Source organism: Cervus canadensis, chromosome 29 (genome assembly GCF_019320065.1).
Source record: "Cervus canadensis isolate Bull #8, Minnesota chromosome 29, ASM1932006v1, whole genome shotgun sequence".
NCBI lineage: Eukaryota > Metazoa > Chordata > Mammalia > Artiodactyla > Cervidae > Cervus > Cervus canadensis.
The window spans coordinates 38,066,609-38,136,291 of record NC_057414.1 but is presented as its reverse complement, the minus strand read 5'-3'; the positions used below and the strand labels follow the sequence as shown (position 1 = coordinate 38,136,291).

At 48.7% G+C, this 69,683-nt stretch overlaps 3 protein-coding genes and 1 non-coding gene across 10 annotated transcripts in view; 3 read left to right on the top strand and 1 right to left on the bottom strand.

Annotated features, from left to right (window-relative positions):
- Window positions 1-19,572: 19,572 nt before the first annotated feature.
- FTH1 (ferritin heavy chain 1) lies at window positions 19,573-22,307 on the top strand. Its single transcript, XM_043451520.1, has 4 exons — window positions 19,573-19,928; window positions 21,318-21,464; window positions 21,765-21,890; window positions 21,987-22,307. The coding sequence occupies exons 1-4, from the start codon at window positions 19,815-19,817 to the stop codon at window positions 22,143-22,145; spliced, it is 546 nt and encodes a 181-aa protein (XP_043307455.1). The 5' UTR covers window positions 19,573-19,814; the 3' UTR covers window positions 22,146-22,307.
- A 111-nt stretch (window positions 22,308-22,418) lies between these two features.
- BEST1 (bestrophin 1) lies at window positions 22,419-35,362 on the bottom strand. Its single transcript, XM_043451519.1, has 10 exons — window positions 34,741-35,362; window positions 33,586-33,773; window positions 32,069-32,163; window positions 31,358-31,591; window positions 30,594-30,748; window positions 30,114-30,191; window positions 27,477-27,629; window positions 27,183-27,263; window positions 26,586-26,737; window positions 22,419-24,423 (listed from the first exon to the last, which is right to left on the bottom strand). Exons 2-10 carry the CDS (start codon window positions 33,735-33,737, stop codon window positions 23,706-23,708), a joined length of 1,818 nt encoding a protein of 605 aa, XP_043307454.1. The 5' UTR covers window positions 33,738-33,773; window positions 34,741-35,362; the 3' UTR covers window positions 22,419-23,705.
- Window positions 27,781-27,887, top strand: LOC122431542. Its single transcript, XR_006266559.1, has one exon. It is a non-coding gene; the product is annotated as a U6 spliceosomal RNA (small nuclear RNA).
- A 27,198-nt stretch (window positions 35,363-62,560) lies between the features above and the next one.
- The window catches only part of RAB3IL1 (RAB3A interacting protein like 1), a 22,162-nt gene continuing 15,039 nt past the window's right edge, over window positions 62,561-69,683 (top strand). The window contains exon 1 of one of the 7 annotated variants that reach the window (XM_043452219.1): window positions 62,561-62,796. In XM_043452219.1, the coding sequence (XP_043308154.1) occupies window positions 62,645-62,796 (152 nt within the window). In that variant the 5' untranslated portion in view covers window positions 62,561-62,644. Of the gene's footprint in view, window positions 62,797-65,690; window positions 65,992-69,683 lie in introns of those variants that run through there. The other 6 variants (XM_043452218.1, XM_043452222.1, XM_043452221.1 and 3 more) reach the window with 6 other exon arrangements.

Genomic DNA, 69,683 nt, shown 5'->3' with positions numbered 1-69,683 from the left:
AAGATGCATGTGCAGCCCCGCCCTGCCGCTTTGCAGGCCTTCCCCAGTCACTGCAGAACTGACTGGGTGTGGCTATGTTACCTTCCTCTGCAGGCACAGGGCCCTTCCGTTGTTGGGCTCTTGCATGGCTCTCAGCCCATGCTCCTGAATCCCGCCATCCCCTTTTCTCATATCTCACATCGCTGCTGATGCCAAGTTGTGTGCCTGGACCACTGTGAGGCATGGCGCTCGGCAAACTCATCCCATCAGAACTGGTGGAAGCTTGGCTAAAAGGGGACAGTCAACTAATGTCTGTTATTGGTGCGTGTGTGTGAGTCACTCAGTCCTGTCTGACTCCTTGAGACCCCAAGGACTGTAGCCCACCAGGCTCTTCTGTCTGTGGAATTCTCCAGGCAAGAATACTGGAGTGGGTAGTCATTCCCTTCTCCAGGGGAACTTCCCAACTCAGGGATCGAACCTGGGTCTCCTCCCTTACAGGCAGATTCTTTACAATCTGAGCCACCAGGGAAGCCCTGTTAAATGGATCCCAAAGAAACTGAGTTTACATGGCTCTCAAGTAACTTCCAGTTAATCCTCTTTGCAATGCCAGCTGGAAGGAATGCTCCTCCAGGAGGTATACAGGGAAGAAGTGCAAGTGTCCTTATCTCCCATTGACAGCTGACCACATGGAGGCCCAGAGAGACTGGCAACTTGCCCAAGTCCACTTAGCTAGTTAGCAGCAGAGTTGGGACCAACTTCCGTAGGTCTGGCTCCAGGCCTGGTGTCCGATCAGGTGAAGTGAAGTGAAGTGAAGTTGCTCAGTCATGTCCGACTCGTAGTGACCCCACGGACTGTAGCCTACCAGACTCTTCCGTCCATGGGATTTTCCAGGCAAGAGTACTGGAGTGGGTTGTTCCTTCTCCAGGGGATCTTCCCGACCCAGGGATCGAATCCGGGTCTCCCGCATTGTAGACAGACGCCTTACAGTCTGAGCCACCGGGGAAGTCCAGGACCAGACATGTCCGATCAGGTGCATGCGCGCAAATCACCCAGTCAGTTCTCCATCATAAGCACCACAGGCCCTGGGCCTAGTGCTCATGAGCTTTGCCAAGGCCCAAGAAAACATGTTGGTCCCTAAACTCAAAAAGAGAATAGCAAGACTTCCTTGGTGGTAGAGGATAGGAATCTGCCTGCCAATGCAAATGACACGGGTTGGACCCTGGTCCCGGAAGATCCCACATTTTGCCAAGCAACGAAGCCCGTGAGCCACAACTACCAAGCCCGCGTGCTGCAACTACTGAAACCTGTGTGCCTAGAACCTGGACTCCGCAAAAAAGAGTGGGCCCCACTCGCTGCAACTAGAGAAGGCCAAGCGCAGCAACGAAAACCCAGTGCAACCAAAATAATAAATTTTTTTTTAAAATTTTTAAAAAGAAACCGGGAGGAGGAAAGGTTGGGGATAGGTGAGGTATGTGATTGCCAAAAACAAAGGAGTGATGTGATGGTAAAGAAAAAAAAGAAGAAGAAAGAAAAACAATAAAAGAATAAAAGTAAATATTGAGAATTTCCTGGCGGTCCAGTGGTTAGGACTCTGCACGTCCACTGCCGAGGGGCTGGGTTCAATCCCTGTGGAGGGAGCTAAGATCCCGCAAGCCACATGGCATAGCAAAAAAAAATTTTTTTTTTATTTTTTAAGCATGTGTTTATAAACTGTGACACTGTCACCTATTCAACTGCAGTTGAGTTCAACTATTTTTGGTTACTTTTCCATTAAGTTGAATGAGGGGGGTACCTACATTTTAATGTATTTGCTGTGATACGCAGTGGAGCCTCGAAAATCAGAGTGCTGGGCCCCCATAGGTCTTCAGACAGACACTTGGGTAGTAGAACTCTGAAGGGCACAGGTCTGGGCACCCCAGCTCCAATGTCCCGCCTCTGAGATAATTGTATTATTTGGTAAAATGATAGCAGCAAGCCAGACAAAAGAGCACTTGGTAGAAACTCCTCCTGTCTCCAGTGGGGCCCAAATGCTGCTTAGAAAGACTCATCAATGCCATCTTCTAGATTTACTTAAGCAGCCATGTAGAATCAGACACTCTGAGAGGCAGCACTGACTCAAAAAAGACCTGATGAGACAATGCTTGGGAAATGGAAGGGGTGAGAGTGATACATCTGACGTCACCTCTGGAAGAACCCTGGAGGCTGCTGAAAGATAGCCTGAGGGAGAAGCTTCATGAATGGGAGCAGATCCCAGAGAGAATCACAGAGAGATAGATGGTTCCCTGATGGAACCATGCCTGAAGCCCACTTGATTTCTCAGCTACAAGAGCCAACAAATCCCCTTTGTTGCTCCGCTAGTGTGGGTTGAGTTTTGTTGTCTGAAATCAAAACCATCCTGACTGAGGTAGCCCTCCCACCTCTCTCATCCCTCTGATCCCGGAAAGAATCCAGAAGAGAGACCTTAGCTCCTTGCCCAGGAATCAAACCTGGGTAGTTTGGGTTAAAACCAGGCATCCGCACCACTAGACCACCAGGGGCTAGAGGCTAGAACAGTGGTCCTGGCTCTTTCCCCTGTTTGAAAGCAAGAATTTGTTTCTAGGAGGCAAAAACTGTACAAACAGGTACAAAATTTATTATTAAGACACAGCGCAACATTTAGGAGAGCACGCAGAGAAATAGCTTATTTACTTAAGTCAGAAGTTAGGCAGAAATGCACACCCAGAGAGGAACGCAGGTGTCCTGAAAGAGGAGTGTCATAAAGAGGTGATACAAATCACTTACCTAGGGCAGTCCTTCCGGGTCTTTGTTTACCTTTGTTTGTTTGTTTGTGTTTTAAATTGTAAATATTTATTTGGCTTTGTCGAGTGTTTGTGTGGTGTGTGGGACCTAGTTCCCTGACTAGGGATGGAACCTGGGGCCCCTGCATTGGGGATGCAGAGTCTTAGCCACTGGACCACCAGGGAAGTCCCAACTTGTTTCTTTTTTCACATTTGACCTGTCTTAGGACCCTCCCCAACATGCGTGCTCAACTTTTTGCTAAGACGGATCTCACCTCCATCTTGGGTTTGTAGGTGTGTGCCCACGCTTATGGGGTGGAGCCCCCTCTCCTTTTGATCCCCAAGGAGCCTTCCTGCATGTGTGCAGACAGGGAAGCTTTCCTTGAACTCAGGAGGGGTCATTGCATTTTTATCAGAACAGAGCTTAGCGTCTGCCACCAGCTCTGTCCTTGGAGTGTCCGGGTGAGAACAAAGCTTCAGTTTTACTCCACTTGACAGACTCCAGCTGTCCAACCCCAGGGGCCCACCTGTCTCCTGCCTGACATCCACCTCGAGCACAACCTCAGAAGCCCTTCCCTAGAGCACTTTCTTAGGGGTTGGCCAAGAGGCAACTGCACTCAGGCCGTCTGACCTTTCACTCACTGTGGCAGAGCCAACCTGAAATCCGAGAGCTTTAGAGAAACATTCCTTTCCCTAGAGGTGGCCGAGAGGATCAGGGTGTCCAGGAAGCTGGGCTTGGGATGGGAGTGTCTGTGCTGCTGGGCCCAGCACTTTTGTTCCTCCCTCTTATGCCCTCCACACCCTCCTAGCAGTAAGTTGGGTAAGCAGACAGAATGCCCAAACCCCATTCACCCATTGCATAACCATTTACTAACCCCACTGTAAGACACCCCATGATGGGTTCTGGGCAAAGACAGGGGAGCGGTGAGCAGAGCATGGGCTTTAGCAGAGGCCTGAGTAACCTGGGCAATGGGAGGGGAACTAGGAGGAGTTAGAGTGTGGGGTCTGGAAATTCCCTTGTGGTCCAGTGGTTAGGACTCTGAGCTTTCACTGCTGGGCCCAGGTTCTATCCCTGGTTGGGGAACTGAGATCCCACGAGCCTTGTGGCAAAAAAAAAAAAAATTAAAATTAAAAAGAAAAAGAGTATGTGGGCTTTGGATCTGAAGTGCAGTTGTCCTTGGGCAAGTCACTTTGTAATTCTGTGCATCAGTTTTCTTATCTGGCAAATGATTGGCATATCTTGTAAGTATTAGTTTTTTATTATTATTTGTTTTTATTATTAAGCATTAATTTTTATTATTATTGGATTCATTTTTAAGAAAGAGAATTGACTTTAACCCAACCAGCTGGGCAGAGCTTGGGCTCACTGAGGATGCCTGACCTTGGAATACAGGAAATTTCAGCTAAAGGGCTTTAGGCAGGGACTTCCCTGAAAGTCCAGTGATTAGGACTCCATGCTTCCACTGCAAGGAGCACTGATTTGATCCCTGGGGAACTAAGATCCTATGAGACCAATTCCAATTTCACCTCTGAGGTTCCCATTCTGGGCTTCTATTCAGAAATGCAGGAGGGGTCCTCCCTAATTCTTAGTTAAGTGCAAAGAACCATGTTTGAGGGAAGGAGGGACCTTCCTGGGACAAAAGGATTCCTCGTTTTCACAGCAGTTCAATTCCACGCAACCGGAGTTTGCACTGAGCACCTGCCGTGTGCCAGGGCTCAGGCTTGCGTACTGGGAGCAGAGAAGAAAGCAAGGTTCCTGTGTCCCCTGAGCCCTCGGCCTCGAGGCCACGGAGGGATGGTGATGGAATGACATCAGTGCCCGCTGTCATTCAATAAAGGGTGAAGGGACCAAGGTCAGAGGAAGAAAGACATTAGCTCTGAACCCTGCAAGACTCCTCAGCAGAAGCAGGATCCAGACCAGGGGAGATGGAAAGAAGGGCAGGCCTTTGATAGGCCTAAGGGCATGGCTCTGGGGAAGAAAGATAAGAAAAGGCACAGAGGTGGGGCCCACAGGGGCCAGCGGGACACAGTCAGGGCGGGAGTGGGTGAGGTGGGACGCCAGGGGGAGACATCGGGAAGACTGAGACCTCCTGCAGCCCCAGCTGGCTCGGCCACCTGTCAGACAACTGTGCCCGGCACTCGGGGGCAGCTGCTGGTAGCAAATTCGGTGAAAGGTCAGTGAAGTTCAGAAAGACTAGAGTGAGGGACTTCCCTTGAAGTCCAGTGGCTAAGACTCTGCGCTTCCACTGCAGGGGGGCATAAGTTCAATCCCTGGTCAGGGAAAAAGATCCCATGGGCCCTGCAGTGTAGCCCCAAGAAAAGGAAAAAAAAGACAAGGGTGAGCCAGACTGGGTGGTGGGGGGGGGGGGGGCGGGGTTTGAGGGGGACAGCGGAGCAAGGATCCTTGATGGTCCCGCCACAGGTGCCCGCTTGGTTTGATTCCAGCTCCAATCCCCTCTGACTCTGGAATCTGTTCTGGCCAGGTCCAGGCAGTGTTTCCACAGGCCCCACGATCAGTTGCTAATTGCTGCTCACTTGCCCCAGGGCCCCATAGGGAGTTGACGTCAGGGCTCAGTGCAGCCCTTGTAGCCAGCAGGTATGGCCGGCAAGGTAGTCATTACAGATGCTCGAAGGGATTGTGGTCAGACACGATTGGAACTCACTTGTCACTGCAGCTCCATGGCTCAACCCAGTACTGACTGCATAACTGAATTGTTTGATTGCTTCTTTAGTTGTTCCCTACAGGGCAAGGGGTGTGTATGTGTATGTGATTTTCAAGTATGTGTGTGTGCTGAGTTCTTCATAAATGCGGTTTTGATTGTGGACAGCCCGGTATCTTCTCCTTCTCCTCTGTCCCTTTCTCTGCTGCCTTGACCACTTTGTCTGCTTTGCCCAGGAAGCAGTGCTCACTGCTGAGCATCTAGTCCTCCATCTTTCTCACGCTCGCATATCCATCTGCACGCACTGCACTGGGATTTAATCTCGGGAAGCAGACAAATATAACGAGAGAATGCTGGCTTGGGGGTCAGGAGGCCTACGTCCTGGTCACTGGCTCGACAACACATCTTCTGTGAAGCCCTGAGTCAGGCCTCTCCTCTCGGTGGGCCTCCGTTTCTTTATCTAGGGCCTGGCCCAAAACCAGCATTTAAAAACATTGACTGAATGACTAAATTAGATTAGGTCATCTATAAACGAACTTCCTGGCTTGAAAAATGCTGTGACCCATGAAGGAATTAGTTGCCCTTTAGGTGATTTAAAAAGTAAGTTGGAAAAAAAAAAAAAAGTAAGTTGGGCAATTCCCCAGCAGTCGAGTGGCTAAGACTCTGAGCTCTCAATGCAGAGAACACAGGTGCGATTCCTGGTTGGAGAACTAAGATCCTGCCTGCTGCCCGGCATGGCCAAATAAAATAAAATTTTTTTAAAAAAAGAATATGTAAAAAAAAGGAAATTGACTGGAAAATGTGTTGCATTTGTGTCTCTCTCCAAATGTGGGGACAGAGGCCATTCTAATGATAGCACAGGGCAGGGACTGGAATGGGGGTGGGGGGCAGGTGGCGGAATGCCTCCCTGAAGGAAAATTTGGATCCAATACCTAGAAGTTGGGGTGGATGTGGGGAAGTAGGGGTGGATCTTGGGGAAATCATCAATTTCAGAAATAGCAAAATATCTGGATTGCTGCCACTACCACCACATACACACCCACAGTACTGAAAGGACAGCTGGACATGTGAGCAAGTATAAAAAAAAAAAAAAATAGAGAGAGCTGCTGAATTCCAACTGACTCCAAAGAATTACAAAAGGCAGGGATATTTGAAAGGGGGTTGGAATGTCATCCGTGCAGTGAGAACTAAAAGAAGGGAAGGGAAAGAGCACGTTGTACCCTCCCTTGGGAAGGTTCCCCTGGGTCGGGCACAGGCATCTGCCCTAGACCACGTGCTCTGTCTGAACGGTGGGTGAATTCTCTGCTGAAAAGGCCAAGGGTGGGCTGAGGCCCTGCTGAGGGATTGGCATTGCCCCAGTTGGGAAGCAGGTCCTATGTGCCCTGATGTGTGGGCAGCCTCAGTGGCAGGGACCCAGACTTTTCTTTTGGGAAAGTTCACACGATTCCCAGATTCTCCCTGGGAATCTGAGGAATCTCCCAGGGCTGCAAACCCTGGGAAGAGGCATTACTGACAGCTCCCCAACCTTGGTGTGTCCAAGGGGAGCTCAGGCCCACGGGGCACACAGGCATGTGAGGAGCTAGCCTTGGTCCCTGTGAGTAGTATATTCTAGGAGGAGACGTGAGTTCGATCCCTGGGTCGGGAAGATCCCCTGGAGAAGGAAATGGCAACCCACTCCAATATTCTTGCCTGGGAAATCCTGTGGACAGAGGAGCCTGACAATCTGCAGTCCACGGGGTTGCAAAGAGTTGGATATGACTTAGCAACTAAATAGCAACAAGCCCAGAGTACTCTCAGGGCTCAGGGGTGGGTCTGGATCCAGCTGCCCCACTCAGAGATGCCATGGAATAGCCAAGGGTCTCCAGGCCTTCCGGTCACCTCTTAGCCCTGCTAGCCACGAGCACCAAGCTTGGGAGATAACTCAAGACCAAGTACACAGCCTGAACCTTGTCATGGGTTCCCTAACGATGCCTTCTAAAGCATCACAAAACTCCCACCAAGCAAACAGACTCTGGTTACTAACCAAATCAGCTTACTGGTTTTAAAAACTGCCTGTAATATCTGCTAGTGGAATTGCAGCTTTGAAAGTGTCAAGTGTTGACTGCCAACTGGGGCATCCTAAAGCTGGTCAAAGATGGGGGCTGGCTTGCCTTCGCCTGGATTTGGAGCTGAGGAACTGCTCTCTACCTACAAGCATATTTCAGTCTCCAGGCAACTGGAATCTCAAAGGTTTTCTTTCTCCATGCTTTGTGGTCCAGGGTCATGGACTATGAGAATTGTACTACATACTTGCTCCTTGGAAGAAAAGCTGTGACAAAGCTAGACAGCATATTAAAAAGCAGAGACTTCATTTTGCCGACCAAGGTCCATACAGTCAAAGCTATGGTTTTTCCAGTAGTCATGTACAAACATGACAGTTGGACCATAAAGGCAGCTGAGGGCTGAAGAACTGATGCTTTTTGAACTGTGATTCTAAAGAAGACTCTTGAGAGTCCTTTGGACAGCAAGGAGATCAAACCAGTCAATCCTCAAGGAAATCAACCCTGAATACTCATCGAAAGGACTGACGCTGAAGCTGAAGCTCCAATACTTTGGCCACCTGATTCAAAGAGCCAATTCATTGAAAAAGACCCTGATGCTGGGAAAGATTGATAGCAAAAGGAGAAGGGGATGGCAGAGGATGAGATAGTTAGATAGCATCACCAACTCAATGGACATAAATTTGAGCAAACTCAAGAGACAGTGAAGGACAGAGAAGCCTGGCATGCTGCAGACCATGGAGTTGCAGAGTCAGATATGACTTAGTGACTGAACAACAACAATCAGGGCCGCAGATCTGGAAAATTACCCCACAATTAGACTCTGAATTAGTCACACGGCCTTGCCTCTTACCCAGCTGTGGGACGTCCAGCCCAGCAGTCACTGAACCAAACCACTCTGACCATCAGTTTCCTTCTCTGAAAAGTGGAGAGTGCTTCTAGTACCAGGACCTGCCCCACCTCCTACTCAAGAGATGTGGTTGGTTTCAGCCACAATAAGGTGTCAACTTACTTTATGTAAACTCTCTGGCATGTTATGTTTGTAGGATGTAATGATTCTGAGAATGCTCTAATCCCATCTCCAGGAAGCACATTGCTTTTTTTTTTTGGCTGCACCATGCAGCTTGCTGAATCTTAGTTTCCTAAACCAGGGATTAAACCTTGGTCCCCAGTAGTGAGGCTGATTCCTAGGTGGTGTAGTTGGTAAAGAATCCACCTTCTATGCAGGAGACACAGGTTCAGTCCCTGGGTTGGGAAGATGCCCTGGAGGAGGAAATGGCAACCTACTCAAGTACTCTTGCCTGGAGAATTTTATGGACAGAAGAACCTGGAGGGCTATAGTCCAAGGTGTCACGAAGAGTCAGACACAACTGAACACACATGCATGCATGCCCCAGCAGTGAAAGCTTCAAATCCTAACCACTGGACTGTCAGTGGATTCCACGTAGAGAGAATCCATCCTTCTAGTTTTCCTCCCTGGCCCCTAGTGACCTCCCACAAATTCCTCCAGCCGAGGAAACTCTCTGTGGCCACCATCACAGGCAAAGGGAACAGGTCCACAGAGCAGGGAGCTCCTGATCCCACATGCCATCACTGTCCCCATGGTCCAAGTGGTCACAGACCACTCCGCCCTGCAGTGTCCTCAGCTCTCTGCCAGGAAATAATCCTCAGACCCCACAGAAGCTCATGTACTCTCTGCATCTTCCTCGTGAAGAGCAGGAAGAGCTGGGCTTAAGATGGAAAAAGCAAACCTACAAGGCAAGAGGTGGAAGGCCTATCCCACAATAACAGGACAGGTGAGTAAGAGCTGGCCTCTTAAATGAATCCAACACACAGTTCTCGGTAGCCTGGGAGCCTGGCGCTTTGAGGGTCTTGTAGTGGGGAATGTGAGGCACTGCCCAGGTGAACAGGCCAGGAGCTCCTCTTCTGGTGCGGGAGGCAGGTACAGAACAGGTCACTGCCTATGGCCCTGGAGAAATGTTCAGAGCACAGGAGGGCACAAAGAATGGAAATTCTCAGCTCTGCAGGGCGATAGGGAAACATCATGGAAGCTATGTGAGCTGGGTGTCAAAGGCTGGGTTGTCTTCAGACAGAAAAGTCAGGGCAGCACACAGCCTGGACAGAGGGACCAGCTGTCACAAGCCCCGAGGTATAAGGGACTGCTCCTGGGCAGCAAGGAATAGCTGAAGAGGAGGACCCAGGGGAGAGTGGGTGGCAGATGGGCAGGGCCTCTCCCTCCACGGTGGACCTGGACTTTTATCCTGAGGGCAGAGTAGAGCCTGGCAGTTGTTCTAAGTGGAGGAGTAAAGCGCTTACCTTTGCATTTCATAAAGCTGAGACAGGCAGAAAAGAGATTACAATCATCCATATCTGTGGCTTCCTTGGCCACAGATTCAACCAACGGATCAAGAATATTTTTGAAGAAAATTCTAGAAAGTTCCAAGATGCAAAACTTGAAATTGCCATGTGCCTGGCATATTTACATAACATTTACATTGTATTAGGTATCATAAGTAACCTAGAGACAATTTAAAGTACACAGGAAGATGTGCATAGGTTATATGCAAATACCACACCACTTTATTTTCTTTCATTTTATTTTTTGGCAGTGCCACATAGCATGTGGGATCTTAGTTCCCCCATGAAGGATGGAACCCATGCCCCCTGCAGCGGAAGCACAGAGTCTTAACCACCAGACTGAAGGGAAGTCCCAATACTACATCGTTTTATATAAGGGACTTGGGAAAGATTGAAGGTGAGAGGAGAAGGGGACAACAGAGGATGAGATGGTTGGATGGCATCACTGACTCAATGGGCATGAGTTTGAGCAAAGTCCGGGAGTTGGTAATGGACAGGGAGGCCTGGCGTGCTGCAGTCCATGGGGTCACCAAGAGTCGGACACGAATGAGTGACTGAACAGAACTGGACATCTTTGGATTTTTTTTTTTTTTTTTTTTGCATCTTTGGATTTTGGTACCCGCAGGAGTCCTGGGGATGCTGGTAGTTAGAGAGGGGTGGGGCTGCAACCCGCAGTACAGGCAGGAAATAGGAGCCAGGGACACTGGTAGCCGCCCAGGTTGACTAGGGCCTTCTCCATCATAACGATGAGGTCTTCTGGGTCCTTCCCCTCTTCCTGGGACATGTAGGACTCTCCTCTGCTGACCACTGAGGCCCCATCTGTTGGCTCAGCCAGAAAAACCAGCTTGCCTGGACTGCCCCTACTGCCCTTCCCAGAAAGTCAATGAATCACCCTTCCGCATTCTACTGACTCCCAGCTTGGTTAGCCCCAGGGTGTTCTTTATACTTTAGCCTCTCCTCTGCCCCAGGCTACAAGGACTTCCTAAGGAGCTTCTGTATCCTGTCCCAGACCCTCCTACCCCCTACTCAGTGCAGCCTGAAACTCAAGCTTTTGCCTCAACCTCCAGCAGACAGAGCACTGTGCTTGTTTAGCCTCGCTGGGTGTGGGTGAAGTGAGTGTCTGCGGCATGAGAGGCAAGGCAGACACCAGTCTCCACTCCCACAAGGAGGCAATCCCAGCCCCTGCCTGCTGAGCCTTGCCAAGACAAGCGCACCACCCTACTCTTGCCCCCTGTCCAAGGCTGACTTTTGTGGAACCAGGCCTCTGCTGATTTGGCCAAGGTGGGCATGACTGAGCCTGGACTGGGTGACATGGGTATGCCATGTGGCTGGGTATAAGCTCATGGGGTGCAACATGAATCATGGTGACAAGAGCACCCAAAGTGTGTGTGTGTTGGGGTGGGTACCCAGGGTAGCATGGCAGAGGGTTGACTCCAGAGACTGTAAATAAATACAAGCATCAAAGTTGAGAAAGGGAGACTTCCCTGGTGGTTCAGTTGTTAAGACTCCCAGCTTCCACTGGAGGGTTCGATCCCTGGTCTGGGAACCAAGATCCCACATGCCACGTGGTGTGGCCAAACAGAAAAAAGTTCAGAAAGGCCAGGTGACTTCATCGAAGCTTTCAGAATGTGGGCACATACCCAGCAGGTCCTTTGGGAGGATATAGCAAGAGACCAGGCAGAGACTAGGTATTCCACTGGGCCTGATGATTTCAGAGAAGGGCCCTAGGGCTGAAATCTGTCAGAACTGGAAGGGCCCCTGGACTGTGCTAGGGTCTGGGGATACCCGTTAAAATGGAGCCCAAAGTTCAGTAGGAAGGCAGACAAGTAAAGGACAGCTAGGGCCTGTAGGATAAGGTCTCTGGCAAAGGTGTGGTTGTGGGCTTGCCCAGAGGGAGCTCCCATAGATGCCATAAGGCCTGAGTTGCCATAAAAAGTGAGCCTTCTGGGACTTCCTTGGCAGTCCAGTGGTTAAGACTTCGCCTTCCAATGCGGGGGGTGAGGGTTTGATACCCCACTGGGGAGCTAGGATCCCACACGCTCCAAAAAACCAAAGCATAGAACAGAAGCAATGTTGTAACAAATTCAATAAAGACTTTTAAAAAATGAGCCTTCCATTCTCAAGTTATCCTCTAACATTCCAGGTCATGGTTCTTGACCTTAACCTCCTGAGAAAGGGGGAACCTGAGTGCCTAGACTATGTCTACATTGCCTGATGGATTTTCAAGACACAGTTTAAGGACAAACTCTCTGAATCATGGTTGCAACATCCAGAAATGTACCAGAATCTGATTCAGTACCATGTTTTCCAATTTCTGAACTCTGATTTCCCCACACTTCACTCTTCTAACTCCAGGGAAAATCCTAGTTACTTAAAACACTGGCTCTTCAGTGAAAACATCATTTAACCCATTCTTGCCCAATCCTCAGCCATGCTTCAGGTCCGGTGATTCTCTTCATGGTCATCAGCTTTGCACAAACTATTTCGGGCTCTGCTTTTTCACATAACATCATTTCATATACACTTTCCAGCCACATATTTATCCATTTTCATGACCACACCCTCATGTGTCTTGTCCTTCATTTTCAGCTTGTGTTTCTGCTAGTGATAATGGCCTTAGGCACGCCCTGGCGTTTTACCGGCCTCTCACTTCTTTTTCTGTAAAATAGGCTGATCTGGAAACTCTAAGGTCCTTTCTAAGCCTTAATATTCTGAGGTCTATGATTTCCCGGCTGTGGAATCATAACCTCATAGCAACAATCCCTAGAAAGGAGAGAGCTCCAACATCTGTTGAGAACTCACTGTGAGGCAGAAAAGCACTGAGAAAGAAATGGGTACAAAAAAAAGAAAAGGCAATTCCCTGGTGGTGGTCAGTGGTTAGGATTCTGTGCTTTCACTGTGGAGGCTCTGGGTTCAATAACATCCTGCAAGCCATGCAGCGAGGCCAAAAAAAAAAAAAAGAAAAGAAAAAGATTTTGTAAAAAAGAAGAAAAACAAAAAGTGACACCTCCCCTTTCCTGCAAAAACACCATCGGAGGTCTGGCTGGGGGAACTAGACCCTTTTGTTCCTTCCAGCCTGGACACCTAGCCACACTAGGAAATGTGGCTCACCCTACAATAAAATCCTCCAGCTGGTTCCTTCCCTCCATGACAAAGCACTTTTGGAGCCCAAGCCCAACCCTTCCAGCCCAGCAGAGTGCTGAGTCATGGTGGGACAGCAGCTCTCCACCCCGCCCCCCACCGCTCCCTCCCCCACCCCCCTCCAGTTCCCGGATGAGCGGGTGTTCTCCAGAAACTACTGGCCTGGCTCTTCCCTCGTCTCAGCCTCCTCCCGCCTAGGCGGCTGTCCTGGGAGGCCTGCCAAACCCCCCTCCTCCACAGAGTCACGGGGAACTGGAGGAGCGGGAGGGGGAAACCTGGCCAACAAAGGTCCAAAGATCAGGCCAGGGCTTTGGAAGAACCTAGAAGCTTGGAGATGGCAGTTCTGACACCCCAGGGCTCCCAGAAGGTGGGGAACAGGCCCAAGCAAACACACACACATCACACACACACACACCAGCACAAGATTCCCCTTTCATTTTTCCCAGCCAGCCTCCCCCAGCAGCCTTCTACATATTCCAAGCTGATTCTCAGTTTTGCCGTGATGGTCACTGTAGCTGCATGTGTTTAACTAAGCACAGAGCCAAGAAACCTCTTTTTTGCACCGGAACAACTTCTGGTAGGGCCAACTTCACGCTGGCTGTGTCCACCTGGATGTCCCAGAGGCCCTGAAACTTGGCACAGCTAGTACAAATCCAAGCTGGCCTTCTTCAATAGCCTTCCCCCAAAACTGCATTTCCTTCTGTGCCCCCATCCTCAGTAAATGGCAGCAGTAATCCAGCTCCCCAGGTCAGAAAGCTGGGGGCTCTCCTGCCCACTCCCACCCCTTACCACCCTGGAGACACTATCGAATCAGCAACCTCATCCTGTCTGTTCTATCAGCTCCATATTTCTCAACTCTGCTTTCTGTCTCCTTTGCTCACTGAGAAGGGCTGTTGCCTCTGAATAGGTACTCAGCCCTCTTGTCTGACTTTAATCCATCCTCCACCTTCAAGATGCATACATCCATCCATTCAGTGCATACTGAGGACCAAGTCACAAGCATCTTGCAAAATGCCTGAAGTGTAGGATGAAGACAGGACCAACGCCTGCCTTCCAGGAGCTTACAGTATATAGTTAACAGGGAAGACAATCCAAAAATGATCTACGTGTCTATGACATACAGTTAAACATACAAATATTTATTTCCTAGTATGGTTGTTAACCTTCACTATTTAACAAGCTACTAATATCAACTTACTTTATATTTGCATTTTGTTTATGGCATCTTTGAACTTTCCTGGTGGCTCAGTGGTAAAGAATCTGCCTGTCAACGCAGGATACAAGGATTCAACCCCTGGGTCTGGAAGATCTCCTGGAGAAGGAAATGGCAACCCACTCCAATTTTCTTGCCTGGGAAGTCCCATGGACAGAGGAGCCAGGTGGGCTGCGGGCCAGAGTCTGACGTGACTTAGTGACTCTACAGCAACAACATGGCATCTTTTGTCTTACAGCTTTTCATTTTTATAACTGTATGATTTCATTTAAGTGAAATTCCAGAACATGCAAAGTTAATTAAGCAATATTGAAAAAGTATCAGAAGAGTGGTGGCTTTGAGGGAAGTGGGGGAAATCTACCGGAAAGGGGTTCAAAGGGACTTTCTGGGATAATGAAAATGTTCTGCATCTTGTTTCAGCTGTATTCAAATGTCAAAACACATTTAACGAAACACCTAAGATTCTGCATTTTATTTATGTTAATTATACCTTAATTTTTTAAAAATGAAAAATTATTCATTTTTGCAAAGAAAAGAGTTTTGTTGGCTCTTTACCTGCTTGGTTCCAGTCAGCTTCATATTCCTAGATTCAGAATATTTTTCTAGGTATGTCTCCTAGGTATAACTCCACATATTTTGAATTCATCTAGCTTTGGTGGGATCACACCCTTTGTTCTCTTTCCCTAGGTGCTTGGTCCAACTGAAAGAACTTCCTTGCAACTACCTTGATCCGTTCAAGACATTTTACCAAACTATGTGACAGCCATGACCTTGATTTGGTCACTGCCGGGAGGATTCATCTTAATCAGCCTTTGTTACTCAAAGTATTTCTTGATTTTATTTTTTACTAATTGAAAAAAAACAGAGATCTATCTTAGATACTACAAGTCCCAGAAATTTTGGATTTGCTCCTTTCCCCTTCATTCCTGCTTGCAGAGGCCAATTCGGTTCTGAATTCATCTCTTTCCTGTAATTAATTAAGTAAGTAAAGTCGCTCAGTTATGTCCGACTCTTTGCGACCCCATGGACTGTAGCCTACCAGGCTTCTCCCATGGGATTTTCCAGGCAAGAGTCCTGTAATTAAATGTACCGGATAACCAAGACACTCTTGTAATATTCTGCTTTGCAACCCTGTTACTTTTTGAAGCTCTTTCGGGAACTTGAGTGTCATTGATCTCCTCTAGTTTGGCAGATTCTTTTTTTTCTGAAGACTTGGTCTTTTTGCTTTGGTGCACTTCAATAGTTGGGCCTTCTTCCTCTGCCATTGCCTCTCCATGGAGGCTGGGGTGAGGTGCGGTAGGAGTGGGGGTGACCTCTGCCCCACCTGTAGCCCAGAATATCCCACCCTCCACGTCACCAAACCAGTCAGCCGCCCAGATTTTCATTTTTAAGTAGTTAAATCTGCCAACTGGCTTCTTTTTTATGACAGCCTCAGAACACTCCCTATGCCCAAGTTCAGAAAGATAATCCTCTGTATAGTCTTCTGGTGACGTTATAGGGTTTGTTCTGTTTAAGGCTTAGATCTTTAATTCATCTAGAACATATTTTGAAATACTGAGTTACTTTCCCCCACATGACTATCAATTGTTTCAACATCATTTGAACCCATTCTTGCCCTCTCTCCCAATTGAAATGCCACTTTCAGTTCAGTTGAGTCGCTCAGTCGCGTCCAACTCTTTGCTACCCCATGAATCACAGCACGCCAGGCCTCCCTGTCCATCACCAACTCCTGGAGTTTACTCAAACTCATGCCCATCGAGTCGGTGATGCCATCCAGCCATCTCATCCTCTCTCATCCCCTTTTCCTGCTGCCCCCAATCCCTCCCAGCATCAGGGTCTTTTCCAATGAGTCAACTCTTCGAATCAGGTGGCCAAAATACTGGAGTTTCAGCTTCATCATCAGTCCTTCCAATGAACACCCAGGACTGATCTCCTTCAGGATGGACTGGTTGGATCTCCTTGAAGTCCAAGGGACTCTCAAGAGGCCTCTCCAACACCACAGTTCAAAAGCATCAATTCTTCGGTGCTCAGCTTTCTTCACAGTCCAACTCTCACATCCATACATGACCACTGGAAAAACCATAGTCTTGACCAGACGGACCTTTGTTGGCAAAGTAATGTCTCTGCTTTTCAATATGCTATCTAGGTTGGTCATAACTTCCCTTCCAAGGAGTAAGCGTCTTTTAATTTCATGGCTGCAGTCACCATCTGCAGTGATTTTGGAGCCCCCAAAATTAAAGTCTGACACTGTTTCCACTGTCTCCCCATCTACTTCCCATGAAGTGATGGGACCAGATGCCACGATCTTAGTTTTCTGAATGTTGAACTTTAAGCCAACTTTTTCACTCTCCTCTTTCACCTTCATCAAGAGGCTCTTTAGGTCCTCTTCACTTTCTGCCATAAGGGTGGTGTCATCTGCATATCTGAGGTTATTGATATTTCTCCCAGCCATCTTGATTCCAGCTTGTGCTTCTTCCAGCCCAGCGTTTCTCATGATGTACTCTGCATATAAGTTAAATAAGCAGGGTGACAATATACAGCCTTGACGTACTCCTTTCCTATTTGGAACCAGTCTGTTGTTCCATGTCCAGTTCTAACTATTGCTTCCTGACCTGCATACAGGTTTCTCAAGAGGCAGGTCAGGTGGTCTGGTATTTCCATCTCTTTCAGAATTTTCCACAGTTTATTGTGATCCACACAGTCAATGCCACTTTAGCATCCACCAAATTCCTATTCCTATGAGGCAGGACCATTTAGTAGCGTTGATCTATGTATCTCTTCCTGTTCCAGTACCAACTTGTTTCTAGTATATTATACTACTTTTTTTATATATCAGGGAGGGAAAATCTAACCTCATAACATTTCCCCCCTAAAATGCTTGTCAGCTTTTCTATACACTCTTCCAAATGAACTTTAGAATCATTTTGTCAAGTTTCCAAAAGACTACTGAGTTTTACAAAAACTGCCCTGAATTTATAGGTTTATTTGGGGAAGAATTGACAGCTTTACAAAAGCGAGGTTGGCTATCTAGAAACATGGTGTCTCTTCATTTATGAAGTTTTCTTTTCTGTCCAGCAGTAAACATACATAGTTTTCTTCACACATTTGTTAATTTTATTCCTAGGTAATTTGAGTTTTTGTTGCCACTATAAATGAAAGCAATGCTTTTCCTTCATTATGTTTTCTAACTGGTGGTGACTGTTACATAGGAAAACTGCATCTGGTGACTTAACCATACTCTTATCCTACTAGTTTTTCTGTTAATTCAGTATAAGTTTTCTTAAAATTAACACATTATTTCTCTGGACAGAAACCCTTTAGTGTCTCCACGTTCTTCAGGATAAGATTGAACCCCTTTTACAGCACACAACCCTTCCTAACTTGGCCCCTATCCTACCCTACAAGCCTTCTCCAACACTGACTCTCAGGCCAAGGTATTTCCTTAAGGTGCCTTGGACAGGCCGTGCATTTCCACCTTTTACATTTGAATATAGAGGCTTCCCAGGTGGCTCAGTGCTAAAGAAATCCGCCTGCCAACAAAGGATATTCTGGTTTGATCCCTGGATTGGAAGGATCCTCTGGAGAAGGAAATGGCAACTCACTTCAGTATTTTTGCCTGGGAAATCTCATAGAGGAGCCTGGCAAGCTACAGTCAGTCCATGGAGTCCCAAAAGAGTTAGTCACAGCTCAGCAACTCAACAACTGCTTGGAATTCTCTCCCCACCTCCCTTTTTATCTTTCCTTCAGACTTTGTTCCTGTGTCACATTCTTAGGGAATCTTTCCCTGACTTCTTATCCCAGACTGGTTAAGATCCCCCCTCGTCTGTAATCTCCCACTATACTTCTGCTTACCTTTTTGTAAGCAGCTCTTGTCCCATTGAAAACTTTTTTCCTGAAACTAACATATGTTCATTTTGAAATGAATACTCAAGATAAACCCTTATAATTCAATCAGTAACTTAGTATTTTAGTAAAGTCCTTAAAAAAAAAAAAACTTTTCATAATTGAAACAGCTGATTTACAATGTTGTGCTAATCTCTGCTGTATAGCAAAGTGATTCAGTTCCAGAGACACGTCTTTTTATTTTTTTGTCTTTTTTTAATTAAAAAAAATTTTTAAGGGTTTTTTTTTTTTTTAATGTTTGGAGGTCAAGATTCTAGTTGCACGTTTGTGAATATCCTGCAAAGGTTCTTCGGTAGGTCCTCCAAACCTGTGATTCAGCCCCTGGCTAAGAATAGTGACCCCGAGGGTAGCCGACTGGGAGCAGGTGCCTGGCGGCTCTCCATTTCTGCCATCCATGAACTCACACGCACTCCGTGCACAGCTGCAAGCCACACGCATTGCCCCCTCCCCCAGGGTCCCTGGCATCTGTCAGGAAGTGCCATCAGCTTCTCTCCAAGGAGCCACCGGGGGTGGCTCCCCGTAGGGCCTGAGGCTTCTGGGACTGGGGCTGATGAAACAGGCCACTTCAAAATGGCCTCGAGGTATCCTTTCAAGATCCAAGTGGCTTCGTCCCTCTTTTCTAACCCCGGCCCCCCTGTTTTAAGTTACCGGAGATTTTCTCAGAGACCAGTGCATGGGGTCGCAGAGTCAGACACGACTTAGCGATTGAACAACAGTGGCTCAGCCCCATCGTTCTCCCGGGAAGGCGGTCTCCGCCGTCTCTCGGGAAACACAGCCCGCCCAGTCTTTGTTGTATCAAATGCACGAGAAGCCATGTTTGCTTTCAGCACAAGGCGGACAGGGTCGCCGGAGCCCAAAGCGGGCGGGGCGGGCGACCTGCGACGGGCGTTGGACCCCCCACCCCGCCTGCATTCGGCCCCTTTCTAGGCTTTGAGGAAGAGAAAGCGAGCCCCTTTCCCAGCCCCACTCACTCGGCCTCCCCGGGCCCACGTTCACCCTCCAGGTTCCCTATTTGCATTAAGAGGTAACCATCTCGGGCTGTGGGGGTGGCAACTGCGGCTCTAGGGCTCGGAATTTTCAAGTACCCTTGGCCAAGAGTCTCGGGGAGCCCTTTGGGACCTCGGATTCGCCCCGACGCCCCTGGGATCAGGGGCAGTTTCCCGTTGTTTCCTAGACCCCAGGACGCCATCGGGGTCAGGGCTTCCAGCTGGGCTTCCTGCCCACCCCCCCCCCCCCCCCCCCCCCCCCCCCCCCCCCCCCCCCCCCCCCCCCCCGCCCCGCCCAGGTCTTCTCCAACCCCATGAAGCGCGCCCAACTCTGCAAACAACAAACAGCTGCCTTCAGGGCCCCCAGGCCCCACCACCGCCCCCGCCTCCGTCCCTCCCCTCCCCCAGCCCAACATCCCCGCTGGTCGGGGCCGCGCTTGCACCGGAAAGGGCGGGGCTCGGCGGGCGGGCAGCGTGATTGGCCGTGGCGGGGCTGACGCCCGCTCCGGCTATAAGAGGCGGGCGACGGCCACCTGCGCCACAGTCTTCGCGGAGAGTCGCCGCGGTTTCCTGCTTCAACAGTGCTTGAACGGAACCCGGCTGCTCGTCCACCCCCCAGCCCCGGTAGGCTACTCAGAGCCAGCCCTCGTCACCACTTGACAACACCCTCCGACCGGCCCAAGGTCCCCGCCGCCGCTCCAGCGCAGCGCAGCGCAGCCGTCGCCGTCGCCGCCACCGCCCCTTCTCATCCGCCCGCCATGACGACCGCATCCCCCTCGCAGGTGCGCCAGAACTACCACCAGGACTCGGAGGCCGCCATCAACCGCCAGATCAACCTGGAGCTCTACGCCTCCTATGTGTACCTGTCCATGGTGAGCGCGGGCTGGCCGGCGGGCGGCGGGCGCGGCCTCCCCGGGCGGCGGGGCGGGGTGGGGGTGTGGCTCCCGGGCGGGCCCTCCCGCTTCCAGTCTCCCGCCTCCAGTCTCCCGCCTCCTTGCGCCCTTCTTGGAAAATGGAGGTTGCTCCAAGTCCCCGAGGACTTCTGCGCAGAAATTTTGAGCAGTTGTCCCCTGGGAGTGCTCCCATAGGCCAGAGCCGCTTCTGCGCACCCTTTTTTGTTTAAAGGGAGCTGAGTTTTCTTACGAGGTTGCTACGCTTGCCATCAGTGCGATCCCGCAGTTTGGAAAGTGGACTTTAGCATTTTAATCCCTTCTTGTGCCTCCCATCACGTGATTGGGGGGGGCGGGTTGGGTGGAGTTAGGAGGTTAAGCTCCCATCCCCCTGAGTGCGGCGGAGCCTTCTGGGTAATGGTGTCCAACTCTGGGGGCTGGCGCGAAATGGTTTATCTTCTGGGCCGGAGAACCGGCCGCACCTCTCTGCTCTGCTTATCTCTTAAGTCCCACTTAAATGGAAGCATATCTAGAAATCTCCCCTTCTGCCGACACTGGCGCTTTCTGAGTCACGTCCTTGTGCCAGGCTAGTTAATTTATCTTTTTTGTGTCTTAAGGGCTGTGGCGTAATTGAACCCTTAGTTCTCGGATAAAGTCCACCAACAGTTACGGGGCCAGATGTTTTTCCATGCAGTAATGCGCGGGATCAGTTTTCCAAAATCCTTGTTTTAGGCGGTGTGATAAGAGTTTTAGTTAGAATTGTTTTTAACTGCCAGCATTGTGCAAATCATCCGAGAATAGACATGTTGCAGATGAGTTTGGAACAGACCTGGGTCTCTGACTGTCATTCCATTTTAGGAACACCTGAATACAGCAAGGGTGTAAAACGGAATCAAATTTTTGTTTTCTACTGGTAATATATTTAGCATTAAATGTGCAATAGCGTTTATGGTAACTGTTACCTTGCCTACCTGGGATAATTTTAGAAATCCATCAGCCTGCTGTAAGCTGACAGCTCGAGTTTGAACAAGGATTGTTCAGAGAAGAGAAGGCGCTAATAGTGCAGGGTAAATACTCCAAGGTCTCTCTGAGCAAATTTGACAGTGGTTGTAAAAACTTTACTTTGCACCAACAGAAATGCTTAAGAGTTCCATGGTAGAGACAGCTCCCATGATATTGTACAGGAAGCAAACTTCCAGTTTCAAGGACCAAGTTTCATTTTTGTGTTTCAGAGTAAAAATGAATTACTATTCAATCCAGGAACACACCCTGCTCCAGTCTTCTTAGGCTCAGATCCTTGCTGGGTTTTGAGAAACCAGCTAGCAGACTGCCTTCTTTTGGGACTCTAACATGTTCGTGTTCTACTTTCAGTCCTACTATTTTGACCGCGATGATGTGGCTTTGAAGAACTTTGCCAAGTACTTTCTTCACCAATCTCATGAGGAGAGGGAACATGCTGAGAGACTAATGAAGCTGCAGAACCAGCGAGGCGGCCGAATCTTCCTTCAGGATATCAAGGTAAACGAAAGATCCTTGGGTTGTCCTAGCAATCCTCACGTATCAGAAATCCCTGATGCCAGCAGTTGTCATTGTCAGGTGAGACCTTGGGCTTTTGTCTTTTGTGCTTTTTCAAGCCTACCGTCTAAGCTAAAGTGGGCAGACAGTAATAAGCCAGGATATTAAGTTGGAAACCATTGTCAGGGGGAACTTGGCGCTCTTCCTTGTGCCAGTCGTGGTTGTGATACACTAGATGCTTGCTGGCTTGGTGTTTTTATGGTAGAGATTGCAGGTACGCTCACCTAAGCGCCTCTCATTCAGAAACCAGACCGTGATGACTGGGAGAATGGGCTGAATGCAATGGAATGTGCGCTGTGCTTGGAAAGAAGTGTGAATCAATCACTACTGGAACTGCACAAACTGGCCACTGAAAAAAATGATCCCCATGTGAGTATGCTGACACCTGGGAGTAAATGGAGGAAATCATTGCCTGAGGGGCCGGGGAGGCTTACCAATAACTTTCTTGCCCATTCTCTTTTCTAGCTGTGTGATTTCATTGAGACTCATTACCTGAATGAGCAGGTGGAAGCCATCAAAGAATTGGGTGACCATGTAACCAACCTGCGCAAGATGGGGGCCCCTGGATCTGGCATGGCAGAGTACCTCTTTGACAAGCACACCCTGGGACACAGTGAGAGCTAAGCCTCCGGCTGGCTTCCCACAGCCACAGGGGTGACTCCTCTGGTCACCAAGGCAGTGCATGCATATTTGGGTTACCTTCACCTTTTCTATAAGTTGTAACAAAACATCTACTTAAGTTCTTTCTTTAGTACCATTCCTTCAAATAAAGTAATTTGGTACCCAGCTGTTGTCTCTTGAGTTTTGGGGATGGGGTGGAAAAGTATCTAGGTCATCTTGATTGAACGTGTAAGTACCACATGGTTCTGTCACGCTAATCAAACTGGAACACCAAGGAGGATTTGTATTTATTTATTAAATTCCTTAGTTTGAGAAAGATACCACGACTTGAGTGTATTGAATTCACACAGAACTTAAGGACTCCTGATTCTGAATTAGGTGTTCTATGTTTCCGTAGCGCTCACAATTTACATGTACAAAAAGCATTTTAAGGCTTAAAGTAGATTAGCAACTACTGATTTTTGTTATCCATGAAGCTAACCATTTATTTCATAGAAACATACTCTTCGGTGTGGACAGCTATATGCCTATGACTGGATCAGTGTCCTGCTGGTGTACACGCAGGTAGGACCAGGCCGGTGGAGCATCCCCCTTGGAGGAAGCAGACTAGGAATGTGCTTCATCCCTAGTGAGAATTCGAGAAAGTTTATATGAGTATAGAAAGACACCTCCATTTCAGTAAGATAGCAGCTACAGTAGGAGGGCAAAAATTGAGACATCTTAAATATTCACCAGTGAATAGTGTTGGAAGACAGCAGAGATTCATTGCTAGCCTGCTCTATTAGCCCCTCAACCAGCCACAATGATTTGCTAAACGTTTAGTTTTCAAAACTATGTTTTGTGACCACAGAAGAACTGCTTTGAGAGTCCAGAAATGGGAAGTTAAACTTCCTCTCACATGGTGATTGGGGGTGGGGTAGTGTGGATCTAACTGGGTGAGTGGATGTCCAGGAAATCTGGAATAAAGGGAAACCTCTGGTGGTGTTGCAACAGCTTTAGGTTGACCTCAAAACAGGAAGAGCTAATTTAAGTTCAGAAGTCTTTTTAGTGAGGTCCCCAAAGCATAAGATCCATAAGATAACCCCAATGGATCTGGATTCCCCCACCTTATCTGCCATTTCTCAGGGTTGTAGATGGTATACTCAGAAGTGCTTCAAGACCCCTGTTGTTAGGGGGCAGAGCTCATATGTGACTTACCAGCTAGGCCTGGGCAGTAAGTTGAGTTCTTGGGCTACAGCCTAAGAGTCCTGAGTTCTGCCCCATGTTTTTGTTTGCCACCCCTGCTTAAAGTGAGCTCTGTCCACTGGTAACATCTGCCCATCTAAACCTGGTCTCGTGGCCCTTTGACATCATTCCTGTCAGTACTACCTCATCTTCCTATACCTGGGCCCCAGAGAAGTCCTGGTGATGTCAGGCTCTTGGGGAAAATAAGCAAAAGTTGCCTGACACCTTTCCATGGGCCTGCTGTGGCAGCCAGGTGTGTACCCCAAGCCAGTGCTGGGCATAGGGCCAGCATGCCCTGGCCATCACAGAACCACAGGAGAATTGTGAACACAAGGGGATTCAGAGCAAGGGAAGCTGGTGAGGGTCACCCCTGGGGAGCTGGGGGGTTAGTGACCCTGGTTTGGGTATAGGACAGACCTGTTGTTCCAAGTCCCAATAAGGATCTCCATGATCTTTGAGTATAGTGTGTATGTTGCTTGTTGATTGTCCCAAATGCGGTTCTCTGAGATGTTCAGGGGCCTCTGACATGTCCATCAGGTTAAACTCGACAGTTTTCCTTCTCATGTGAATCACTTCTGGGTGCTCTGTTGAGGCCCCAGGATTCTCTGGGAGCAATTCAAAACTCTTCTTGGACTTGGGGGTTGCAGGCTGAAGGCTTTGATCTTTGACAGGGTCATCTATGCCCGAGATTCTGCGGAGACTTGAGGGTGCTGACTGTCCAGGTGGGAAGACCATAGGGGTGTGGCTGAGGGGTGTCTGTGGGGCACTGTGGTAGCCCGACCTTCCGTAGAGCACCGCGGACTTTAAAACATCTTCCCCCTTCCAGGCCTTGCTGTCTTCCTGGTCGCTAGTGTTCTGTCCGGCCCCTCCAAGGTTCTTGGGCTGGTTCTCATGCGAAAGGACTTCTTTCTTGGGCCACAGTAGTTTGGTCTTTGAGTTTGTCCTGGGGGACTGGCGGTCGTGGGATTGCAGCCCTAGGAAGCGGCCAATGATGCCAGTGTGAGCACCCTCTTGCTCCTCTAGATCTGGCTGAAACTCCATGTCTTCCTTATCCAGACTGGAAAGAAACAGAAGACCCCGGGGTTAGTGGAGGGCCAAGGGCCTGAAGCCTGATGTGACTTCTGTACCCTCTCATCTCCCTCCCTCTGGCCCCAGGCCCAGAACACAGTCTTTCTCACCTCACCTTAGACTTGCCTCTCTGCTGATCCATCCTGTACCTCTCAATTAATCCCTCCTGGCTGAGCTCACGTCTTGTCCCTGTTAACGTCCAAACTTCCCAGCCAGGTATTTAAGGACTGCCTCTTCAGCACTCACATTTTCCTTTTAAAACCCCTCACTCCAGGCAATCAACTATTCATCCCCAGGTATGGGGAAAAACCTGACTTCCTGGGAATCCAAAGCCTATACTCTGCGAAGGAAAACCTACCTACCCCAGAATGTGGCTGCCCTGGCCCATGTCCAGATTCTCCCCATGCTTCAGGGTCCAGCTCCTAGTTCAGCTGGAGGCCACCTCTCAGGTGGCCAAAGGTGATCTCTGTTCTATACTCTGTCCCTTACCCAGGCATCCAGTACTTTGTACCTTGTATCAGAGACTGGGCCCTGGATTTGAGCTCCCTCACTCAACTGTGCTTCTTGGAGGCAAGTCTATGTGTTATTAGTCTCTGTTATCCACCTTACCCAGCTGCTGAAGCACAGTCCATGAGAAGAGGCGACCTCCAGCAACGTTTCTGACCTAAGCAAGCCTCCATCCTTAACCATTTGATCACTTATCCAAACCTTCCTTACACAAACTGGACTCTAAATTTCTTAACTTGCTGCTGCTGCTAAGTCACTTCAGTTGTGTCCGACTCTGTGCGACCCCATAGATGGCAGCCCACCAGGCTCCCCCGTCCCTGGGATTCTCCAGGCAAGAACGCTGGAGTGGGTTGCCATTTCCTTCTCCAATGCATGAAAGTGAAAAGTGAAAGTGAAGTCGCTCAGTCGTGTCCGACTCTTAGCGACCCCATGGACCGCAGCCTACCAGGCTCCTCCATCCATGGGATTTTCGAGGCAAGAGTACTGGAGTGGGGTGCCATTGCCTTCTCCACTAGCTAATTCTACTGACAGCTTAATAGGATATTCGGTTCTTAGAAAGAGAACAGTGCTTTTAATCCTGCAGCAGAAAACGTTGATGGGATGGACCCTGAGATGCAGCGAACACTCTCCAAAGTTCCCCCCACTCTGTCATCCTGGGGAGACAGAGCTGTCTGGGGCAGCCCCTTGGCCCACTGTGGCCCAGCTACAACTCTAGAGGTTCTAACCAAATCAGGGAAACAGGACCCATGTGGGGCAAAGTGTGGCTGCTGTGGGTGACATGAGGCCTATATTCTGTAGTAAGAAGTCTACTCAGAAGGTGCTTGTGATGACCCAACCTCCTGCTTGCTTGCTCCCTTGCCCAGGGAACCCCACTCCCACTCTTCATCCAAACACCCCAGCTTATTAGAAAACAAGAGTTCTAAGCCAGAGTCAGGAACCAGACCCTGACATAGCTGCATCACTAACCACCGACTGCCCTTGAGTAAGTCTCTTCTCTCTCTGAGCCTCAGTTTCCAACTCTGGACACAGAAGGGTTTGATTGGAGGTACCTAAGGGCCCTTATAGCTTTAAGAGTCCTTACACAGCACAAGATAAGTGTTAAGGGTGTGGAGTTGGAACCAGACATACCTGGCCCACCTGTGCTGCTTGCTAGCTATGTGACCTTGGGTTGGGCAACTGATTTAAACTCTCTGAACCTGGACTTAATCATCTAAAAACTAGAGATAACAAACCAAGGTTAGTGGAACAAGAACAGAATGGCTTATATATACATATAAAGAATGGCTTATATATATATATATAAAGAGCATAGTATAATGCCCAGCACTTAAAAAGACACCCAATATGCATTAACTGGCTTCCCTGGTGGCTCAGTGGTAAACAGCCAATGCAGGAGACATGGGTCCAATCCCTGGGTTGGGAATATCCCCTGGAGGAGGAAATGGCAATCCACTCCAGTATTCTTTCCTGGAAAATGCCATGGACAGAGGAGCCTGGCGGGTTACAGTCCATGGGATCACAGAGTCAGGTATGACTGAGCAACTGAGCATGCACATGCATTAACTAACTCTTAAGTTCTTAATTAAGCAGACCCTTGCATTTGGGGTTTTATACCCACTGAAGTGGCTCCCTGGCACTTCCCACCTGATGTTGAAGGTGGAGCCAAAAAAGGAAGGTCGGCGAGATTGGGCAGAAGCAGCTGTGTAGGGAGGATGTGGTTCTGGCTCATTCCAGTACATATCTCGCTCCATCGGTGGCAAGTCCTGGTGCATCTCGTCTACAGCCAATAGGGACACCTGGTCATCAGGGACAGAAGGAGAAATCCAACAGAAAGGTAAGCCGTAACTGACCATGAATTTGCCAGGTGACTTGGAGAGGTCACGGGTGGCTCAGATGGTAAAGAATCTGCCTGCAATGCGGGAGACCCAGGTTTGATCCTTGGAGAAGGGAATGGCAATCCACTCCAGTATTCTTGCCTGGAGAATTCCATGGACAGAGGAGCCTGGCGGCCTACAGTCCGTGGGGTTGCAGAGTCAGACACAAATGAGCAACTAACATTTTGGAGGGGTCACTTCTCTCTCTTTGGGCCTCAGATACCCTTCTGAAATGAAGAGACTAATGCTACCTATAGCCTCAGAAGTTAGACTGAGAATCCTGGGAGTGAATGGTTGGAGGGCAATTCACAGAACTGTGGGCCCCCTCCCTGGGCCCAGGGGACAGGTTCTCTTCCTCCCCTCGTACCTGCAAGCTCCTGTCGACAATCCAGTTGGTCTCAAAGTCATCGTCATCCTCTCCAAATGGGTTGATGAGTTGCTCTGCCACCTTGAGGGTAAATGAGGTTCTGGAAATCCTCAGGTGGAAGCCCCTGCAGCCTTGCACCCACCCTTAAACCTGGGCTCCTGCCATTTCCACCCCTCCACCCCCTCAGTGATGTCCTTCCTGCCTGACTACTGTCTCCAAATCACAATGTAGGGACCCTCCTCTCCTGGTTCATGACCCTTGGGCCACAGCCAGCCTTGTCCCAGGGAGGCTCACCTTCAACCAGCCAGCATAGAAGAAGAACTGCAGGAATGTGAAGAGGGGTACAACGAGGTCCATCTCATGGCCAGGGTAGGCCTTGGCTGGGTTCAGAAACTGCCGCCCAATCAGGCAAGCCAGGAAGAAGCTGTATACCGCCACGGTCACCACCTGAGAGGGAAGGGAGGGAGCGGCAGATACAGGCTGGGTGGGGACTGTGGGATCAGGAGGCTCCCTAGGCTGGGAGGACAGGCCTTGCTCTGGCTTGCACACTCGTGTGACTTTGGGTCTCCATGATCTCTTCTTTAAAACGGGGAGGGGAATGCTTGCTTCGGCAGCACATATACTAAAATTGGAACGATACAGAGAAGATTAGCATGGCCCCTGCACAAGGATGTCACGCAAATTCGTGAAGAGTTCCATATTTTTAAATACTTAGGAGTATATCTACCTAAAGAAGCAAAAGACCTATACATAGAAAACTATAAAACACTGATGAAAGAAATCAAAGAGGACACAAATAGATGGAGAAATATACCATGGATTGGAAGAATCAATACTGTGAAAATGAGTATACGACCCAAAGCAATCTATAGATTCAATGCAATCCCTATCAAGTTACCAACGGTATTCTTCACAGAACTAGAACAAATAATTTCACAACTTGTATGGAAATAACAAAAAACCTCGAATAGCCAAAGCAATCTTGAGAAAGGAGAATGGAACTGGAGGAATCAACCTGCCTGACTTCAGGCTCTACTACAAAGCCACAGTCATCAAGACAGTATGGTACTGGCACAAAGACATAAATATAGATCAATGGAACAAAATAGAAAGTCCAGAGATAAATCCACATACCTATGGACACCTTATCTTCCACAAAGGAGGCAAGAACATACCATGGAAAAAAGACAACCTCTTTAACAAGTGGTGCTGGGAAAACTGGTCAACCACTTGTAAAAGAATGAAACTAGAACACTTTCTTACACCATACACAAAAATAAACTCAAAATCGATTAAAGATCTAAATGTAAGACCAGCAACTATAAAACTCCTAGAGGAGAACATAGGCAAAACACTCCGACATAAATCACAGCAAGATCTTCTATGACCCACCTCCCAGAATGTTGGAAATAAAAGCAAAACTAAACAAATGGGACCTAATGAAACTTAAAAGCTTTTGCACAACAAAGGAAACTATAAGCAAGGTGAAAAGACAGCCTTCAGAATGGGAGAAAATAATAGCAAACAAAGAAACAGACAAAGGATTAATCTCAAAAATATACAAGCAATTCCTGCAGCTCAATTCCAGAAAAATAAATGACCCAGTCAAAAAATGGGCCAAAGAACTAAACAGACATTTCTCCAAAGAAGACATACAGATGGCTAACAAACACATGAAAAGATGCTCAACATCACTCATTATCAGAGAAATGCAAATCAAAACCACAATGAGGTACCATTACACGCCAGTCAGGATGGCTGCTATCCAAAAGTCTACAAGCAATAAATGCTGGAGAGGGTGTGGAGAAAAGGGAACCCTCTTACACTGTTGGTGGGAATGCAAACTAGTACAGCTACTATGGAGAACAGTGTGGAGATTCCTTAAAAAACTGGAAATAGAACTGCCATATGACCCAGCAATCCCACTTCTGGGCATACACACTGAGGAAACCAGATCTGAAAGAGACACGTGCACCCCAATGTTCATCGCAGCACTGTTTATAATAGCCAGGACATGGAAGCAACCTAGATGCCCATCAGCAGATGAATGGATAAGGAAGCTGTGGTACATATACACAATGGAATATTACTCAGCCATTAAAAAGAATACATTTGAACCAGTTCTAATGAGATGGATGAAACTGGAGCCCATTATACAGAGTGAAGTAAGCCAGAAAGATAAACACCAAAACAGTATACTAACGCATATATATGGAATTTAGAAAGGTGGTAACAATAACCCTATATGCAAGACAGAAAAAGAGACACAGATGTATAGAACAGACTTTTGGACTCTATGGGAGAAGGCGAGGGTGGGATGATCTGAGAGAACAGCATAGAAACATGTCTATTATCAAGTGTGAAACAGATCACTAGCCCAGGTGGGATGCATGAGACAAGTTCTCGGGGCTGGTGCACTGGGATGACCCAGAGGGATGGGATGGGGAGGGAGGAGGGTGGGGGGTTCAGGATGAGGAACACATGTAAATCCATGGCTGATTCATGTCAATGTATGGCAAAAAACACTACAATATTGTAAAGTAATTAGCCTCCAACTAATAAAAATTAAAAAATAAAGTAAAATAAAATGGGGAGGGGATTCCATGGAAGTCCAGTGGTTAGGACTCCACGCTGTCACTGCTGAGGGGCTGGGTTCATCCCTGGACAGGGAACTAATATCCCACAGTCCTCACAGCACAGCCGAAAAAAAAAAAAATTAAATCAAATGGGGGTAATCACATTGCCTCCACTGCCTGGACCAGGCAGGGGCCCGAACTCTGAACTTGGCGCTAAAAAGACCCTGCAGAGTCCAGGCGTGATTTCTAGAGGAAGCCTCTTCTTCAGTCTCTAAGTGAGCCCTTCTCATCATAGGCTGCTCCCTGGGTCCTTCTCAGTTTCCCAAAGGGGCAGCTTCACCAGCCTAGTCCTCACCTGAGTGTACACCAGTGGGATACTGATCCAGTCGTAGGCATACAGCTGTCCGCACTGAGTACGCAAGGTGTTCATTTCCTAGGGGAGCAGGAAGGAAGGGAGGGTCAAGAGGGTGGTCCCTCTTGACCACCACCTGCTCTCCAGGCTCAGCCCCCAGCTCGTCCCCAGACACCAGGGTCTGGAGCTCAGACCCTGGCTGTGTGGTTATGAACAGTTCACTTAACCTCTCTGTGCCTCAGCCTCCTCAACTATCAAAAAGGAACCAGGATCTTAGAGGTTCACTTTAGAGAGAGGATGGGAGGGGAAATTGAAAAGGGGCCACTTTGGGCTATGGAATCCTGTTGGAAGAGATCTTACAGTCCCAAGGCAGGCTCTGGGAAGACCCTCAGGGGCTCAAGCCTTCTCTTTGTAGGAAACCTGTTCCTCGTGGGGCAGGACCCTGCCCGCTCCACAGCAACCCCATCAATGTAATGGGCTCACATTGAGCAGGCTCTGGAGCAGGATAGGGTCCCGAATTCGACCTCCAATCCATGCCTTTGTTGACAAGTTGGCAAACCACACCCAGGGCATCCAGAATGAGTTGTGTGGCAAGCTCCGTTTTTGTAAGTGCTTGTGTTCCGAGGGTGTCATGAAGCCTGCAGGAGAGAGTGGAGAAGACAGTGGGTAGGAGAAGCTGCAGAAGGGGTGGCTGGCCAGGCCTTGCCTGGTCGGGTCCGGAGTTCAAGACCAAGTCCTTGCTGAGCCCACAAGGACCTCAGAGCTCCTTTGCCATCCTCTTTCTCTCAACAAATAATCACTGAATTTCTACTCTGTGATACTCTGGGCTGAAGACGAGAGAGGGATCTGTCTTATTAACCAGGATCTCGTCAGGCAAGCCAGAGACAAAGGTTGCTGACATACAGGCTGCAAACCGGACAGCAGGAAGCGAAAGAGCAGACGGAGGTAGACTGGTTCCTCACTAGTTCCCGAAGCCCCACTGGGGCCCTCAACCCTCACTCTTCCCTGATCCCTCCATGAGTCCTTAGCCCTGTCTCAGCACTGTCTTCTGAGTCGGTTCCTGGCCTCTACCCACTTTCAGGCCCCTGAACCGCCCCGCCCAATTCAGGTCCCCGCCCACCAGATCCCGAGCCCACCCCCTGGTCCCACCCAATCCTCAGCGCAGGGGCCTCTGACTCCACCCATCTTCAGCTGCGGCTCCGCCCCATCACCCTCTGGCCCCGCCCACTGCCCCCGCTTGGCCCCACCTGCTTTCACCAGGTGCTGTGGGCTGGGAAAGCGTTTGTAGACCGCAGCACTGACGCTGCGCAGGATGAGCACGTTGCCCAGGTTGGCATAGCGCATGAGCGTGCGCCGCAGCATCCGGCCTTGCTCGTCCTTGCCCTCCACGAAGGACGACACCAGGTTCATGAGGCGGTCGGGCCACGGCAGGTTCTCATACTGGTTCCACCAGCGGGTCACGACTAGCGTCACGTAGAAGCCTGGGCAGAAGGGCACGGGGAGCGAGGGGCGAAGGCCCACGCTGCGGCCAGAGCCCAGCGAGGGCGATGCCTCGGTTTCTCCATCCTTCTAATTGGCTGAACCGAGCCCCAATCCTGCTGGAAGGCGCTCGGGAAGGAGAGACCATCAGAGCCTTGCGTGAAGGCACGAGAGCCTTGATTGAGTTCTCCCTGTGGCCCCACTGGCTTTCCCGGAAATCCTCCGGATCCCTCCCCTCCTGCGTAAGGCTCCAGAGACTACTATAATGTCAGCCCTGCCCTCAGAAAGTGGAATCTCAAGTGCTCTTAGCCGGACATTTTTCTTAATGCCTAATGTCAGTCCCTCTGCAGGCTCTCCATTTCCCTGAACCACCAAGAGGCACTGACGTGCAACCCGCCTTCCCAGGAGCTCCTCATGATCTGCCTGTCTGGGGCCTGGAGAAGCCACCGGAACCCCCACGCGCGGAAAGGGGAGCTCACCCAGTACGAAGGAGATGGGGATGAGCTGGATGTAGCTGTCACAATATAGAGTCAGCTTCTCAAAAATCACCTGCTGTTCGTCCGTGAGGGCCATCCTGGGGGAGGTGAGGGGTTGGGGGCAAAGATGTGTAGACACTAGGAGGAGATGGCTGAGACCCGTCCCAGGTCCAGCCACTCCCAGGGTAAGAGAGTGGCAGCCTCATTTCCTCCCTGTCTCTCATTGGCCTGCCTGGGGCCCCTCCTCTGGCCTGAGCCAGGTCCCCCTTCTTTCTCCCACAGCCCCCAAACCCCAATGGGGCTTCTGCTCCATGCCTGAAGGAGAAACCCTCAGGAAGTTTTCTGTGAGGTCGAGGAAGGCAGGTCCTGCTGAAGGAGTCAGTTTTAGGCACTGCTGACTCTTTTAAAGGATCCAAAAGACAATTGTTTGAAAGCAGGTTGAGGGACTTCCCTGGTGGTCCAGTGGCTAAGACTTCCACTCCCAATACGGGGGCCCAGGTTCGATCCCTGGTCAGGGAACTAGATCCCACATGCCACAACTAAAGAGCTAGTGTGCCACAACTAAGGCCCAGTGCAGCCAAATGAATAAAAATAATATATTAAAAAATGTTGAAATAAAGTGTTTTGTCTTTGAAAAAAATGTCTGGTGAGGGGACGAATTGGTAGAGCACAGAGGGGGTTTTAGGGTTTAGGGCAATGAAATTATTCTGTATGACACTGTAATGGTGGATGCAAGTCATTACACGTTTGTCCAAACCCATAGAGTGTACATCACCAAGGAGGAACCCTAACATAAACTATGGACTTTGGGTGATAATGAGGTGTCAGTGTGGGTTCATCTATTATCACAGACGTCCTGCTCTCTGGTAGAATGTTGATAGTGGGGAAGGCTGTGTGTGTGGCCGGAGGGGGTTGGGTATATGCGAATTCTCTGTACCTTCTGCTCAGTCTTGCTACTGCCCCATAAAACTGCTCTAAAAAATAAAGCCTAATTTTCTAAAGCATATTGGTGCCCTAGTAACAACCCAAGAAAACAAATGTGCTGTTATTAGTATTATCCTTATGAACTCGAGAAATTTATGTATTTGATATTTTTCAATTCATTGTCATCACTAATGCTTTTCTCATTAAAAATGCTATATTATATAGTCTGTAGTTTTATTGACAACAGAATATATTGCTATCCTGCTTAAATAAACGTTTGTATTGGGAGAAAAAAGCATGGTCTGGGCCTATGAGAGAAACCATGTGGGATTCAGGAAAACAGGCTAACTGGATGGGACCAGATAAGGGCCCTCCCTGGGATGGAGAAAAGGGTGTCTGAGATGGTCTGACCTGCACTGTGTTTCCCTCCCGGCTGTCTCCTTTCCTCTCCCCAGCCCCCAGGTCCCCAGCCCCCAGCCCTAGGGGTTTTCCACAAGCTTAGCACAGACTTATAGGTCTCTGTGCATTGGCCTCCTAGATCGCTGAGGCCCCTGGAGCTCCAAGCTCTGAAGCTGTCCCCCCTTGTCCCCCCGAACCTGTAAATGAAGCGGATGATGTAGTAGCAGAGCAGAAAGATGAGAAACTCGCCATAGAGCAGTTTGTAGATGCTGCCTCGCCAGCACAGCAGCAGGCGGGAGAAGGAGCCTAAACGGGCATTGGCCACTTGGCTCGAGTAGGTGACAGTCATGGCCAGGCCCTGGGTTGCAGCAGGTGGGCTTGGGTCCTGGTGGACAGACAGAGTGGGATACTGATGGGGGCGGGCAGGAGGGAGCAGGGACCTCTTCAGAGTCTGTCCAGAACTTGTGAGTGACCCTTCCCTGCTCTGGGCCTCAGTTCTCCCATCTGGACACTGGGAGGGGGGCAGGGAGGTACCCTCCAAAAAGCTAGGGAATTGAGCTCAGGGGCTGTCCTTAGCCTTGGCATGGAGGACACACAGAAGTCTGTACCCTTTAATTGCACTACAAAGGCAGCAACACAAGTGTCCAAAAACCTAAGTGAGGGCTCCTTCCTGTGTTCTAAGCCCATCAAGTTCAGTGCCCCCCACCTCAAGCTCTGCCAGACACCCTGGAGTAAGAATTGGTAAGGGACATGGGCAGCCTTGGCCACCACCCTGTCCCCAGTGCTCAGAACAGAGCTTGGATGGTAGAGATGTGACTGAATGATGACCCAGGGCCTTTCCACCTGCTGATCCTCGTTCCTGGGGGACACTCTTCCTAATTTAACTGTATGGCTCACTCCCACTTTAGATCATTTCCTCAGAAAGAATGTCCCCAGCCACCCTACCTGGAAATAGCATCCTAGTACCACCAGCCCTCTCTTCTCCTCACCTTGCTTGATTTTTCTACATAACACTTATCATGTTACACTCGCAGTTATATTTTGCAGGCTATCTGCATGTTTTATTGCTTATTCCCTCCTGGGAATGGAAGCTCCCATTGTGTTCTCATAGGAGGTGCTCAAAAAAAATTTCCTGAAGCAATGATTGGCCACCCTCCCCCTGCTCTGGTGCAGCCGCACTGGCCGTCTCTGTGCCTGGTGTTCCCTAAGTTCATTCCCACCTCAGGGCCTTTGCACAGACACACAGGTGCCCACATACCTGTGTGCACCCACCATGGGCATATGTGCAGGGTCATCCACCCCAGTGGCCCTCAGAGCCCCAGCCCAGCCTGCTGGGATAACCCCTTACTTACAGTTTGTGCTCCTGGCTGGCCAGGCGATCCCACAGAAGGTCTGGCCACAGGACTGGTGGGACTCTCTGGGGTTCTATGGCCAGTGCCCCTGCCCACACTTAGGGGTTGGCACTGCCCACGTGTGTGTTATATGGTCACTTGACTCTCTAAGCCAGAGGCCCTCCACAAAAGCGCTCTTGTCTTGGCCCCCTCCTCGTAATCTCCCCTTAAGCAGCAGGCAGCACAGTCCAGCCAGGGCCTCTCTAATTCCTTCCGGAGGATGGGGGGTGGGGGTTGGGTTGAGACCAGGGCTGGAATTGAGGGCAACCCCCTCCACCTTGGGCCTTGATGATCCTGCCATTTCCTCTGGGCCCTAAACTGAGGGGTCTGTTTCTGATCCCTGAGGTCTTGCAGGGAGAGCAAGATCTTGTGGGTAAGAGGGGGCCTTGGGCCTTATCTCCAATGCCAGGAGCCATCAAGAGAGGGGAGACTTTGCCCAGGACCTGTGGGCTTGTGCCACACTTTGGGTACCAGAAAGAACACTGGACCACAGTCAGAAGTTCTGGTTTCTAGCCCTGGCTCTGCAACCTAAGGAGGTGACCCTGGGCGGGCCTCTGCTTCTCCCTAGGCCTCAGTGTCCCTCTCTGAAAAAGGATGGCGTTGCTTTGGAACTCCGTCCCCTCAGGGAGATGACAAAATTCTGCACAGACTCGTGAGGAGCTCTGATTGGCTGCTGGTGACATCATAGATTATTCGGGCTGTGATTGGCTGGCAGGGCCCAGTTAGTAGGTTGCTTTAGAGCCCTGGAAGGAGAAGGAGGGGCAAGGGGGCTGCTGTGTGGGGACAGGGCCTGGTGCGGGATGACACTGCAGTTGCTTATGCCGCTGGCTCCCAGCCAGCCCGTGCAATAGGGGAGTGCGTGCCCAGGTCCCCAAGGAGGGCTGGTTAATATCGCAACAGCTGGTTCCGTACATTTTAATACATCAATCCATATGTGAGAACTCTCCTAAGCCACTGGAAGTGATGGAGTCTAGGAGGTATCTCCTCTTGTATTGAGTGAAAGCTTGAAGCAGCAGTGGCGCTTGGTCTTGGGTGGCTGGAAGAATAATCTGGAATGTTTTTTAAATATGTGGCGTCTCAGATCTTTCTCCAGAGCCTGATTCTGAGACCTGAGGGATGCTGTATGTCTAACAAGCACTGGGGGAATTATCATGCCAGTGGGCTCCCAACCACACATTCCAAAGCCCTGATTTACAATGTGACCTTGAGCCTTAAAATAAATCCACTCCTTCCTGCCCCCTCCCTCTCTCCTTCACTTTTCTCTTCCCTACCCACCCCCACACTCCGCCCCAGTGTTAACGATGCTGAGACTGCAGGTGATTTTTTGCACGGCATTTTGGCCTTTATGAGTCTCTGCCTGGAAAAAGAAACAATTCCACAACGACCTTGAGTGCTCTTCTAATCACAGCAAACAATCGTGCCGTTACTGTTATAAGGGAGTCTCTTCAGAGATCAGGGGCCATCTTCGAGGAGTATTCACTGCATCTCTGCAGCCTGTGCTGTGGGAGACTTCTTTCCCAACACTGTCCTTAACCAAACTGGGGAAAGGGGCAGGTTTACCTGAGCCTCAGTCTCCTCATCTGTGAAGTGGGACAATAATGCCTACCTCAGCAGCCAGGTGAGAATGTTGGGTGCGAAACATTATAGTCAACTCTCCAAACCAGAGAGTTCTTATGTCTGTTAACTCTCCCTGGGGAACATCCACAAATCCCTGGTGCCTCTGCCCAGCCCTCTAGAGTCAGCTGGTCTGGGTGGGGTCCAGTGGTTGGTATTTTCCAAGTTCCCCAGGTGAGTCTAGTGGATGGTGTGGGTTGAGGATCACTGCTGTGAGAGAATTTTTTTCCTTCCTTGTATTCCCTCTTCACCCACCAACACATGACAACACTCAAAAGGGAGAGCTTTCCATTTAGCACATGCTTAAACATTTAAAATTAAAATTGAAACCTATGCCTGGTACCACACTTGGCCTGAGGACACTCTCGGTGTTGAAATAAATGAACCATCTGCCTTTGTGCAATCAGGTTCCTGCCTCCAACTGTGGTGGCCACTGGAGGGCGCCCTTGACCAGCTGGCTTTGGCCTGGGAAGCCTGGTTCACTGGTCTGTGTGGATGGTGAAACTGGCATGGATGGCACTTCATCTCCTTGACACTGACCAGCAGCCAGAGAGCCAGGAGAGGGAGTCGGGAGACACTGGAGTCCTCCCTGCCTTTCCCTGAACCTCGAGTTCCTTGGCAGTGTGCCCCAAATCCCAGCAGGACCAGTTGACTGTGTTGCCCCAGGACATCTCCAGAGACACCCCATGAGCAGCCGCTCCTGGTCACACCCCACTCCTAAGACAGGCACACCCCAGGCATAAGTCATGGTCTTTCCCACCGGGTCTCAGTCATGTAAATGTCCGCAGCCAGGCAGGCATGACTCAGGCACACGGAAAGGCCACCACGAAGCCTGATTGACCCAATCCATCTTGGACGAAGGTCCCAGGATTGAACCCTGCCAGGATGGGGCCCAAATGCATCCGTGTCAGTCTCTTCTGCTTTCCATTCCACAGTCAGTCAACAAACCATTTCTGAAGCCAGGACTGAGCCTAATCCGATACCTGCCTTCAAGAATTCATGACTGGACTTCCCTGGTGGCCCAGTGGTTGAGAATTCACCGGCCAGTGCAAGGGCCATGAGTTCAATCCCTGGTTCAGGAAGATTCCCCATGCCACGGGGCAACTAAGGCCTAGTGCCACAACTACTGAGCCCACACAATCTAGAGCCCCTGCTCCGCAACAAGAGAAGCCACTGAAGTGAGAAACCTGTGCACCATGATGAGTAGCCCCCACTCCAGCAACTAGAGAAAGCAAAGCCTGCATGCAGCAATGAAGACCCAACACAGCCAAAAATAAATAAACAATTAATATTTAAAAGAAGAATTCATGGTTAATAAAAACCAGGATAATGCTTAAATAGCCCTAACACAGAGGGATAAGGCCTAATATCTGTGCCATGTGCATGGAGGTCAGGGAAACTTTTACAGAGATGGGAGCATTTGAGCTGGGTCTTGAAGTATAAGTAGGAGTTTGTCTGAGTTGAGAAGAATGAAAATGCGTTACATATCAGAGGAACAACCCATGAAAAGTCACGGAGGCATTACTGAGAATAGTTAAGTAAGGCATTATTATCCACATCGTACACAGAAGAGGACACTGAAGTTCAAAGCCTGCTTTGTCCAAGGTAGCATGGTTATAAAGAGCCAGGTTGGGATTGGAAACTGGGTCTTCTGATTTTAAATCCTGTGCCTTTTCCACCAACCTGTTGTCTGTCATCTTTCCCGTGGAGGTCAGTTTCTGAGTGGTGAAACTAGTCTCACCATTTAGGGTAGTGGGGTTGAAAAGAGGTCTGAGGGATGGGGGGGTGCACAGAGGAGACTCTGACTGCAATAGAGACCATGCCTTTGAGGAGCCCCCCAGCAGAGAGCCATCTCTTGGGGCAGATGTAGCAGAGCTGGGCAGATGCATGGCGATTCCAGAGGCGGAATGCTATGGCTTTCTCATCTAGGATCACCATGGCAACAGGAGCATCACAGAGGGCCTGCCACTGTGCCCTTCCAGGCCCTGTTTCAGCCGGGCAGGAAGGAGGGGACCCAGCTTGGCTGGGGGCACTGGCAGGGGGCCCTGAGGTGGGTCAGCCAGGCCTGGATGCTGCCTCCAGGCTCTGTGTAGGGCACCTGCCAGCCCATGCCCCTCTCTTGGGCCAATCACTGTACGAACAGGGCAGAAGCCAAGAAAGAAAAGGAGAGGTCTTGGCACAGCTGGACAGGGGAGTGGAGGGATCCTGCCAGCCTGGGGCCTGAAAGCAAGACAGTCGACAACACCTCTACCCTGGAGCCAACAGCCCTGATCCCTGAAGGGCCAAACAGACTCCATAGTCACAGATACGAACACATGAGCTGTGGCTACTCTAGGAAGACAACAGGGACCAGGAGAGGCAGAGAGGCTGGGACACACTCAGGTCCAGTTTTACCAAGCCCCGCCCTGCCAATGACAATGGAATAGCATGGAATAAACCAGAGCCGGCCCAACTACTGATGCAAGGCAAGAGGACTCACCACAGCCTTGGGGAGAACCCTGGAATCTCCAAGTTACCCCATCCACATGGACTCTGTCCCCCTGAGGTCAGCCAGGTGAGGCACAGACCCCATCCACACTCCTCAACCCACCTGCTCAGGATTGAGGCTAATGGGCAGGGGAGGGGGAAGAGGGGCCTCACAGGGGGACTACACTGGGCATGAGAGCCCAGGGTGCTATTAGGCATTCCCCACGAGTCAGGAGCCTCAGCTTTCTCATCTGCCGAATGGGCGTGTAAGCAGTTTCACAGGCTGTACACAAACCAAAGTGTAGAGGCAGAAATTGGCTTGCCTCGAGTCATAGAGAATTAGAGTCAGAGCTGAGATATATAGGCAGGTCAGAGTAGTGTCTCTGCTGTTCCATCAGATTCCTGAGGTTCATCTCCACAAGCAAGCACTAACTGTTGGCTGAGATTGGTGTTGTGCTGGGCATTGTAGGAGGAAAAAAGAACGGGAAACAATGGTTTCTTCCATGTCTTCAGCACTTACTGGGTGCCAGGGAGTGCATGTGTGTTTGTGCTGTCGCCTCAGTTGTGTCCAACTCTTTGCGATCCTATCGACTGTATGAAGCCTTACCAGGTTCCTCTGTCCATGAGGTTCTCCAGGCAAGAATACTGGAGTGGGTTGCCATGCCCTCCTCCAGGGGATCCTCCCAGGCAGTGCGCTAAGCACTTTTTAGAAATGGTCTCAGCTCATCATCAGAACTGGGGAATAGGAAGCATTGTCCACCCGTGACAAGTGGATGTCAAGCCCAGAGAGAAGGTAAGTAACCTACCTGTCTCCATTCAAAACCCTAGCCCAGCTGGTCCCAAGCCCTTGTGGTAATGACTGTGTAAGCTGCCTCCTGGTTGGACTGGGCAGCCTGCTCCGAGTTGGTGTAAGGCTTCAAGATGAGCCTTCCTCAGGGGGTGGTCAGACCCAAGAGCAGTGGGAGTAGAAGACACAAGGGCAGGTCGCTGAAGAGTAAGCCATGGGGACCATCAGGACCACGGAGTGAGCTGCCTTGAGTAGCCTGGACCAGCCTTGGACACAGGTTGCCTGGCAACCCCAGGTCCATTCCCTCTCCAACGCAGGCCAGGGCTCTAGAGTCAGCAGGTAAAACTACAGGACAGTCAGTGGCATATGAATTTTGGATAAACAGTGAATAACTTTTTAGTGTAAACATGTCCTGAACTACATAGGTTCCTGGGGAAGGCCATCCGGAAGCAATGGTCTTTTCTATGCTGGCATCTCAGCTGCAGTGAATTGCTCCATCCATTGTCCCCTCCTCCGTACTGCTGACTTCTGGAGCCTGGCTGCTCAAAGGAAGGAGGGGTTGTCTGCAGTCCAGGTGCAACAATATCATTTAGAAGTTTTATTTTTTTTTTTTTGAAGATTTTTTTCTACATGAGATTAACCTTTGTTTTTGGCTGTGCTGATTCTTTGTTGCTGTGGGGGTTTTTCTCTTATTACAGGGAATTATTATTATTATCCACAAGGGAAGCCCAAGAATACTTGTGTGGGTAGCCTATCCCTTCTCCAGCAGATCTTCCTGACCCAGGAATTGAACTGGAGTCTCACCTGCATTGCAGGTGGATTCTTTACCAACCGAGTTATCAGGGAAGCCCCTTATTACAGGGAGCAGCGGCTATGCTGTGGTTGTGATGCACTGATTTCTCATTGCAGTAACTTCACTTGTTGTGGAGCATGGGTTCCAGGGCGTGTGGGCTTCAGAGGTTTCAGTTCCCAGGCTCTAGAGCACAGGCTCAATAGTTGTGGTACACAGGTTTAGTTGCTCCATGGCATGTGGGATCTTCCCGGATCAGGAATCAAACCTGCGTCTCTTGCATTGGCAGACAGATTCTTTACCACTGAGCCACCAGGGAAGCCCTGAAAGCTTTTTTTTAGAAATGCAAACTCCCAGGCCCTGTCCTAGACCTATTCAATTCGAATCAGTGTTTTAACAGGGTCACAGGAGATCTGTGTGGACATGAAAGTTTGAAAGGCTAGCTTCAGACAATGACAAGAGAGATAAGGGAGATTTATTACTGTACTACGTGCTTATTGTAAACAGGAAAATAAAGAGCGGCAAAAACACAAAAATCGCCAAAGGTATCATTTTGATGTATTTCATTCTAGTCTTTTCAGCAGCTTTTAGTTTATTCAGCCATTACCAGTATCTAATTCCAGAACATTTCTGTCATCGCTAATGGAAATTTATTCTCATGACACAGTCACTTCCCATTCATTAGCAACCAATCCCTAGCAACCATTAATCTGCTTTCTATCTCTATGGATATGCCTAGTCTTGACATTTTATATAAATGGAATCATATAGCACTTGTCCTTTTATGTTTGGCTTCTTTCACTTAGTATAATGTTTTCAAGATTCATCCATTTTGTTGCATGGATCAGTACATTCCTTTTTGGGTTGAGTAATATTTAATTGTATGGATGTTCCACAATTTTTTTTACTTATTCATCACTTGATGGATATTTGAATTGTTGTGTCTTTGTCTATTATGTATATTCATATACAAGCTTTTCTTTTTTTTAACTTCTGTCTTCTATGTACCCAAGAGTGAAATTGATGGGTCATATGGCAATTCCATGGTTAACTTTTCAAGGAACTACCAAATTGTCTTCCACAGTGACTATACCATTTTGCACTCCTACCAGCACTGCATGAGGATTCTAATTTCCCCACATACTCTCCAACACTTTATTTTCTTTTGTTGTTGTTGATGTTTCTTAGCCGCTAAGTTGCGTCCGATTCTTTGCGACCCCATGGACTACAGTATGCCAGGCTCCCCTGTCCTTCACTATCTTCTGGAGTTTTCTCAGATTCATGTTGAGAAGTCGGTGATACTATCTAACCATCTCATCCTCTGTCTGCATTCTCCTTTTGTCTTCAATCTTTCCTAGCATCAGAGTCTTTTCCAGAGTTTGCCCTTCCCTTCAGGTGGCCAAAACGTTGGAACTTCAGATCCAGCAACAGTCCTTCCAATGAATATTCAGGGTTGATTCCTTTATGATTGATTGATTTGATCTCCTTGCAGTCCAAGGGACTCTCAAAAGTCTTCTCCAGCACCCAAATTCAAAAGCATCAATTCTTCAGTGCTCAACCTTCTTGATGGTCCAACTCTCACAGCTGTACATGACTACCAGACTACTGACTACTTTAGAAAAAATGTATATATACTAGTGGGTTTGCAGTGGTATCTTACTGTGGTTTTGGTTTGCACTTCTTTAATGATGTTAAACATCTCATTCTCCCACTCTTGGTTGTTTTTTCACCTTCATGAGAGCATCCTCTGATGCACAAAATTTTTAAACTTTTGAGGAAGTCTCAGTTCAGTTCAGTCGCTCAGTCGTGTCCGACTCTTTGCGACCCCATGGACTGCAGCATGCCAGGCCTCCCTGTCCAACACCAACTCCCAGCATTTACTCAAACTCACATCCATTGAGTTGGTGATTCCATCCAACCATCTCATCCTCTGTCATCCCCTTCTCCTCCCACCTTCAATCTTTCCCAGCATCAGGGTCTTTTCAAATGAGTCAGTTCTTCGCGTCAGGTCACCAAAGTATTGAAGTTTCAGCTTCAACATCAGTCCTTCCAATGAATATTCAGGACTGATTTCCTTTAGGATGGACTGGTTGGATCTCCTTGCAGTCCAAGGGACTCTCAAGAGTCTTCTCCAACACCACAGTTCAAAAGTATCAATTCTTCGGCACTCAGCTTTCTTTATAGTCCAACTCTCGCATCCATAAATGGCTACTGAAAAAACCATAGCTTTGACTAGATAAAACTTAGTTGGCAAAGTAATGCCTCTGCTTTTTAATATGCTATCTAAGTTGGTCATAACTTTTCTTCCAAGGAGCAAGCGTCTTTTCATTTCATGGCTGCAGTCACCATCTGCAGTGATATTGGACCCCCCCCCCAAATAAAGTCTGTCACTGTTTCCACTGTTTCCCCATCTATTTGCCATGAAGTGATGGGACCACACGCCATGACCTTTGTTTTCTGAATGTTGAGTTTTAAGCCAACTTTTTCACTCTCTTCTTTCACTTTCATCAGGAAGCTCTTTAGTTCTTCTTCACTTTCTGCCATAAGGGTGGTGTCATTTGCATATCTGAGGTTACTGATACTTCTCCTGGCAATCTTGATTCCAGCTTGTGCTTCATCCAGCCAGGCATTTCACATGATGTACTCTGCATATAAGTTAAATAAGTAGGGTGACAATATACAGCCTGATGTACTCCTTTCCCAATTTGGAACAAGTCTGTTTCATATCCAGTTCTAACTGTTGCTTCGGACCTGTATACAGATTTCTCAAGAGGCAGGTCAGGTGGTCTGGTATTCCCATCTCTTGAAGAACTTTCCACAGTTTATTGTGATCCACACAGTCAAAGGCTTTGGCATAGTCAATAAAGCAGAAATAGATGTTTTTCTGGAACTCTCTTGTCTTTTCGATGATCCAACAGATGTTGGCAATTTGATCTCTGGTTCCTCTGCCTTTTCTAAATCCAGCTTGAACATCTGGAAGTTCATGGGTCACATACCTTTGAAGCCTGGCTTGGGGAATTTGAGCACTATTTTGCTAGCGTGTGAGATGAGATGAGTGTAATTGTGTGGTAGTTTGAGCATTCCTTGGCATTGCCTTTCTTTAGGATTGGAATGAAAACTGACCTTTTCCAATCCTGTGACCACTGCTGAGTTTTCCAAATTTGCTGGTATATTGAGAGAAGCACTTTCACAGCGTCATGTTTTAGGATTTGAAATAGCTCAACTGGAATTCCATCACCTCCACTAGCTTTGTTCATAGTGATGCTTCCTAAGGCCCACTTGACTGCATTCCAGGATGTCTGGCTCTAGGCGAGTGATCATACCATTGTGATTATCTGGGTTAAGAAGATCTTTTTTGTACAGTTCTTCTGTGTATTCTTGCCACCTCTTCTTAATATCTTCTGCTTCTGTTAGGTCTATATAATTTCTGTCCTTTATTGAGCCCATCTCTGCATGAAATGTTCCCTTGGTAGCTCTAATTTTCTTGAAGAGATTTCTGGTCTTTCCCATTCTATTTATTCCTCTGTTTCTTTGCATTGATCACTGAGGAAGGCTTTCTTATCTCTCCTTGCTGTTCTTTGGAACTCTGCTTTCAGGTGGGAATATCTTTCCTTTTCTCCTTTGCTTTTCACGTCTCTTCTTTTCACAGCTATTTGTAAGGCCTCCTCGGACAAACATTTTGTGTTTTTGCATTTCTTTTTCTTGGGGATGGTCTTGATCCCTGTCTCCTGTAAAATGTCACAAATCTCCATCCATAGTTCAGCAAGCACTCTATCAGATCTAATCCCTTAAATCTATTTCTCACTTCAACTATATAATTGTAAGGGATTTGATTTAGGTCATACCTGAATGGTCTAGTGGTTTTCCCTACTTTCTTCAATTTAAGTCTGAATTTGGCAATAAGGAATTCATGGTCTGAGCCATAGTCAGCCCTCAGTCTTGTTTTTGCTGACTGTATAGAGCTTCTCCATCTTTGGCTGCAAAGAATATAGTCAATCTGATTTCAGTATTGACCATCTGGTGATGTCCATATGTAGTGTCGTCTGTCTCTTGGGTTGTTGGAAGGGGGTGTTTGGTATGACCAGTGCATTCTCTTTGCAGAACTTTGTTAGCCTTTGCCCTGCTTCATTCTGTCCTCCAAGGCCAAATTTGTCTGTTACTCCAGGTATTTCTTGACTTCCTACTTTTGCATTCCAGTCCCCTATAATGAAAAGGACATCTTTTTTGGGTGTTAGTTCTAGAAGGTCTTGTAGGTCTTTATAGAACCATTCAACTTCAGCTTCTTCAGCATTACTGGTCGGGGCATAGATTTGAATTACCGTGATATTGAATGGTTTGCCTTGGAAACAGAGATCATTTTGTCATTTTTGAGATTGCATCCAAGTACTGTATTTTGGACTCTTTTGTTGACTATGATGGTTACTCCATTTCTCCTAAGGGATTCTTGCCCACAGTAGTCATCAGAGTTAATTGTCATCAGAGTTAAATTCACCCATTCCAGTCCATTTTAGTTCGCTGATTCCTAAAATGTCGATGTTTACTCTTGCCATCTCCTGTTTGACCACTTCCAATTTGCCTTGATTCATGGACCTAAAATTCCAGGTTCCTATGAACATTGCTCTTATAGCATTGGACTTTGCTTCCATCACCATCACATCCAGAGCTGGGTGTTGCTTTTGCTTTGGCTCTGTCTCTTCATTCTTTTTGGAGTTGTTTCTCCACTGATCTCCAGTAGCGTATTGGGCACTTGCTGACCTGGGGAAGTCTAGTTAACCTATTTTTTTCTTTTGTTGCTTGTGTTTTGGGTGTCATGTCTAAGAAACCATTGCTAAATCCAAGATTATAAAAATTTACCGTTAGGGACATTTCCTGGCAGTCCAAAGGTTAAGACTTCATGTATCCACTGCAGAGGGTGATGTTCAACCCTGGTTGGGGAAAAAACCTGCAATCCCACATCCCGCATGCTTCGTGGTTTGACCAAAAATTAATTCAAAGGACTTCCCTGGTGGCCCAGTGCTGCAACTACCGAGCCCAGACACTATGGAACTCCTGCACCACAACTAGAGAGAAGGCCAGGCACTGCAAATGAAAGAGCCTGCATACTGCAATGAAGATGCAGTGCACCAAAAATAAGTAAAGTTTTTTAAAAAAAGAAAAATATGATTTAAAAAAATAAGAAAAATAAAAAGATCCCCTGTACCACAATTAAGACCTGACACAGCCTAATTAATTAATTTCTTCATTTTATTAATATGGTATATTACATTGATTAATTTTCATATTTTGAACCACACTTGTTTTCCTGGGATAAGTATCAGTTGGCTCTTTGAGACAATATAGGGCTAGGGGAAAAAAGAAGGTACTATGGAATTATAGGAAACCATTAATGTGAAAGTTTTGAAAGCTGTAACACATTTTAGAATTTAAGGAATCTTTTCTTTAATTAAAAAAAAGAGGGAAAATTTTTTCTAGTATTCTGTTGAGGAGTTTTAAATCTGTATTCATAAGGGATATTGGCTTGTAAATTCTTTCCTTATGATGTCTTTGGCTTTAATATCAAAGTAATACTTGCATAAACTAGGAAACACACGCCTTTATTTTTTTGGAAGAGTTTGAGAAGGATTGGTATTAATTCTTTTTTAAATGTTTGAGAGAATTCACCAGTGAAGGAGTCTGGTCCCATCCTTTTCTTTACTGGACTTTCTTTTTTTGGTTACTGATTTAATCTTTTGTTATAGGCTTATTCCAATTTTTCTTTTCTTCTTGAGTCAGTATTAGTAGTTCGTCTGTACCTAGGAGTTTGTCTTTTTCATCTAGGTAATCTGATTTGTTGATAAATGATTATTCATAGCATTCTGTTATAATCCTTTTTATATCCATAAGGGTGATAGTAATGAACTTCCATTTATTCCTGATTTTAGTAATCTGAGTTTTTTTTCCCCTTGCTCTAACAAAAGTTTCATCAATTTTGTTGCTCTTTTCAAAGAAGTGCTTCTGTTTTCACTGATTCTCTCTGCTGCTTTTCTATTCTGTATTTCCTTTATTTCCACTCTAATCTTTATTATTTTCTTCCCTGGTAGTTCAGCTGGCAAAGAATCGCCCGCAATGCAGGAGACCCCAGTTCGATTCCTGGGTCGGGAAGATCAGCTGGAAAAGGGATAGGCTACCCACTCCAGTATTCTTGGGCTTCCCTTGTGACTCAGCTGGGAAAGAATCCGCCTGCAGTGCAGGAGACCTGGGTTCAATTCCTGGGTTGGCAAGATCCCCTGGAGCAGGGAAAGGCTACCCACTCCAGTATTCTGGCCTGGAGAATTCAGTGCATGGGGGTCACAAAGAGTCGGACACGGCTGAGGGACTTTCACTTTCCTTTTGCTCACTTTGGTGTTGTTTTGTTCTTCCCTTTCTAGTTCCTTAACTTGGAAATTTAGGGCTGGACTTGAGTAAGAGGTATGAGGTTGGAGACTCCACCGCCATCTTGCTGCTAAGAAGGAGCACCAATCTGAGAATATGGTCAAGCCAGGATGGAGACAAGAAAGATCTTAAGGACAGAACTTAGCCCCTGAATCATCCACGTCTGAAGCAAGTTCTGTTGCCAGACACTCAGTTACATGATTCAGTAAATTTTCCTTGTGTTCATAAAAAAAATGTTGGAAGTTCAGATCATTGATCTGAAATCTTTCTTCTTTTTAATATAGATGTTTAGAGCTATAACTTTTCCTCTGAGAACTGCTTTTACAGTTTTGCAGTTCTTGTGAGTTTTAGTATGCTGAGTTTTTATTTTCATTTATCCCATATAATTTCCCTTGTGATTTCATTTTTTATCCATTGGGCATTTAAGAAAGGTTTTTTAGTTTGTTTTGTGTTTTGGGGTTTTTCTGTGCTATGCAGCACATGAGACCTTTGATCAGGGATTGAGCCCATACCCCCTGCAGTGAAAGTGTGAAGTCTTAACCACTGGACTGCCAGGGTTGCAAAAGATATTGTTTATTAACAATAATTTCCACATATATTCCGCAAAATTTTCAGGTTTCCTTCTTATTAATTTCTAGTTAATTTCATTCTGGTTAGAGAAAATACTTCATATGAGCAGTGTTTTTAAATTTACTGATCCTTGTTTTGTTTTGTAAATATGGTTTCTTTGAGGGAATGTTTCTTGTACACTTGAAAAGAATGTGTATTCTGCTGTCTTGGGGTAGAGTTAGGTCTATTTGGTTTGTAGCATTGTTCAAATCTTCTATTTTCTTGTTTATCTTTTGTATAGTATAGTTGACCCTTGGACAATGCAAGGGTTGGGGCACCAATTCTCCACGCGGTTGAAAATCTGTGTGTAAATTTATAGTTGGGCCTCTGTAAAAGCAGAAACATCACTTTGCTAACGAAGGTCTGCGTAGACAAAGCTATAGTTTTGCCAGTAGTCACGTATGGGTGTAAGAGTTGGACCATAAAGAAGGTGAGTGCTGGGTCTGAGAATTGAGGCTTTCGAACTGTGGTGCTGGAGAGGACTCTTGAGAGTCCCTGGGACTGCAAGGAGATCAAACCAGTACATCCTAAAGGAAATCAACCCTGAATATTCATTGGAAGGACTGATGCTGAAGCTGAAACTCCAATATTTGGCCACCTGATGTGAAGAGCAAACTCATTAGAAAAGCCCTTGTGTTGGGAAAGATTGAAGGCAGGGGGAGAAGGTGGTGACAGAAGACGAGATGGCTGGATGGCCTCAATGACTCCATGGACATGAGTTTGAGCAAACTCTGGGAGATAGTGAAGGATAGGGAAGCCTGGTGTGCTGCAGTCCATGGGGTTGCAAAGAGTTGGACGTGACTTCCAACTGAACGACAACAATTATATCCACAGATACAACCAACACATGTTGTGTAGTACCATAGTATGCATTTATAAAAAAAAAAGTCCACACACAGTGGACCCATGCAGTACAAACCCATGTTGTTTATGGATCAACTGTAGTTCTACCCATTATTGAAAGTAAAATATTAAAGTCTTTATTATTGTTGAACTATTTCTCCCTTTAATTCTGTCAAGTTTTGCCTCAGATATTTTGGGGCTTTGAAGTTAAATGAATATATGCTTATAATTATTATATTTTCTTGGTGGATTGAGCCTTCTTTTGTTATATAATGTCTCTCAGAATAATTTTGGCCTTAAAGTCTATTTTTTTCTATTAGTTACAGTCACTTCATCTCTTTTTGGTTATTGTTGTTAGTCTCCAGAATATATTTTCCTTCCTTTCACTTTCTTTTTTTTTTTTTCACTTATTTTTATTAGTTTGAGGCTAATTACTTTACAGTATTGTAGTGGTTTTTGTCATACATTGACATGAACCAGCCATGGATTTACATGTATTTCACTTTCAACCTACTTGAGTTGATTGAGCTAAAGAATAGGTCTTATAGACAGCGTATTGTTAGATTATATGTGTTTTTATTTAATTAATTTATTTATTTGGCCATACCACACAGCTTGTGGGATTTCAGTTCCGTGACCAGGGATTGAACGTGGACCCTCAGTAGTGAAAGCACGAAGTCTATCCACAGGACCACCAGAAAGCTGTGTGGGCTTTCTCTGGTCACGATGAACAGGGCCACTCTGCTGTGCGTGGACCTCTCATTTCCCTGGCTTCTCTTGTTGCGGAGCACAGGCTATAGGGTGCACAGGCTTTAGTAGTTGTGGAGCACAGGCTTGGCAGTTATGGCACACAGGCTTAGTTGCCCCGAGGCATTTGTGATCTTCCCGGAGTAAGGATCGAACTCATGTCCCTTGCATTAATAGGTGGATTCTTAACCACTGAACCACTAGGGAAGTCCTGGGAACGTGCTCTTAATTCCTGAAGGAGAGTTTCACAAGATACAGAATTCCTCATTAACCTTTTCACCCCTCCTTTCAAAACTTATCCCACTACCTTTGACCTCCAAGCTTCCTGATGAAAAATCAGCTATGAGTCTATTTACCTGCATTTTCTTCATAATTATCCATTTTAATAGTTCATGTAGCAAATATTTATTGGATACCATTTATCTGGTGGTCACTCTACAGAGACTGAGTATATAGCAATGAATAAAACAAGACTCTGGCCTTAAGGAGTTTACATTCTAGAAGGTAGAGAAATAAGCGTCACATAAATATTCATTCCTTTTAACTGCTGTAAAATATTCCATCATAAGACTATAACTCTATAACTAGGATGAAAAATATCCCTCCAGAGATATTGAGTCCTAATCCCAGAAACGTGTAAATGTTATCTTATATGGAAATAGGGTCTTTGCAGATACGATTAAGGTAAGGATTTTGGTATGTGGAGGTTATCAGGATTATCAGAGTGGGCCTTAAATGCAGTCAAATGTGTCCTTCTAAGAGGGAGGAAGAGGGACTTCTCTGGTGATCCAGTGGTTAAGAATCGACCTTGCAATGCAGGTGATGTGGGTTTGATCCCTGGTCGGGAGTCTAAGATCCCATCTGCCTTGGGGCAACTAGAGACACCTCATATGATGCAACTAAGACCCGACACAGCTAAATAAATTAATTAAAAGGGAGGAAGGGGGAATTTGACTTGTGCAGAAGAGGAAAAGGCAATGTGACAATGGAGGCAGAAACTGGAGTGACGCCAACAAGTGCCTGCAGCCACTTCCAGAAGCTGGAAGAAGTAAGGAACAGATTCTCCTCTAGACCCTCCAGAGAGGTACAGGCCTAGCAACATTTTGATTTTGGCCCACTCATGCTAATTTGGGAATTTTGGCCTCCAAAATGGTGAAAAATAAATTTCTGTTGCTTAAAGCCACCTAGTTTGTGGTAATTTGTTACAGTTACCATAGAAACTAATACAGATTTCTGGAACTGAGAGTGGGGTGCTGCTGTAACAGACAGCTAAACATGTGGAGATGGCCTTGGAATTGGATAATGGGTAGAGACTGGGAGAATTTTGAGAAGCATGATATAAAAAAGCCTAGATTGCCTTGAACAAACTGTTGGTAGAAAGATGAATGTTTGAGGCTCTGCCAGTGCATGCTAAGTCACTTCACTCATGTCCAACTCTTTGCCACCCCAAGGATTTAGCCCACCAGGCTGCTCTGTCCATGGGATTCTCCAGGCAAGAATACTGGAGTGGGTTGCCATGCTCTCCTCCAGGGGATCTTCCCGACTCAGGGATTGAACCCATGTCTCTTATGTCTCCTGAATTGGCAGGTGGATTCTTTACAAAATGAGGGAAATGTAACTGGAAGCTGAAGGAGAGGTGATTTCTGCTACACTGGAGCAAAAGTCTAGATGAATTGTGTCTTACAGTGGTGGAAAGCAGCACTTTTAAGTGATGAACTTGAATTTTAGCTGAGGCCATCTTGAAGCAAAACTTTAAAGGTGTGGCCTGGTTTCTTTTTGCTGGTTATAGTAAAATGTGACAAGAAAAAGATATTGAGAAGAGAACTGTTCTGCAAAAAAGAACAAGTACGTCATGATTTTGGAAACTTGGAGCCTATCCAGGTTACAAAAAAATGCTAAAATTAGGTGATTTCCTGTTAGAAAACTGCTCTAGAGAGCAGGCCATAGATATGGTTGGACAGTCTTCTGCTAGTGTTGAGAATATTAGGTTTATGACCCATGGATCCTCTCAATAATCTCAGCAGAAGTCAGAAATAAGAGATGATATTTTCCAGGAAAGATCTGTGGGGGACTCTTATTTAATGATGTGAGTCTCTGTGACATACAAAGGAGACACACGAGTCCTTGAAGAATGTTATATGAGCAGAAATGCTGCCAGCTTGAACTGGAAGGGACAATGAAATAAAGGAAGGTTGTTGTACTCCCAAAATTCTACTGGCAGGAAATAGGTTTACAAGACTACTCAGCTTCAGCCACGCACTTACCATTAAGAAAAAGGAAGAATGACTCAAAAAGAAGAGCCTCAGGCTCAGAAATCTGAGCCAAGGATGTCCTAGGCCTTGGGAAAAATGAAAGAAATTTGCTCTTTGTCTCTTCCATTTCCTCTCTTTTGTAATAGGAATGCCTATAGCTGTTATACTGTGCCTGTCCACTACTGTATTTTGGAAACAGACAACTTATTTCTACTTTCATATTTTCAGAGACAGAGAGAAATTTTCTCCCCACAATAGATCATACTCAAGAGACTCGCCTATGCCTGGTTTAGATGATGAGATTAGGGATTTTGAACTGATTATATGTCAAGAATTTGGACTTGAGTTGATATTTTGATGGGTTAAGACTTTTGAAGATGTTGAGATGGGGTAAATGTATTTTGCTTGTGTAAAACAAGAATCTTTTGGGGCCAGAGGGCAGATTCTGCAAGGGTCATAAATGCCTCTCTTTCCCCAAAGATTCTAACTCCTGAGACCTATTAGTGTTACATTATGTGAAGTAACATATAAGGAGTCTTTACAAATGTGATTCAGTTAAGGATCTTGAGAGCTGAAGATTATCTTGGGTTATCAAGGTGAGCTCTAGATGCAATCATGCGTGTCATAAGAGGGATGAAGAAGGAGACTTGACACAGACAAGAGAAGGCAACAAGAAGATGATGGAGAAATGGTGAGGTCACAGGAGAAGAAATGCCAGCCACGCCCATAAACTTTCAAATTGTGGAGCTGAAGAAAACTCTTGTGAGTCCCTTGGACAGCAAGGAGATCAAACCAGCCAACCCTAAAGGAAATCAACACTGAATATTCATTGGAAAGGCTGATGCTGAAGCTGAAACTCCAATACTTTTGCCACCTGATGCGAAGAGCAGACTCATTGGAAAAGACCCTGATGCTGGGAAAGATGGAGGGCAGGAGAAGAAGAGGGCAACAGAGGATGAGATGGTTGAATGGCATCACCGACTCAATGGACATGAGTCTGAGCAAACTCCAGGAGATAGTGAAGGACAGAGGAGCCTGGTGTGCTGCAATCCATGGGGTCACAAAGAGTTGGACATGGCTGAGCAACTGAACAACAGCAGCCATAAGCCAGAAGAAGCAAGGAACAACCTCCTACAACCTCCAGAGGAAGCACAGACCTACTGACACCTTGGTTTTGGTCCAGAGATACTAATTTTGGGCTTCCTGCATCCAGAATGATGGAAGAACAAATTTCTGTTATTTTAAGTCTCTGTAGCTTGTTATAGTTGCTATAGGATGCTAATATGATAACACAGTGTGTTTATCCAGTCTCTGTTCATTGGGCATTTGAATTGCTATTATGAACAATCTTGTATTGATATATGTTTCCTGGTGCAAATGTGTTTTAGTTGTACCAGTTTACACTCCTATAAACACTATAGTTTCTGTGGATTCGCATTTTGTGTTTCATTTGGTATAATTAGATTTCTTCATTGTTACCAATCCTATTGAGTATAAGGTAGGGCTTCGTTGTGATTTTATTTGAATTTCCCTGATTACTGATGATTTGGCTTGAGCATCTTTTCAAAGTCTTATTGGCCACTTGTAGTGCCTCTTCCTTGAAATGCACGTTCATGTCTTTCCTATTTTTCTAATAAATGATTTTATGTATTTTATGGCTTGTCTTTTTACTAGCTGTTACTTCTGGAATTTGTATATTTTCATATTGCCAAATAACATGTGTATACTGACAGGTTTTTATTAACTGTTTAATCGTTTGACTTCTTATTTAAAAGTGTTTAGTGTGTACCTGCTTAGTTGTATCTGACTCTTTGCAGCCCCATGGACTGTAGACCGCCAGGCTGCTCCGTCCATGGGATTCTCCAGGAAGGAACACTGAAGTAGGTTGACATTTCCTCTTCCAGGGGATCTTCCCGACCCAGGATGGAAACCACATCTCCTGCACCTCCTATATTGGCAGGCGGATTCTTTACCACTAAGCCACCCGGGAAGCCCCCTTATTTCATAGAGGAGAATTTAATTCTTTGATATCACCATGGGTTAAAAAAATAGTATTTAGATGAAGATTTGGCATTAATATTTTTATGCCTACTCAAATATTATTCATAGCTGAGCACTAAAACAATTATATTTAGTGCTGTTAGTTTTCCCTAAAGTTAGTAATTGTCATTTAAAAATTTTTTTCAGATTTCTTTGTACCTATTGCTAATTCTTCCTACACCTTTCAGTATTTTCAATCACATCAGTTAATCTATCCATTCCAAAGATTTTTCCCTGGAGACATTATTCCTCCTGACCGTTTTTCACCTCTTCCTAGGCTGGTTACTTTCCATATTGCTGCATAGCCATTGTCCTGGGACTTTGCTGTTGTCCTTGGAATAATCTTACTCATTCTCCTGGTTGGAGTCCTTGTTTTCCTGCATCCTTTGTATTTCGTTCTTATGGTTTTACTCTTCTGTTTTAATGGCACATACCCTGTAATAGTTCTTGCGTTCAAAAGTGATGGGACAGTGGCAGAAGGCATGGTAATAACTACTTTTAACATACCAGTTTGGGATCTTCTCTCTTCACGTTTGGTCTGATTGTCATCTTTGCTGTCACAAGATTCCAGCATCTGTCCTCAAGATCACCTGAAGACTCTCTTCCCTTCAGTCCTGTGTTGGCTTTCCAGTCTCCTGACCTATAGGATTTTTTTCTTAGTTTCCCCCTCATTTTATTGGAGTGCATCCTTCAGTGGTTCTTCTCTTTTTAAAAAATATTTATCTATTTGGCTGTGCTGGGTCTTGCAGCACACAAGATGTTCTACCTTTGTTGCAATATGTGGGCTCAGTCCCCTGATCAGGGATTGAACCTGGGCCCCCTGCATTGGGAGTGTGGAGTGTTAGCCACTGGACCGCCAGGGAAGTCCCCTTCAGTGGTTCTTGAGAAAGAGTACATGAAAGTTAAATTTTTTGAGACCTTGTATATGCGGAATGATAATTTAGTTGGCATAGAATTCTAAGTTGGAAATAATATTAATTCAGACTTTTGAGGGCGTCCCTGGTGGCTCAGATGATAAAGAATCGGCCTGCAATGTGGGAGACCTGGGTTCAATTCCTGGGTTGGGAAGATCCCCTGGAAGAGGGAATGACAACCCATTCCAATATTCGTGCCTGGAGAATCCCCATGGACAGAGGAACCTGGCTACGGTCTATAGGGTTGCAAAGAGTTGGACACAACTGAGCAACTGAGCACACATAGACTTTTGAAGGCGTTTTTCTCCCTTGTTTTCTTGCTTCTGGTATTGCTATTGAGAAGTCAAAATCCATTCTGATTCTAGGTTCTTTGTTGTGATTATTTTTGTGTTTCTGGAAATTTGTAAGATTTTCTTTTTGTCCTCAGTTTCCTGAAAATGTACACTGATGTATCTTAGTATTTTCATGGACTCTACTAGGCACCGTGTGGGCCTTTTTGAAAAATCATATACTTCAGTTTGGGAAATGATTTTAAATTATTCAATTCATTCTTTATCCCCATTTTCTTCTATTCTCTCTTTTTGGAATCCTCATAATGCAGATGTTGAGCTTCCTAAATTTCTCCCTGAATTTTCTAATATTTTTAACTTCTTTATTTTGGGAGGTGGGGTATTCCCTCAACCCTTCTTCAGAATTTTTAATTTCTGCCATCACATTTTTAAAACACTATTAATTTCCAAGATTTCTTTTGTTCTGTCAGTGTTCATTTCTATAAATTCAAGTTCTTATCTCATGAATGCAATACCTTTTTCTTTCTCTGAGGGGTAGTAAAGAAGGGTTTTGCTTTTTGTATTTTTGTTTGTTTTGTTTTCCTTCTCAGAGTCTCTGTTTCTTGCAAGTGCTTTCTTTTTGCTTACTGGGTTTGATTTCCTTCATGTTGGAGGTTCTCCTTCATTGCCTAAGTGTTCTTGGCTGTCTGCTCATTATTAAGAATGAGAGCTTAAAAATTGATAGGAAGCTCTAAGCATGTTGACTTTGACCTTCCCAGTATGGTGTTCTGATGGGGCATTTCGTGGATAACACTAATCTTAGGGTCTTTAGTCCTCTTTTAGGTTGGCCTGAGCTCCCAGGGAAGGCTCATCCAACCTGCTGCCTGGAGGGTAAAAATCTGACTGCCACGGTTCTGACTGCCAGGTAAGGGAAGAGGATTGGGGAGGTGGGGGGTGGGGTGTCAATTTTCAACTTGTATGCAGTCACTTAATCCCATTAGTCAGTTACTCATGCAATGTCTCTGTTTTATCATCTCTAGAAAACAAATTTCCAGTCTTAGCTAGACTTAGAAAGGGGAATTTGCTCAGTGGCATGAAGTAAGGGAGGGGATACAGTCACCTAATTGCTTTTCAATCAGCTTTGATCTAGAGCTTCATGTTTTAGCCTTTACTACCAATGCTAGGGGGCTTCCCAGGTGGCACTAGTGGTAAAGAACCTACCTGCCAATGCAGGAGATGTTTAAGAGACACAGGTTCAATTCCTGTGTGGGGAAGATCCCCTGGAGGAGGGCATGACAACCCACTCCAGTATTCTTGCCTGGAGAATCCCATGGACAGAGGAGCCTGGTGGGCTATAGTTCATAGGGTTGGAAACAGTCAGACACGACTAAAGCGACTTAGTATGCACACACGCATATATATCTATATCTAGACTTCCTCTGGTCATTCAAAAATCTGTTTAGTTCTCTTTGATGATCTCTTGCTGTTTATCTAAAGTTCATACACAACCTTTCTATACTGTATGTAAGACCTGAATATCTGGAGTTCCATAGCATCTAACTCTGTTGCGCTGTTTCTTCTGATTCTCACTCTTAGCGCTAGCCTCCTTCTGTGCTGGTGATCGCTGATCCTGAGCTCATTGCTTGATATTAACCAATGGATCCTTCATACTTAAAACTGGACACTTTCCTCCAAAGGGGATTTGCGTCTGCTTCTGCCAGGAGCCAGAGGGTGCCACCAACTTCAGTCCTCCTTGTCTGAGATCCAGCTCCCCTACCTCTCCCTAGCTTCCTTACTCTAACTTTCCTTTGGGGTCAGGGAGTGGATTTTGGAGATCTTGGAAGACAACAGGGCCTTGAGGAATCATGGCATCTCTTTGCAGGATATTCTTCTTCTATAGCAAGAAAGTTCCTCACTGCTCTCAGTCTACCACATGAGGAGAAGCAGAAATGCTCCTATCCATTCCACACACATCCATTGTAGATCTGATCACATCACCCTCCTGCATAAACCCTTCGATGACTCCCTTTTTTTCCTGAAGTATAAACTTGAACTCCTTAGGAATTCCTTGGTGGTCTAGTGGTTAGGATTCAGTGCTTTCACTGCCAGGGCCTGGGTTCGACCCTTGGTCAGGGAACTAAAATCCCACAGGCTCCTAGGTGAGGTCAACTGAAAAAAAAACCACACATAAAGTTTGAACTTCTTGCCCAGCTTACAAGGCCCTATGTGATCTGGCCTCTGACTCCCTTACCAGATTCATCTCTTTTAATAGCCCTCACTCCCATTCGCAAACTCTTTCCCAGGCCCCAAGTCTAGGAGTTCCTCAATGTACTTCCCGTCCTTGTACCTGTCACATAGTGTCTAAAAAGCTTAGAGATCTGAATTGCCCTACACACCCTCCCCAGACTGTATACTCCCCATGAGTGCATAAACTTTATATATCCACTAATATCTCCCCAGTACCCAGCACAAATACTTATTAAATATTTGTTCAATGAATGAACACATTTACTGGGTTCCCAGTGTTTTTCTTTACTTTTTTTTTTTTTGATGTAAACAGTTTTTAAACTTTAAAAAAATTTATTTGTTTTTGGCTGCACTGGGTCTCCATTGCTTTGTGAGAGCTTTCTCCGTTGAGGCGAGTGGGGGCTGTTCTTCGCTGCCGCGCTGGGGCTTCTGGTTGCAGTGGCTTCTCTTGCTGTGGATCACAGGCTCTGGAGTGCGTGGGTTTCAGTAGTTGTGGCACACGGGCTTACTTGCGGACAGTCTTTAAAGTCCTTATGGAATTTGCTACAATATTGCTTCTGTTTTACATTTTGTTTTGGTTTGGTTTTTTGGTTACAAGGCATATGGGCTCTTAGATCCCAACAGTGGAGCCGGTGCCCAATACGTGGGGAGCTCAGAGTCTTAACCACCAGGGAAGTCTCAGATCATGAGCTTTTGGAATCAGACAAATTTGGATGAAAACCCTAGCTCCTCCCCTTGTTCACGATGGCCCAACCCTTTAACCTTTCCAGCTCTCAGTTCTTCATCTTTAAAATGTGAAACTCGCTCAGTCACATGCAACTCTTTGCAACCCCATGGACTGTAGCCCACCAGGCTCCTCTGTCCATGGGATCTCCAGGCAAGAGTACCGGAGTGGGTTGCTATTTCCTTCTCCAGGATCTCCTGCTTCCCCACCCAGGGATCAAACCTGGCTCTCCTGCATTGCAGGAAGATTCTTTACCATCTGAACCACCAGGGAGTGCTCTTTAAAATGTAGAGAGAATGCAATGAAAGGACCACATGGGTGGCTGCCAGAGTGAACCAAGTCTGATAACATGAAGTCAAAGATCCAAGCATAGTTCCCATCTCCCATGCAGCCATTTCAGAAGGGAGTCACCAGCTGCCCTGGGGTCATACTCTCTCCCAGTCATATTTGTCCATCAAGTTTGGTGGTAGCGGTGGTGATTCAGTCACTAAGTCGTGTCTGACTCTTGCAACCCCATGGACTGTAGCCCGCCAGGCTCCTCTGTCCAAGGGATTTCCCAGGCAAGAATACTGGAATGAGTTGCCATTCCCTTCTCCAGCAGATCTTCCAGACCCAAGGATCAAACCCGTGTCTCAATGCAGTTTCCTGCATTGATTGCATGTGGATTCTTTACCGCTGAGCCAGTGGGGAAGCCCTCAAGGTTTGACGGGTTTTAATTCCATTAGGTAGCCTGAGCTTTCCTGCTTTGGAGCATGGAGTGGGCAAACAGGTTCCACCTCAAGTAATCCAGCTCAGGCCTCCAGGCACCTTGGTGGGACTTGTGAATTTCAGTAGTTTTATCCCTGGGAAATATTTAAGTCTCCAAAGAGACCCCCCCCCTCCCCCAGTGTGCTCTGCCCCTTACCATCAGCACCTGGGATGATGCTGGGTCCAGCAGAGCAAGGGCAATCCTCCCAATTTTAAGGTGGGTAAACTGAGGCTCCGACTATCTTCCAGACAGTTGGGTCTAGAACTTGTGTGTCTTCTCAAGGGGCTCTGGGAGGCCTGGGCAGCTGCAGTGGGAGACCTGGGGGGAGCTCCAGCCCCAGAGCAGGAGGCGGCACAGGAGCCCTGGCTCTCAAGGCCTCCGCTCCTTGTCACAAGTGGTTAGCGCCACTCTCTGCTGGTGGGGGGCTCAGTGTCCGTGTATTCTTCGTGACCCTACAGGACTGTGCTCAAGTAGCTTGTTTTGCCTGTGTTGTTTGGGGAGAGCAAGGATGACAATGCACTGGCTGGGGTGGGTGTGTGTGTTGGAGGTTGGGGGTGAGGATGAGGATAATCTGGACAGTGAGAAGGGCAAGCTTGGGGTCAGGAGCCCTGGGTTCCAGCCCAGTTCTATACCCAGCATGTTGAGTCCCTTGGGACGAGCGCCTCCCCCTCTGGGCCCCAACTGCTCTGTTAAGTGTGATGGTGGATGGACTGACCGTGGTCATGAGATCAAAACGCTGTCCCGGCCCGGCCACTCCTTGAGCCCAAACTGTCCCCTGAGCCTGACTTCACCCGACTGGCCCCAGCAAACCTCTGACACCATTCTGCTGCCTCCACCCTCTGTCCTGTCCTTCCCCCAGGGGCCTGACTCCAGCTCCCCACCACACAGGGGGCTGGGCGGGCGGCGGTATTGGTCAGGCCTGTGCGGGGGGCCTCCAAGCCCACAAATGACCTCTTGAGCCTCTTTCTGGAGCCAGCATCCTCTCTGTCCCCTCCTCTTGAAATCTGAGCTCAGGGATCCAGGGAGGACTCTCCCTGCCAAATATTCCATCCAGTTGTCCAAACACTCTGCACAGCTGGTGGAGGGAGGGGCCAGAGCCCGGCTCTCACCCTCGGGCTGTTGTTTTCTTGGAAATGGCTGCATTCTCACTCGGAGGGCCCGCCCATGGGTTGCTTTAAGGGGGTTCGTGGGGCCAGGAGGATCAAGAGCCCCCAACACACCCTCCTGCTAAACTGGAAGGAAGAAGTCAGGCAGTGGTCTTCCCCTGGTGGGGAGGATCCAGGTGTGTGTGGCCGCCTCACCCTGGGAGGTGGCAGCGGGCGCTGGCAGCCTCGTGAGCATCCCCTCGTGACTGGGCTCGGCGTGGTGGCCGGGGGAAGGGCAGGCGGTAACGACACAGAGAGAGCAGCCCAAGAGTTGACTTAGGACAACAGCTTTTCCGGGCAAGCAGCCCCAGACCTGGCTGCCTCGTGGGTCTGACCCACCAGTGACCCGGGACGAGTCTCCAAGCCTCAGTCTCCTCACCTGCAACAGGAAGGGCTTTGGGGCTGCTCCTGCCTCTGATTTTCCTAAGTCACGGCCAAGGACAAGGTCCTCATAGCTGCCCCCTGCAGTGCCAGCTGTGCCTAAAAGTCCAGGAAGTGGCAGACTTTTGTCGACAATCCTCAGAACAGCTCTGACTGTTTCCCCTCAGAGAGGATGGCTAGGACTTGGCAGAGCGGGACCATCGCCTATGTACTCTGTCACCAGCCAGGCTCAGACCCTTTGTCTCCTGCCATGTCAGGGTGATGGAGAGGCAACCCCCTCCCCTTCCTTCACACATCCTGTTTTTCATTAATTGTTTCCAGGTGGGCCCAGAGGTTGCCCTGCAGAGGAAGGTGGAGGCACGGGAGAATTTAGCAGGGGGATCAGTGAGGAGCAAAAACAGGAAGGGGTTGGGAGCAGGCCATGGAAAATTCATTGCCAGGAAAGAAAGGCCAGCATCTGGTTTGCATTAAGCTGAGAGAGCTTCGAAGGCCAGAGCCTGAGGGGGAGATATTGTTATCCATCCACAGGGCAGGCGGGGTGTGACTGCTAGTCAGGAACTGGCAGCTTCTCCCCGCAGGAACTCAGGGGCTAACAGGAAAGAAGAGGGAAAGCAAGGAAGAAGACAACAGGAAACTCAGTCTCCACTGTGGCTGACATCTCATGAATGTTATCTTCTGTTTTTTGGCTGCACCATGCAGCATGCGGTATCTTAGTTCTCCCACCAGGGATTGAACCCACACCCCCTGTAGTGGAAGCTTGATGTCTTAGCCTCTGGACCACCAGGGAAGTTATCTGAACGTTATCTTCTTTGATATTCACAACTTCACAGGGGAGAGTTGTCCCCATTTTATAGCTGTGAGAACTGAGTCCCAGACAGGTTAAGTGACTTGCCCAAGGTCACACAGCCAGGGAATGGCAAAACTCCAGATTAGAATTCAGGCCAAATGAGATAAGATAGAACATTCAAACCATCGCACGGGTGGATTGAGGCTGACTATGAGCCAGGCAAGGGGCCACTGAGGATTTGGTGATGAGTGCAGGCCAGCCTCTGCCCACAGGTTCACTCCGTTTGTGTAGGGGCGTCTGATGGTGTTATGGGACACTCATCATGACACAAGGTGGACCATGTGTCTGAGGGCTCCAGTCCAGTGCCCGCAGAGGAAAAAGCAATCCAGAGGGGAAGGTTTCCTGGAGGAGGGGATATGAGCAAAAGAAAGAAGCTTATCAGAGAGGGCTGTGATGGAGTGGAGGCTGCAGAGAAGGGGATACTGTGAGGATAGTGGGAAGGAGGGGCGTACAGGTCATGTCTAGGTAATAACAGCTAGCCTGGTGTGGCTTAGAGAGTGAGGGTTCATTTCATAGATTGGGAAACAGAAGCATGGTGAGCCTAAAGTGCCCAAATGTCTGGAAGTGGTTGAGTCCAGCCTGTCTGACTCCAGGTCTGTGTTCCTCCTAACTGCTACACTGACTGGTCCCTTTCGATGGTAGTTAAATCTGTTTACAATGCAGATGACACCACCCTTATGGCTGAAACTGAAGAAGAACTAAAGAGCCTCTTGATGAAAGTAAAAAGTTGGCTAAAAACTCAACATTCAAAAAATGAAGATCATGGCATCAGGTCTCATCACTTCATGGCAAATAGATGGGGAAACAATGGAAACAGTGACAGACTTTATTTTTTAGGGCCCCAAAATCACTGCAGATGGTGAATGCCACCATGAAATGAAAAGACGCTTGCTCCTTGAAAGAAAAGCCATGACCAACCTAGACACCATATTAAAAATCAGAGGCATTACGTTGTTAACAAAGAGCCGTCTAGTCAAAGCTATGTTTTTTCCAGTAGTCAGGTATGGATGTGAGAATTGGACTATGAAGAAAGCTGAGCACTGAAAAATTGATGTTTCTGAACTGTGGTGTTGGAGAAGGCTCTTGAGAGTCCCTTGGACTGCAAGGAGATCCAACCAGTCCATCCTAAAGGAAATCAGTCCTGAACATTCATTGGAAGGACTGATGCTGAGGCTGAAACTCCAATACTTTGGCCACCTGATGTGAAGAACTGACTCATTGGAAAAGACCCTGATGCTGGGAAAGATTGAAGGCAGGAGGAGAAGGGGCTACAGAGGATGAGATGGTTGGATGGCATTACCGACTCAATGGACATGAGTTTGAGCAAGCTCCGGGAGAGAGTGAAGGACAGGGAGGCCTGGTGTGCTGCAGTCCATGGGGTCGCAAAGAGTTAGACACGACTGAGCGACTGAACTGAACTGAACGCAGTAAACCTGGGTTCGATCCCTGGGTTGGGAAGATCCCCTGGAGAAGGGAATGGCAACCCACTCCAGTATTCTCGCCTGGAATATCCCATGGACTTAGGAGCCTGACGGGCAGCAGTCCATGGGTCACGACTGAGTGACTAACACACAAAAGTTTTAAGGGGATATTGAGGGCAGGGACCACAGGAAGGCCGGGGTGGCGGTGTTACATGAGGCCACAGAGCCAGCCAGTGACAGGGCCAGGGCTGGACAGGCTCTTTCCATCTTGCCAACCTGGGCAGGGAGGGGACAGACTGCCCCAGCCATGGGCCTTGGAAAAGCCGGGGGCCGTGGGCACGCTAGAGCGAGGTTCCCGCCTCCCTTTGAGGTATCTAACCTTCCCTGGGAGGAGAGCCCGGCATCGTCCACTGCCCGCTGAGCCATGGGAGTTAATAATTACTGGGTTTAAGGAGATAGAGGCCTGTCGGAGAGGCACCTCCCTCACAGGCCGCTGCTCCTCAGAGATAGCAAAGGTTACTGTGAGCCTCAGCCTGGGGGTGGGGAGAAGGCTCCTGCCACCTCCCTGCCCGGCCGACTCCAGAGGGACCCTGGGTCTGGCCCTCCAGCCATGGACCCCGCAGAGAAGCCTGCTGAGTGCCCGGCCCGAGGAAATTGTCCTGTGTTCCTGGCAGTGAGCTCAGGGACTGTCCGCTACGCTCCATCAGGTCTGGGCCCTGAACTCGAGGGGAACTTAGGAGATCGGCCTTGGGACACAGACAGGTGAGCTAGTGACCTGGGGAAGGGGGAATCTCGCCACTCAGCAGAGGCCTTGGGGGAGGGGGAGAGGCGGGGCTCCACACAGGGGCTGCTGCTGCTAAGTCGCTTCAGTCGTGTCTGACTCTTTGTGAGCCCGCCAGCCTCCTCTGTCCGTGGGATTCTCTAGGCAAGAATACCGGAGTGGGTTGCCACGCCCTCCTCCAGGGGATCTTCCCGACCCAGGGATTGAACTCTTAACGTCTCCTGCATTGGCAGGCGGGATCTTTACCACTAGCGCCTCCTGGCAAGCATAGAACTAGGAGGAATTTCAGGAGCCTTCTACAAGGTCAGCCACCAGGGAGGGCCCTGATTTGTGTCCTCTGACTTGTGGTACAAATGTAGCATCTGAGGCTCAGAGAGGGCAAGACACCCATCTTCGGTCACACAGTGAACTGAAGTCTAGATCCAGGGCCTACGTCATCCCGGCAAGTCTCTCCCGGATGGGGTCTGTGGCCAGGGCTGCCAGGCTGTGGATGGCAGGGGTGAGAGGGGGCGTTTGGGGGAAGGCAGTGACTTGGGGGGCAGAGGACACACCTTTTATATTCCCTCTCCACTGGCTGCCAGGCATCTAATGGGCTCCCCTCATTGCCCGATAGCATGGAGCTGCTGCTTCCAGAGAGCCCTCTGGTTTCTGGACTGTCTTTTCAGGAAACTGGCATAAGGGGCCATAGCCCTTCCTTCCCTGGCTGTGTGACATCCAGAAGGTTCCTTAATTTCTCTGAGCCCATGGTTTTCAACCAAGGAACATTCATTGGAGGAGCTAGTGAGGCCTTGGGAGTCCTAAGCAGCTGCATAGATCATGGGGTATTTTTGGCTGGTAATTAGGGTGGTGACAGTGACGCCTCACTTGTCCTTCAAAACCTCGCTCAAGGGTCTCCCCAGCTGAAGACTCTCTCCCTGGGGCTGTAGCCCTGGGCTGACACCCCCTCCACCCGTTATATCCCACGAGTCTGGGTTACCACGACTTGGACCAGGTCTTATCTCCTGCCGGGGCTTGTGAAGACCTGGAGGGTGAGCTCCCTGTCCAGAGCTCCTTCTGTGTCCTTCTTCCCGCTCCCCTGAAGAGTGAGCAGAGCAAGGTCCAGGAGGACAGCAGTTGCTCAAGACTTATTTGGTGAAGGATTTGTCAACAAACATAATGACAGATGCTTTGGGTGAGACCCTGGGCTGGACTGCGGTGGGTGGAGAAACACAGACCCAAGGAGGAGCTGGTCGCTGCCCTTGGGAAACCACAGTTGTGGAAATGAATGCCCTACAGAGTGAAGGAGAGAGATCTGGGCAGAATGAAAAAGTCACAGAGGACTGCACAAGTCAGGTTCACTGCACAAGGTGCCAGGGGGCATGAGAGCAAGGCATCGAGTCTGGCTTGCCCTCCACTCACCAAGTCCTGTTCCTGTTCCTTCCTAGTCCTGCCCGCCTAGGAAAGGAAGACTGTTCTCTCTCTCTCTTTTTTCATTTTGGCCCGACCAGACAACATGTAGGATTCTAGTTCCCTGACCAGGGATGGAACCCATGCACCCTGCAGCGGAAGTGCAGATTCTTAACCACTGGATCCATTGTTCCAGTAGACTGTTGTTCTCTATTTTGAACTAAGACACTATCCACTTTGCAAGGTGTGCCTTGGGAGTGCAGGTCCCCACTGTCTATCTTGCCACAATACTGAGGACATGTATACTGAGGACTGTCTTCCTCCTCGCCCCAGGAGGACAGAGCCTGGGTTTATGCAGTTTCCTTTTCGCTCCCCAGCTCTCATATGGCCCATAGTTTGTGTTCAGAAGGGGTGGCTGAATGCATTGTTGTTGTTCAGTCGCAAAGTTGTGCCCAACTCTTTGCGACTCCATGAACTGCAGCACATCAGGTCTCCCTGTCCATCACCTACTCCCAGAGTTTACTCAAACTCATGTCCATTGAGTCAGTGATGGCATCCAACCATCTCATCCTTTGTTGCCCACTTCTCCTCTTGCCCTCAATCTATCCCAGCATCAGGGTCTTTTCCACTGAGTCCAATGAGTTGAATGCATGCATGAACAACATGTGTCCCCAGAGGAAGACCCAACAAAACTCAAGCCTGGGGCCCCAGCCCTAGCTCTGGGTCTAAGGGTAGTGCCCCAAGTTCTAGCAATATGAAAGAGAAATAGCTCCCCCCAGTCTCCCAGGCCTCCTCTAGACAAGGAGGGTGGGAGCCACGGTCCCTGGCACAAGAAGTGGTGTTATGCTCTCAAGGAATCATCCCCAGGCTGGAGTCGAGGCCGATGATCAGGGCTCCAGATAAGTGACAAAGGGACAGAGGGGTTGAGGGACAGGCTAGACCAATGTTTAGGGAATTTGCAGATGAGGGACCTGACAGGTGTATGTGTTGGGGGAGGGGTGGGTGGGTCCTATTCCCCCAGAAAGTAGGTGGTGGGCAGAGGCAGGGGTGGGCAGAATCTGTTCAGAACAAAAAGGGAGGCCCCCTAGTTTGGGGGTGGGGGGAGGTGGCTGGAGACTTGGGCCAAAGGTGAGGCCTCCCTCAGAAGAAGCACTTAATAGGAGGGAGAAAACTGGTTTTGGGGTGAGCCCCCCTTCTCACCAGGAAGGATGTTGCTGCAGAGTCAGGAGCCCAGGGAAGGAGTGATGGCCAGAGGGCCGGGTGAGAGGGAGGGGGTGGGAGGGCGTCCTCTAAGAATCCGCGAGCTGAAAGCTTGGAGCCATGGTAGGTGCTTGAGCAAGGGTGGTCTTGCGAGGGTGCTGCGGGGCGCTGGGCGGAGCGGAGTCAGCTGGGAGCATCCGAGAGCCGCGCGGGCCGCGGGGTGCTGGGGATCGGCTCCTCCCCGCCTCGTGCGGTCGCACTGTCAGTCCCGGGCTGGCGGCCGGAGCCGGGCTGGGCCGGGAGCGCGCGCGAGTTCTCCGCATCGGCCGCCGGAGGGGCGGGGCCGGGCACGTGTCCTCGGGCCACCCCCTCTGCCACGTGACCGCCGAGGGCAGGGTCGCGGCGGGACCCGGGGCCCGGGCCGCGCAGACCCACAGGCAGCGGGCAGCAGTGACAGGCGGTGGGGCAGCCCGGCGGCCCCGGGCGGAGTCGGCGGCGGGCGGGGACGGCGCGAGGAGCTAGCGGAGATCGCCGCGGCGGCGCAGGGAACCGACGCCCGGCGGGCCCCCAGGCGCCGGGATGTGGAGCGGGTAGGTCCCCGCTGGGTTGGGCCGCGGCTGCCTCCGGGGGTGGGACAGTAGGCGAGGGGGGGGGGGCGTCCCTGCCGTGTGTGCACCCTGACCGGGAGGTGCTCCACGCCCCCATACCTGCCCGCGACTGGGGGTGGAAGGACACCCGGCCCAGAGCGATCAAGGGGTTTCTCTGCAGGGCAGGGAGTGTGAAGGGTGGGCTGCAGACCGTCCTGAAGTGATGGCACCAACTCCTCAGAGCTAGTTGGGAGCGCAAGTGAGATTGGGGGAAGGGAGTGGGCGGCGGAATGCAAGCCGGAGTAAGCCTGGGAAAAGACCTAGAGGAAGGACGCCTCCACCCCCGCCGCCCCGCCCAGGCTGGGTGAACCCTTGAAACACAGTGCATTTGGGAAAAGGGGGACTGGGTCTGTGTTAAGTTGGCTTGCAAGCTGGTGAACCTCCGTCTGGGGCTCCTGAAGCGTCTGGGCTCAGAGGTGTGGGTTGGGACCTGCCTGCAGGCTGGCAGCCGGCAGCACGGACTCTGGGCCCTGGGTAGTGGCTCTGGTACCCATATCTGTTCACTGATGCTCAAGGGTCCCTGGGTGACCTGATGTGGGATCCCTTCCCTGTATGTGCAGAAAGACTGCATGGTCTTCTCACCAAGTGGGGTAAACACTTCTTCCTCATGAGCCTGGAGAGACCAGGTCTTGGCGGAGATGTGGCCAGAGGTGGTGGGGGTGGGGGGCTGGTATTCCTGGGTGGAACCAGCCAGATGGGTGGTCCCAGGACAGGGCTCCTCCCAGTCGCAGCTGGGGAGTGAGGGAAGCCCCAGAGGAGAGGCTGGCGGGCTGGGAGTTTGATGCAGGCTGGATCCACTTTACTCCATGGTACCTAGCGAAGCTGGAGCTGAGATGCTAGGGGAGGAATGGGGGGAGGGGGGAGTTATCTCCAGAAAGCGGCTCTGAGAGAATGGGCTCCAGTAGGGGTGAGGTGTGGAGAGGCGTGAGAACTTTTAAAAGGGAGAGAGTTAGGCAGAGCGTGGATTCTTTTGGAATTGCGCCCTGGGGGAAGGAGACTGAGCTCAGGGAGAAGGAGGTTGAGGTGGGCTGCTGACAGTTGGAGAGGTTAGGGTGAGCCTGCCGGGGGTTAACCGTGTTTGAGGAGCCTGGGTGGAGGGAGCTCGTGACTCCTTGCGTTGGGTGCACCCAGGCACACACATAGCCACCGAGGAGTTGTGTGATCCTGAGGATATGGCCTCACTTCTCTGAGCCTCTAGGTTGTGTGGTGGGACTGATCCAGGCCCAGAGTGTGTCCTTTCCCGCAGGCATCCAGGCTGGGCCTGCCAAACAAGTCTGGGACCTCTCAGTAGATGGATGCTCATTTTAAAGACAGAATCAGAGTCCCAGGACCCTCTGGATGGACCAGGCTTTTCCAGCTGATCCTCACTTGATGCTCAGTGTGGCTCACTTGGATTCCCCAGGGCTTAGCTGAATGCAGAGCACATACTAGGTGCTTCATAGATGCAGACGGAAAGCATGAGACAGAATGAGGCATTTGGGGATCGAGAGGCAGAGTTTGGGGGTTACCATGAGCACTGCCTTCTCATGGACCCTTCACTCGGGTATTGAAGGCAAGGACTGAAGGATCAGGAGTCAAGCTACTAGCACCCACTGGGGGCCTGCTGTCCTGGGAGATCACAGACCCCAGCAGCAGCGGGGAGGGATACTACTTGGACCATGCTTGACCAGGTAACTGATTGAGCTGCTGTGACAATTCTGGGCAAGTCCCTACCTGGGATCCTTCCTCCTAGACTAGGTGGGGTGGTGAGGAGTCGATGACCCTGGCTAAGCCACTGATGTCTCTGGGGCTTGGCTTCCCCAATCTTGAAGACAACTGAGATGCATGTCTTGGGTGACTGCTCTGTTAATGGCTTGGTCATTGTGCCAGTTCACCTTCTTGGCCCTGGACCATGGACCGCTCCTCCAGGGTGGGTGGCAGTGACCGGACTCTACAGGAGCTCGAGTGGACCCTCTTCCTTAGGACTCCTTGAGTGTGGGCCCTGAACTCAGAACTCAGAGGTGGCTCCCCTGAAACAGAGCTCTGTCCCCGCCCCCTCAGAGTCCCATGCCCATAGTCTTGGATGCCTAGCCAGCTCCGAAGTGATGGGGTGAGGATGGTGGGATACTTGGGATACTTCTGCTGCTAACACAGCAGTAAGTGCTTGAGACTTGGTCATCAGAGGCCAGAGTTCTGGTTCTGGGGTAGTTTCCTGCCACTAAGTGGCCACGTAGCACCTCGGTTTCCCCATCTGCCAGATAGGGGTAATCATACCCATCCCTGGGGGAGGACAGGCTCTGATGTGCTGCCCAGGAAGGGGAGAGAGACCACCCCAGCCTCCCAGGGATGGGGGACCGTGTCTTTGCTGCAGGCCTAGAGATGGGCTGTGTGATCTTGAGAAAGTCACCTAACTGCTCTGGGACTTGGCTACCTTAACGGGATTGGATCTGTGAGGTCCTGCTTTAAGGTGTCACAGGGAGCTCTGGGCTCTGAGATGGCATCTGAAGTATGGCCTAGGGGCTCCAGGGTCGAGAGCAGGGGAAAAGGGTACAACCGTCCCTGTCACCTCCTCCTGGAAGCCCGCCATGATTTATCTACCTCCCCCCTCAACAGGTGAAGATCGCTTTCCTGCTGTTAATCAGCCCACACCAGTCTGTGGGGCTCAGATGCTCAAGAGAGTCCTGCTTGTCCTAGACTGTCCTCCCATCTGCACGGGATTTGTGCCCAACTGAGTGGGGGAAGGGAAGCAAAATGAATTCCGCTGTGATGAGAAGGGGGCATGGTGAAGTTGCTGCCAGAATCTGTGCCGACTGCATGAGGGTGGGCTGGTGGCGTGCCTGGCACAGAATAGGTGCTCATATATATGCGTCGTGTCTTTGAGGCCTTGGGGTATCCGTTTCTTCTAGGACCAGACAGGCAAGTGTGCGGCACATGCTGTGTGCCCTGCTCTGCCCCAGTCGTCGAGGGAGCCCTCCATCCTCTTAGGCCTTGTGCCGGCTCCCAGTGGAGACATCCAGGCTGGGCTGGGCGGGCAGCCTTGGAGCTGTGGCCGGGAGAGGCTTGGCCTGGGCCACCTGCCTCGGGTGTTCTGAGCTGCCTGCTTACCATCCCGAAGCTGTCCCTGCCCTCCTCCTCCTCCTCTGCCCTCCTGTTCCCTACCCAGTACATACCTGCGTCCCCCTTCCCGGAGTGGTCCACGCCCACCGTCTCCTACCCCGGGGGTCCCGCTTGCCTCAAGTCTCGGCATTCCTCTGTGCCCATCTGTGACCCTGTTCTCTGATTCTTCTGCAGCCCTCCCGTCCTGGCCCTCAGCTCCTCTGCCACCCATCCCCTCGTCTAGGCTCAGGGCTGCAGCTGCTTCCTCTGGGCTGGTGCCTCCCCTCAGCCACCACTTCCCAAATGCCTCGGCCACCCCCCTTTCCTTCCCTGAAAGACCCCCTCCCAGTTCCTCATTCCTGTCCTGGGCACCGCTGCTGTCATTCACCTCGTCCTTGGTTTTTAATTATATTAATTACTGTTAGCTATTTTGGTCCCCCTCTCCAGCCCCTGGGATTCCCCCCCACTGATTCCCCCCCACCCAGAAGTCTTTTGTCTGTGTGTCCTCTCTGCATGTCCCCTCCTAGCCTGCAGCCTGCCTGGCTAGGACAGCAGCCTTG

Bases quoted from the DNA above. Each gene is read 5' to 3' on its own strand.
- FTH1 (XM_043451520.1), top strand. From the start codon at position 19,815: ATGACGACCGCATCCCCCTCGCAGGTGCGCCAGAACTACCACCAGGAC. The intron at 19,929-21,317 runs GTGAGCGCGGGC...TTCTACTTTCAG, and splicing joins CCTATGTGTACCTGTCCATG to TCCTACTATTTTGACCGCGA. The intron at 21,465-21,764 runs GTAAACGAAAGA...CCTCTCATTCAG, and splicing joins TCTTCCTTCAGGATATCAAG to AAACCAGACCGTGATGACTG.
- BEST1 (XM_043451519.1), bottom strand. From the start codon at position 33,737: ATGACTGTCACCTACTCGAGCCAAGTGGCCAATGCCCGTTTAGGCTCC. The intron at 30,749-31,357 runs GTGGGGCCAAGC...TCTCTCCTGCAG, and splicing joins ACAGCACCTGGTGAAAGCAG to GCTTCATGACACCCTCGGAA. The intron at 30,192-30,593 runs GTGAGCCCATTA...CTGCTCCCCTAG, and splicing joins TGCTCCAGAGCCTGCTCAAT to GAAATGAACACCTTGCGTAC.